Genomic DNA, 61016 nt, shown 5'->3' with positions numbered 1-61016 from the left:
TATGAATTTATAACTGTTGATTAGGCCTATATGAAAAAAGCCGACATTACTAGGAATATAAATAAAGTACACTTACAGTATGTGGTGTGCAGGATTTTGAGGGAGCTATGGGAAGAAATTAAATAAAACATTCATAATTATGATTTAATTAATATATAATCACCTGCAACATAGAATAAAAGTGTTTTTGTTACATTACAATGAGCCCTTTGTCTCTACAAAGGCAGCTGGTCCTCCTCCACTGAGTCTGCCATCTTTCTACAGTAGCCCAAACCAAACCTAGAGAGGGCCTTCTGTGTTTTTTGCAGCTGCCATAGGGGACAGTAAGACTAAACCCTAAATCCTAAATCCCACTCAAGTTGAATGTAGTCTGGGATTTCACCTGGTTATACCTGGGTTGTGTAACAGCAGAAAAGGTAACGCTCCATTGTTTCCTCCAGTAGCAGGAGGTAGCCACACAGCTAGCTTGCAGCAGCAACACGTGTACGTAGTGGAACCAATTTCTTCATGTTAGGAAAAAGTGATCAAGCTGAACAAAAGCTTCTTTTTTATGACATTTGTGTAAAGATCAAAGGCAGGCTGACTTTATCGCAGCGCTCTGCACTTCCCTTTCAGGAGTACAAGGCAGCAGCAGCTGCTGTTTCCAATGAGAAGCAGGTGTCGGCCTGATCTGAGCCGTTTATACAGCTTCATAATGAGGGCTGGCCGCCTGGAGGGGCCTCCTGCACACAGGACACATAAAGAGCCATGGAAACACCAGACACAATACTACTGGCCTTCATCACCACCAACATCGTCATCACTTTCAGTGTGTGTGTAGATGACAATGGACGACGGAGGAGATTTGTGATAATGGCACCAAATCACATACTTTACATTACATGAACTACATATGAGACACAATGTGTGCGGCAATATGAGTGAATGTATGTAAGTGTTTGTTGAGTATACCACAGAAAAACCCTCCACAGGCTGGCCTATAAAAAGGTGTTAAAGATTTGATGCAGTGATGTTTGTGAACGTCACACCTGCATTCACAAAATTCGACACGTGAGGAACGTGATTGAACTTAAATCCAACCATGTGTTAAACAACAGTATGCATGGTTAAAGAGGTTGAAAGCAGTCTTATTTACAAGTTAGTGAGGTAAAAATCCATCCATACATTTCAAAATTGAAGACTGGTCCTTTAATCACGCTCACAAGTGAAATGTTGTGAAAGACACGACATATAAATCAGACAGCTTTGGTAGAGTTTCGCTACTGATGGAGCAAGACTTGAGCAAGTGTTTTCCTACTTCCAGATCTCTCCATCAGTTTCAAACCAATTTCCATCTTCTAATGTGAATTATTTTGGCTGATTAGCCTCCCTGTTGGGGCGGTCGGGGAGTGTACAGACTGAGATTGACTGACCTCTCACTGAATCTCTTGTTGGCTTTGTTGCACCTGTTAGGGCAGGAAGAATGACAACTCTATCATCCTTATTACATGTGCTCTGGTCATCTCATGTAATTACCATTACAGCTCTACCCACCTTACAACTGAGAGTAGAGCTGCAGCACTTAATCAAATAATTGATTAATAGGTTAGTCGTTAAATGGAAAATCAAAAAAGTCAAACTTTTGCTGGTTTCAGCTTCTTAAATGTGGTGATTTGCTACTTTTCTTCTTTCACTTTTGGCTCTGGGATTTTTTTTGCCCTTTCATTGAGTAAATGATTATTAGGTTAATCATTAAATTAAATAAATAGTTGCCGCCTTACCTGAATATGCAGTCAGTCAGTCAGTCAGTCAGTCAGTCAGTCAGGTACTTACAACACATTCAGGGATTTTTTAAACTCTTTTAAGGAGGATTGTTGGTTGGCTAGTTCATCAGCAGGATAACACAAAAACTACTGAACAGATCCCCAAACTTGGATGCAGGATGGGTCTCAGCCCCGAATAGACCCCATTAACTTTTGGTGAGGATCCAGCGCTAAGATCCCTAGTGGATTTAAATATGTTTTATTAGATATTGGATTAGTCTTGTTTGAACCAAAGGGGACTGCTAAGGTATAGACAGGGGTATAGGCTCTACTGAGTACCATTCTAGCTCAGTAGTTAGTCCATAAGACCAATTTTATACAAATTTGAGCACACAGGATTGTACTTCTGTGAAAAGTGCGTGGTTCCAGTCGAGATCAGCCCTTGCAGCACCCTTCCCCAGTATCACTTATACATTCCTGCAGATCTGCCTGTAAAGCAGCTCTAACAGAAGCTAACACAAGCCAGGCTCAATAAAAACACCATAAACCACAACAGAACCCACATCAGCTAGCTGACCCGTGTCGTCCAACCCAGAGGTCCCCAAAAGTTAGAGGATAGCTCAACACACTTTACATCAAACATCAGAGAGAGGGGGCTCATATTTCTGTGCCTTTTTTCTTTACTTTCCACATGGTCCTCTTTTCAGTCCAGTTACGATACATTAATAGCTATTTACCATCCAGTTTCTTTTTTTCATTTTTGCTTAAATCTTTCACCAGCTTACCTCATTTGCTCTTGTGTGACCAGACGCTGCTGTGGTGATGGAGACCAGTTCCCCAAACCTTCTCTTTCTATTTAACTAGTTTATTCTACCTTGTGATTGCTAAGGGTGGACAGGGCCAGACACAGTACAGATCCCACCAATATCCAGAAGTTCCTAGCGTTTAAAAGCAGTGAACTCAGGAGAAAATCAAAGTATATGCAAACCTGTCATGTTTTTCATGTTTCTAACTGCAAACCTAATTACGACATCATAGGACTTTACCCATCACTTAATAAAGCTGGCTTTGTTCCTCTGTAATCATTGTGTAACAAATTAGATTAATTGTTAAGGACAGGTGATCGTTAAAACCATAAGAGCAAAATAAATGTTGGATTCTTGTTTGCATGCCTTTAGGCCTTATTTCTTCCTTCTTTCTTTTTTGGTGTTCATTTCTATTGTTAACTGTTGCAGTGGTCCAGTTTCCCAACATGGACCATTAAAAGTTTAATCTACATGACCTATTAAGCTTCATTCACCCATAATTTCCCCCATTTCCCCCCTGACATTTAAATTCCAAAGTAATTTTCTGAAGTCCTAACTTACCGAGAAAAATCTCCTTTTGGCAAACTAAGAATCAAAACTCTTAAAATGGTATAAACTACATTTACAGGGAGCCAAGTACATGTGCATGAATGAACACGTGGCTCATGTGTTGGCCCAACCAAATCCTCATATGGACCTCAGGCCTCAGAACATTCCTCAGTTTATCTTTATGTATTATTTAGCTACTGATGAAAGATTGGGCTGTTAATTTCGCTTCATTTGTAACTGAATTATATTATGCTATGCCCTGCAGTGAGAACAAAGCTCTGTCAAATTTAGGAGTTTTAACTCTGCAGTGGCCAATCTGTATTATAAATGCATTGATTTTTAATATCTATCAGCTGGCATTGTATAAATCTTGCCAAATCAACATCCCCTCTGTCCAACATGACATTCTGTATCCATCCTCCTCCTAACGTTAGGTGGTCCACAGGGCTCTGTTCTAGGTCCTAATATATTCTTACAATCTTGGTTTCATTCTTATGATACAGTTTGTTTTGTGCAACACTTTAGATTCAAATATATCAATATTGCATTTGAAGTGTGTTCTGTGCTCTTGGTTTTCATTGGAGCTGTGATGGCAAAAGGCCTACATAGGAAAAGGGACTACATGATACAAGAAGAAACAAAAGGGAATCATAGTTTTAAACATTTTCTATAACAGTGGTTCCCAAAGTTTTAAGTCTTATAGGCCAAGGTGCAGCAAGATTCCCACGGTTTAGGATATAATAAATTGTGGATTTTAAATAGTTTCAGCCCATAAAAATTGCATTTACATGAACAAAATCTTTATATCTCTGTTTTCACATACTGCATGTCAAAACAAAAGAGCAAACATCAAAATGATGCAGCTCAATACAGCTCGGTGTTCCCCCATAGTAAATTTCTGGTACATGGGTTTTGTACGCAGTCATCAGAAATAACTGTCAGAACAAATTGTGCAAATACTTGTAAGTGTAAACAGAGTTCAAAATGTCTGGAAAATTCAACCACAAGAACTGAACTCAGCCTGGACAGTGAAAGGGAAAAGGCTTAGACATTTTGGACTTCATGGATTTAAATCACTATTTGTTTTTTAAACCAGACCATCCCTGCAGTTAAAATTGGTGACATGAGAAGTTATGGTTGTTGTTTGCTATTGTTAGACAAATCCTTTTATGAGACACGTGTTTTTTGGGGGTTTTTTGTATAAATAGTCAGAACAAAATCATGCATGTATGATGGCCACCCCTTCACACATATGGCATAAATACTGTATGCTAACTGTCACATATAATCATGCCATTGGAAAAAATGCACACTGAATGAAAGCACTATCAACAGGTCCTTGCATTGAAGAAGAAAAAACACATTCTCATAAAAACAGTCATCTTCATTATTTTTTTGTCATTAATGGATATTGAAAAAAATCAGGAACATGATATTTCCAAATATGACCAGCTAAAATGTTACTTAAGCTTTGCTCACTCCCTCTGAATGTGTTTGTGGACGTGACAGAGTTCACACATGAGAGATAAAAATAATCTGCTTCTTGACCAAACCTCCTCACACAGTCAGGAGCACAACAGGGAAAGGAGCAGCACCAACAATTACAGTCAAGTTGGGTTTGGCTGAGCCTGCTCTAGCATCAAACCACTGAAAAAACACTTATAAAAGCTGTTGTCACCTCGCCCAGTGTTGTGTAAACCTTTACACGTCTATTTCTTGTCCAAAACTAAACGTATCGCTTATTTTTAGACCAACCAAGAGTCATTTATTCTTCATACCTGAAGCGGCGGATAGCTTTGGCAACATTAACCAGTTTTTTTTTTACTTCTAGCAAAACGAAACCTGGAGTTTTTTTAATCTCGTGTGATTTGCCTTTTGGCCCTGAACCTCTGTTGAGCCACCCTTATGAAAGCTGCAGTCACTGCGCCACATCTGCAAACAAACCTCTGCTTTTGTGTTCTTTCTCTCTCAAATTTAGCTGTGCTTCCGCAAAGGACAATTACAGCAAGTGTGGTTCTCACAGAGGATCTCTGTCCTGCAAAAACTTTGTAACACCTTACCATCATTATCCAACGCTTACTCTACTTGAGACCTTCTTGTCGAAAGAGAAAGATGATCCTTGAACCCAATCTGAACTAGTCAGGCTTGAAAAAGTAAATTCTTTCTGAGATACCTGCCATTGCTCCTTTAATGACAATGATGGTATTCATTTATTGACTAAATAAACAAACTCTTCGTCTTCATGACTGAATCAACAAACTGACTGTAAATATTTAAATTATGAGTTTGAATTTCCTCTCAAAAACTGCATAGTGCCCCTTTAAAGTCTACATAGGTTGGATTCCAACCACCATGCTAACATGCTAATTTGTATGGCTATTAGCATGTTTTCGAGTTCTTCTGCACCCTAGTGGCTTAAAAAAGAGACAGATTAATTAAGCTTTAATCAATGCAAAGGACTAATTGTATCCATATTTATAGGCTGTAAAGTTTTATCACCAATGTCATGGGTAGCAAAAACATTCCTACCCACCATGAACCCTGTTGTTAAACTGGAACACATGAGCCATTGTTATCCTGGAAAAGGGGAAAAAATTTGTTATGCTGCCGAGACCTTGAGAGTTCAACGTGATAAATGACTGATGCCTCAGTTTGAATCCCAAAAGAAGATTCAAGCTGTTCCAATAACAATGAGCTTCAGTATTTAATAGAGTTTCTAATTTCTATTGTACAAAATGTGTCTGGTAACCCTTCAATACCACATGAGGTTCTGTGATCGGTGCAGCTGATGGCTTTAGCTGCTCGAGGTGTTACTCATTTCATAATCTTACATATCTGAGGTGGAGGACGTCTGCAGGATCCAGAGTTTGGAAAAAAAAAAGTCAGCCTCTCTGCCGCCCCCTGCTGATATTCAGCACAGGAACATTTAGTATCACTGGACATTTTGTACATTGCAATGATTCTTTCATCGAGACTGAAATGTAGTGAGTCGCAACAGCTACACTAGTTGTAATAGACTCCCATTCTGGTTTTACCATCACAACGAAGATACAAATTCATTTTGAGTTCAGATTTTGAGACAATTCACACCAACAAGCCTTTATGACAAGCATTTCCTGATAACTTACTGATCTATAGCTAATCTATGACACATAACACACAATGTCTGATCAGACATACTTGTTACTTCAAATCAATATCAGCAAGTTTGACGGTTCTAGTACAGGGCTGCCCAAAGTTGGACCACCATACGGTTTGATTTGGCCCACAAGATGTTGTGCCCTAATTATCCTTACTCATTTTTCACAATCTGATCATAATGGATGACACTTTGAGCAAGAAGTGAGTCAATTTAGGGAGTTTTGACTACTACAAAATGGAAACAAAAGTAGATCTCTGATGAAAAGTGAAGTTATTCACTCAGTATGCAGGTAAACTTTTGAGTTGCACTTAGCGTAAAGAAAATTTACACACTGTATGACAGTGTCACCAACTATCTGTTATTGAAGTTGCAGTGTGTGATGCTTATCCCACGGTATGTTTATATGGCTACATCATTTCATCAAATGGAAATATTTTATGATCAACTGTCAGGTTCTGGTACCTGCAGACTCAAAAGCAGAGAGACAAGGATTTGTGCAAAGCAAAAAGGTCTATTTTAACAATAAAGGGGAATGAAAAAGACGAGGGCAGGCAGGTGAGCAGGAGGAGACGGGTTGCAGGGTTGAGTGGTCGCGCTGGGTTACAGAGACGTACAGTAGTATGCAGCACAGGTGAGCTGGAGAGGACAATGGAGTTGAAGGCTGAGCAGAGAGATGCCAGAAAAAACAAAAACACGACATAAGTCACAAGGAAAGTGCACTGGACTGTTTGACAAATGTTTATTATGAGAAAAACAAACCAAAACATGAGAGGGTACAGAATTGAAATTATTTGGGATGACAGAACACAAAATTCCCACCTCCCAATATATTAATATACACAGCTACTTGCCTATTTACAACACGTGTGAAACAGGACATCTCTGTTAGAAATGTTCAAAACTGCTGAATTCCCGTTGGAAAAAAAGGAAAAAAAACCCAACACCTTCCCAGAAAAGAAATAATCAGAGAAATAGCTATTATAAATTCTGATAGATAATTATCAATAACAATTATCACACCTAATCTGCATTCACACACTGAGATATTATAAATCACTTATACTGTACACTATCAAACTAAAAGACTCGTCTATCTCTCTAATGGAACCAGAACAAAATACACAGGCTCACTGTAGCAAAGGACTCTGGGAGATTGAGTTTAGTGGTTTCCTTACTTTCTGTCCTTTTTCTCACCCTCATTTAATCACATAATTTGGCACATTAGAGCGACTCCGGCTAACCACTTCAATCCCAACAAGCTCCCAGTGCTCAAACGGAATGTCTAAAACAATCGAGACACACAAACTCATTTTCTCTCAACAGACACTCGTAGAAGTGTTCAGATACAGTACAAATAACAAAACACTACGGTAACAACGCAAACACTGAAAGATGCACTCAAACTTAACATAATTGGTCTTTCTTCGCTCTTTCCTGTGAAGGTGATGTTGAGTTGTACTTTTAGTTTAGTTAATAGTAGTTTAGATTTTGAGATATTTGTTCTGAAGGGGGGGAGAATTCAAGATACTCCACACATGTACTGCATATACTTAACTAAGTGACTAATCCTTCTCGGTCTCGAGTGGCTCAGGAGGCTTCCATTCTAACACAGTGGCCCAAAATACAGATGTTGTGTTTTGTCTCCACTTGTCAAATTTGAACTTGGTGTGGCCTGATTGGCTGCTGTAGCATGTCTTATAAAGTATACCAGAATTATTGTAATCATAACTCATAACGTAACATGATAATTACGCAGTTAGCCGCGCAGAAGGCTAGACAGCATGGCCACAGTTTTTGGAATGTAGCCACACCTGGTTTAAACATAACCTCTTGATAAGTATTGTACTTATACAGCAACTGAAGAGGGTAGTTAACTTGCATCTCTTTAAAGGTGGAATATGTAAGATTTTAACATTCAAAAATTTAGTTAAATTATCAACAGAATGTGAAGACATAACTGTTTCGACATTATGACATCAGGCTATATGTTGTGTTGCAGATATACCTACTGAAGTTAGCATGTTAACCAGCTCACCCTGGCTTGTCCTGGTCCAAAGCTCCTGTAGTAGCGGGATAAACTCCAACACTTCCCTGGTGTTCCAGGCTCCCAGTCCAGACCACTAGCTGCGTGGCTAACTGAGCTAACTAGCTAACAGCAGCCATCGTTAGCAACACTTGGTGGTTACTCTATTGATATGCTGCCCTCTATTTGTTTTGTGTACGAATTCTTAAATATTGCACCTTTAAACTAAATTAATCCATGTTTAGCATCATAACATTGAAGTATCAAGCAATCTAGCATCTGTATTTGTGTTACAAGGCAATAGTCTCTTTAGAACTAAACCAAACTTGGTATCTAACTATATAGCAAGGAATCTGTCTGAATGTCTGTCAGTCTGTGCTTTGCATATCTCGAGAACTGTTTATCTGATCTACTTCACACTTGGTGGCTGAATTGCTGAAAACCCAAGGAAGTGCAGTGTCGAGTGTGAAGTTGTTTGGATGTGAAAAATTAAGGATATCATTAAAAGAAAACATTTAGTGGAAGTTGACCTCTTAGATTTGGCAGCCGCACAGACAACAAACTTCGAATGGACGTGAAAATGAGATAATGATGATTAAATCATTGAATAAAACCTTGAAATATTAATGAGGCAAGTTTTTAATATTTATTTTGGGTAAATTACCTAATATATTAATTATCTAACCTAAAAAAGAATTGTTAGATTAATCAATGAAAAATTATGATTAGATGCAGCCCTAGACAATGTCAAGAAAGGGGTGTTGGATATCCCTAATGAGGAGTCAGCTAATTTGAGTTTTAATGCTAGCCTTTTGACAACACTACACAGTCAGTGTCAGTTGTGAAGTAGATTGGATGAACAGTTCTCAAGAAAGCTACAAACAGCAATACCACAGGTCAAGCAATCGAACAGGCACATTTCGAACATTAGTAAGTAACTACAGCACAACAACTTGCTAGCTTCAGTCAGCTAACAGCAAGATTATCATTCACCAGAATCTCTATCATAGTTTGAGTTTCTGCAAAGGCCACGTTTGGGAATTATTTCTATCTTAATTTAAAAAGTTTGTCTTTTGTTTTAACTGTTGTGTTATTCTAGTAACTACTGACTTCAATTTTTTAAATATTAACGCTCTGTGGTTAGCTGGCTAATCTTTGGCGGGAAAAAAAGTAAACCACAGGTAGCTTCATCGAGGCAGGACAGGGCTAATGGAGACAAAGTATACACATCGACACGTCTATTGGCTCCAACATAACACTTAATCTACAGACATTTAGGCTCCAGCACTAACACAGACACAGGAAATAATACCTTGTTTAGATCTTTGAATTACATACTTGGTTGATTACTCTCCCTGCTAGCAGTGTTGGCTTACTTGCCACTGATGCCACTCATGCTAAAAATGTAAGGCACTTTGAATAAAAGCATCCACCAACTGGCAGATGTTAATGGTATAATGTAGCCAAGTCCATTCACACAGATGAGTTACATTTAATATAATAATGTCATTTTTTTTTTTTTAATCACTTATACTTTTTATTTCACTTTGGCAACAAAAAAGGCACAACACATTTTTTTTCTTATTTGGTTTCAATGTGCCTCCAGTCGAGATTCTTTCCTTAATTACCCACAGTTACCCACTGACTGATTCTCAGTCTGTGAACCACACAGGTTTCAACGCAGCCTCTTGGCACCGTGATGTGAACCTCAGCTGAACAACATTCATAACCACAAAAAAGACCAAACAAAAGACAAATACTGTTGAACAAGAAAAATAAAATAGAATAAAAATCTAAAAATAAAAACTACACTACAATTTGACCCTAGCCCGAGCTCCAGTGTGGGTTAATATATGAACATGAATAACTGAGACACACAGACAGTGCTTTACAATAATAATAAAAACCACAGGGACAGGAGAAACTACCAAGACTGAAGAGTCGGTCCAGTTTATGGCATCTTTAAAGGCCAACCTTTGCCACCATTACAACATGAAAAGAAGATATGTCTACAGATCAGAAAAGACGTTTTGATCAAAGGAGCTTTAAAGAAACGGATGAAACTGTGAAATCAGCAATGACAGAAAAATTAAAAAAGCTTAGAAATCCTTATTCACTAATGGCAAGGTTTGGATCTCACAAAAAGTTTCTCCTCTGAGTTGATCAGCCTTCTCCCTTTCCATCTCCATCTTGTCTCTCAGAATAGAGTGCTGCTGTTACCATGAAGCATGCCAACCTTCAGCTCACAAGTCTGCCAGTTTCTTCATTCCCCCAGAGACCTACTCTTGTAACACAATTCCAGTCTTCTCGTGTCCTCTTACAGGAGTCTAGAGATGGACAAACACCCCCGCCAAGGAAAGCCAGGGTGGTACGTCCCGGCAGCCTCAGCTCACTGGTTGACATGGGGCCTCAGGGCTTGGTAAAGTCCCTCAAAGGTGGGCCGGTCGGCTAGGTCGCGACTCCAGCAACGCATCATCAGCTCGAAGAGAGAAGGTGGGCAGAGTGGAGGGCCATAAAGGAAGATCTAGGAGGGAAATACATAAGAGTTTAAGAGATCAGATAGTAAAGAAATAGAGAACCCCCTTAAAATGAAACATGTAGTACTGCCTGACTTGTTATGTATGTTTATGATTTATCACCAATGACAGTTAATATCTGTTTATATGAGTAACTGAAAAGCATGAAGAGGGTTAATTGCCCGATACATCATCCAAAACACAAAAGTTTGGAATAATGTTTAAAAGAAAAGCATACATTTGTGTAGACTACAACTCTTCTTCTGCTTTTCTTTTAGCTGTATATTGGATGTCTAAAACTGATACAACAACAACTGAACAGGTCCCCCTTGTGGAGGACCTGTGCCCTGCTAAATATGAACTGGTTAACACATTTTGTGAGTTTTTCAGCAAGTTACAAACTAGATACATGCAGTGCTACATGTCTAAAAAGTTCAAGTTTGAGCCCACATCCACTTAACATGATTCATCAACATGAATAATTATTTATGCAAACTCTTGCAGGTATATGTCCAAATGTTGGCCCAAAGCAGGCACACCTGGACGGAACAATAATGGCTGACCAGAGAAGAACGACACACAATAATTGCACTAAACTCTGTCCTTTGTGGATGTGTTTGAGTTGTCGCACCTGTCTGCCCTGGTTCCTGAAGAACTCGCCAGTGTTCTCTATGACCTGTTCGTCGGACAGCAGACTGTAGGGCTGCTCCTTACACAGAGTGAAGATCTCCCACAGAGTGACACCAAACGCCCAAACATCACTGGCCGTGGTGAACTTACCCTAGTGAGGAGGCAGGGGTGACACAAGTTAAATTATTACATTTTATGTTAGAGCTTTTCACATTTTAGAATCCACAAGGACCACTGAGAAAAGTAGTTTATAAACAACTTGTACAAGTCATGGAAAGCAATGAAAACTTTTTTCCAGTCTCCACTGATCAGTATTTTTCCTCATCTGCTCTACTGACGTGTGGTGTACCCCAAGATTCAATCCTTGGTCCTCTTCCATTCTATTAGTTGCTTTGCACTGTTATGCAGACGATACCCAGATATACTTTTCCTTCAAATCGACAAGTTAAATTCCTACATTGCAGGACTACCCAATAGCCATCAAGGACTGAATGTGAAATAACTTCTTATAACGTAACATTGACAAAACCCTCATCATAGGCCCTGAGAGCATTTCAGCAACGTATTAGTCCCTTAGCAGCCAAGACTCAAAAAACCTTTTTTGACCAACAGATGAATTTGGAGCGGCACACAAAGGAGGTGCTCAACTTCTATTTCTTCCAGCTCAGAAAAAATAGCCCAAATCAAAGCCATATTATCCTTTCCTTTCTTTAAGACCTGGAATCATGTGTTTGTCTCCTCCCGTCTTGATTATTGTAATTCACTGTTCACCACCCTAAGTTGCTCCTCTGTGTCTCGGGTCCATAATGCAACTGCCGGGCTTCAAACTAACACAAGACATACTGAAGGTCACACATTACACCAGTGTTGGCAAATCTGCATTGGTTACCCAGAGAGGGCAGAATTGATTTTAAACTCCTTTTAATCACCTATAAAGCACTACACAGGCTGGCTCCAATTTATGTTTCCGACCTGCTGTGTCGCTTGTGCATGGTGCCACCACTGAGGTTTACAAAGTTTACTGAGCTTGCAGGTGTGGCTTCAGGTACCTCTTCCTCCATTCTGTCTACACCCTCTATTCTGAAACAACGCAGTCAGTGAGCAGTTTTAAGAGGCTGTTAAAAACTCACCTGTTTTGTGAGCACTTTGCCCACTAATGTGTGTCTGCCTTCTGTGAAGTTTTTATTGTTTTATGTTGTTTTTTTTTACTTCCTCTTTTAACTCAATCCTTAATGTTTGCATTGCACAGCACCTTGTTACTCTGCTTTGGAAAGGCCCTTTATAAATAAAGTTGTTTATTATTATTTATCCAGCCCACTGACTCTTAGGGTTAGGGTTAAATATCAACAAAAGTTGGTGTTGGTGGGTGTTACCATTAGACTAAGTCTTGCACATATCTGTGATAAACTTGTTCAGCTAGGATCTCATTAGAAATGATCTTGTTTATATTAAATCTAGTGACGGCGAGTCCAAAATCTAGGAACTCATCATAGCTTATGACTAACTCCCCCCCCTCCCTCACCAGCAGGATGCTCTCCCAGGCCATCCATCGTATGGGCAGCACTGCCCGGCCCTGGATGCGGTAGTAGTCGCTGCTGTACAGGTTTCGGCTCATCCCAAAGTCGGCGATCTTGATAGTGAGGCGCCGGTCCAGCAGGCAGTTCCTGGTGGCCAGGTCGCGGTGCACGAAGTTCAGAGACGCCAGGTACTTCATCCCCGACGAGATCTGCACTGACATGTGGAGGAGGTCTGATAGACTGGAGAGAGGGAGAAGGCAGGGGAGAGAAGGAGGTGGGGAACAGAGAAAGAGGGAGGTGATAGTGGAGGAGGTGAGAATATTGAGTTCATGTACGTCACCCCCTGCTGTTTGCATCAAAAATTACACTTACTGGTTGGACTGAAAAAGTGTGATTGAACGTGTACAAACAGTGTGTATGGTATACTAACCTGACTGAAGGGATGTTGTTGGCGTGCGTCAGCGTGCTCTCAATCTCCCGCTGTGACAGGAACATGTTCAGGTCTCCGTTCTCCATGTATTCGGTCACCATGCACAGCGGGTCGGACGACACGCACACACACAGCAGCCGGATGATGTTGGGGTCGTTTAGACGAGACATGATCTTTATTTCCTTCAGGAAGTCGTTCCTGATGGATGGACAGATGGAGGGAGAGGAGAGACACATTTTTACTTTTGGCCAGACACATTCAGTTGAGATACTTTCAGCTTTGGACCGTCTTGTTTTTTCTCCCACAGATGGACAAAATAAAATCACATGCAGGTAACGCACATGGCTCATGATCTTACAGTCAGGGGTTTGATTCCTCATCTCCTCACTTTAAGTAATATTTCTTGTATCTTTTTACCAAACTTCATACATACATACACATGGTTGATTGGATGACTGATTACACCTCTAGCAGTGTTTAATGCTGTCAGTTGTGCCAGGGCTGTTCCTGGTCAAGTCGTTAAAGTACAGGTCAGAACTTAACCGCCAGAAAAACTATGTCGCTGCGTCAGACTCTCTTTGCCAGTTTGACAGCAATACATGTTAAAATATTCCACATCTTTTAAGTGAAAATAACTGTGTTCTAGCCACAGTGGCCCAAGCTTCGAATCCACCCTGCGACTCTTTGCTGCATGTCATCCTTCCTACATTATGACTTTTATTTAACTTTTATATGCACATACTGACATACACATCCACATTGCTGTCCAGCTCAGTGGCCAAGAGGTAAGAGCATACAGCTCATGTGTATGCACTGGGCCGCAAGATCAACATTTCAAATCCTGGCTGTTGGTAAGCCAGTGTCTAGAAAAGGGCATTTTAGCATTTACACTGCATTTTCAGCAGGACATGCATTTTCTACTTAAATATATAGCATCCAATGTGTGAAACAATAACTCTGCTCTTTCCCCTGAAGCTTTGTCTTTTCTTCTCTAAAAGTGTAACACATTTTACGATATAAGCAGAGTTTATTTCAGGTGAGGTATAAAACACTACAGTTAAATGTATTGATTAAAACTATGTCTAATCTATTCCGTCAGACAAAACAAACTGCACGAGAAAGTTGTCCCGTCTTTACTCCATTGTGTTCTCTGAATCAAGAACAAACATTCCTCTGTGTCACCTAACCACAGCCTAATATTTTGTCCTAGAGCAAGTTTTTGCTAAGATTTTAGTCACCCCCTGACCTTGAGGCCAAAGTCTCAAATTCTTGCACAGAAATGGCAGGAAATGTATTTATTTTATCGAGCTGGAAGGATGACGTTCCAACCATTTCCACCTGTTTTATGAGACACACATGAGAAATCTGTAAAGAAACTACCTTGCTCATAGATCAGTTTACAAGAAAACACTGTCACACAGATGTGTGTGTACCTGGCTTGGCTGGTAGCGTCGGCCCTCAGCTGTTTTACAGCCACCAGCACAGAACGACCATCTCTGTCAGGGAGAGGTGACCCCTCCCCAAGGAATTCTGGGAGTCCCTCGGCCTCACACAGGTGGACCTGCAGAAGACAAGTTTGTAGAACAAAAACCATGAATGCTAGCAGCCTCACCTTTTCTGAGACAAAAGAGCTACAGACACCATCACCATCTGCAGACGGTAGAGTTTATCGATGATGTCCTGTTATTCCCTTCAAATTAATGAAATCCCAGTCAGAAATGTAGAACTTGACGCACCAGAGCAACATATTTTAGGAAGAATAAGGTACATTTTCAGACATTGATCACAACTTATGAGGAGATTCAGTGCTTCCTCTGTGGCCCCGCCTTCTCCCCACTCACCTCTCCAAACTGCCCCTCCCCCAGCTTCTCCCTGAAGATCAGATGTTGCCGCGGGAACTCGGCAGCGGAGATGTCCTTCCTGGTGAGAGAGTCCACGGTGAGGGCGGGGACGGCGTACATGTTGCTGCCGGTGACGCCCTGCAGCCGCACGATGTCCGTCTCGGCGTAGTGCGGTGCGTTGCTATGGAAACACTGGTGCGGAGTGCACTGGGTGACGTCAGGCTCAGCGTAGCCTCCTCCGCATGCTGTCGGATAGAGAGGGAAGAGGTATTTGCTTATTTAGTTTTCTTGTACTACTTCTCTGTGATATCTGTCTGAGAATGATGATATTATTTTAACAGCTTTTACGGAGCAGAAAACATTTTTAAGCCGAGATTATCCCTTGGTGCAACGTTTTTAATCTTTCTATCAATATATCTTGCGACCAAAAGACAGTTTTCCTATCTTGGTTTGAAAATTTCAACAAAATTATCACCTTACGCTTAGAAAAGGCTGCTTCCTGAGAAAACTGCCACATCATCTGTGTGTGAACCTAAATCTTGAGCCTGTGGGTCAAAATAACATGTAATCCAGGTAATGTGCGCCTCTTTTCATTATCATGTAGGACAAATGAAGTCCCTGATGTGTTAAGTTGCATCTAAAGAGACAACTGCTGTATCTGATAGATGTTTAAATGTCTGAAGTCACACCTTTCAGCTCTTACCACGCAGCCAGCCTGACGTCATGTGACAGGAAGTCAGCAGGAGGAGGTCATAGAGAGGATTACCGAGGAGGAGAGCTGGAGGAAGAGGAGGAGGAAACGTGGACAGAGACAGAGAGGGCTGGGAGGTGAAAGAGAGAAAAACTGCAGAATGAATGAGCATGCACATTCAGTGTTTACAGCTTCATCAAGCAAATATGGAAGACAAAAAAAGCGAGTAAGGGAAAGAAAGATGGATAGACTGTGCAGTGTGTTCTGAAGGAAATAAAAGAAGTTAAATGCAGAGAAACATTCAGAAGATGTTAGGGACGGACACAGTGGTGAAGGTGCCTGTTGCAGACATGCCAGCAGGGGGCAGACTGCAGCAGTTTTATGTATTTTACCGGAGGCCTTGGCTCTTTATGGCAGCTCTAGACTATCATGTCTGAACATGACATCAGGGAGGATCTGGAGCATTTCTAAGCCATCTGATTTAGGTTTACTCCATTCAAGTTTCCTTAGATGAGATAGATCTAACGTCCACAGATGTTCAATAACTTGTCGTAAACATGATGACGTGTCTGTAAGAAGGGAGTTTTTAAGGGAAATTCTACTCTGTGTCAACCTTATTCTCCTATTTCCTTTTCTTCTATGACTACTTTTAAGTACTGAAGGTTAAAAAAAGAGTTCCAGTATGTTTACCTGAAGCCTCGGCACTCTGCGACAGCTCTGGCAGCTTGTTCCTCAGCACCGCCGGGTTCTGGTACTGTGGGTCCAACAGGAAAACTCTCTCATAGTGAGGGTTAGTGTTGGCCGGGCCTAAGGAAAACACGGAGTAATCAAGCAACATAAGGACATCCAGTAATCATCTAATTATACTGTCAGTTATCCTTAATTGATTCATTTTCATGGGGAAAGCCATGTTTATGTATGAATACGATCTGTGTTTAGCCTTTTCTAGCCTTCTACTTGGACGTGAAGTAAGTGTCGATGGACTATCTGTTGCGGTCTACCTGTAGGTGCATGGCCAGAGCGGGGGGGCACAGGAGGGGTCTGGAGGATGATGGTGTCACTACAGGACGACAGCCGAACTGTCACCTCCTCATCAAGGATCCGACGTGGAGCCTGGAGGAGGAGAGAGGGAGAGGAAAACATTTCAAATTAGTTTTAGAGAATATTGATGTTAATAAACTGTTTGTCCTTCTATTCTAGTCTTCCTGGGACAACAAGGATCCACTGTTTATGTGTCATGAAGCTTTTTGATTTGTTGTCAGCTCAAAGAAAGATCTGTTTCAGGATGTTCATGGAGTAATTGATGAACATGGAGGGGAAATAGTTTCTAAGAAGGGATGCTAATTTTAGAGTGTTTTTAAACAGTTCTCTCTCCATTTTGTATTCATCTGACACATTTGTTTTCTGCTGTGTAATAAACAACAAAGATGTAGACTTTTTTTTTTTTTCCCCCGCAAAAATAAAATAAATGGCTACTTCTTATTCTCTTTCTCTTATTCTCTCTTTGGTTTGTAATCAGGCCTGACTGGTTTGCATTGAACAGCTGTGCAAATCTGCTTCTTTGTGACGCTTAAAGATAATCCAAACAGTTTGGAGCTGTTATGCTTTGAAGCCCTTACTCTATGTCTTAGTATTATATGATAAACGTTTCTTTAACACATTATATAGCTGAAGTATTTGCTGTTTGGAGAAAAATGAGACAGTGCTGGGGAAAATTGGAGCAGTTTTATATTTTCTTCCCATTCATCCCAGTGTCCCCAGATTGGATCTGTATATTCTGATACTACCTGTAGGTGTCAGCAAACTGAGAAATCTTTGAATCCTACACATACAATAAGGTCTTTAGCCGGTTATCAGTTGACACATATGGAGTATGTGTGTATAAATAAAAGAATAAAAAAATGTTGATGAAAAGACAAAACACAAAATATGAAAACAAATATTTAATATATATTTATTTAAGTGTATTCTAATATATTTATTGAATATGAATTATTGTAATTTCTGTAAATATATTTTAAAATATGTATTTATTTCTAATATAATGTGATGTATTTCTTTTCATCCCTTTGTCCTTATTCTTTTCCTATTGATTTCACTTTTTCTATTGGTTTTGCAACATATTCATTGTGTCTTGAACACTCCTGGGGGCAGAAATGTACACTAACAAAATATAAAACATTAATGAACAAAAAATAAATAAAATAAAATAAAAATCGGTCTCTTTATCTATAGTTTATCTGCTCACCTTCTCCAGCACCTTGCAGACGTACTGGCACCAGAGGATGAGGAAGATGATGATGACCAACAGCAGGATGATGGTCACCAGGCAGCCAATCAGAATGGGCGTGTTCCCGTCATCTGGCGGGTCACTGGTTGATGGATTGGCTGCCGGGGGGGGGGGGGGACGGGAAAGAGGTTAGAGATGTACACTTAGTTATGAGTGTGATGGTTGACTGATGTCAAATTGATACACAGAACAACTTTTAGTTATTTAAATTTTAGTAATTATTTCATTTGAAATTGAAAAGGTAAGGTCAAAGGTCATACCTGTCTTTGGTGTGGTTGGCATGGTGCTCTCCTCGGTGACTGGAGGGGAGGTCGACCCCAAGGTAATCGGGGTCGGGAATACGGTGTCCTCTGTGGCACACATAAAGGGAAGTTATTTTATTTCTCTGTTGGGTGAAACTCGTGTGTGTGTTTGTGTGTGTGTGTTTTTGTTACCTGACTGAAAGGAGATCTCGCTGAACATCATCCAGACGTCTGCAAAGTAAAAGCGACAGCGGATGGATTTGGCCGTGCGGCGATTGAGCGGCACGGTGACGTAGCGGGCGCTCGGGTTTCTGTCGTCCAGCACCGTCTTGAAGGCCACAGGCTCCACCTCCCAGCCGGCAATGAGGCGGGGCTTAAACCAACAGGAGACGGAGGAGAAGATCTTCACACCGCGGGAGAACATGTTGTTACTGTGAACCTGGACGTAGGGACAGAGGAGACATTTTTTTTTAAGATTCAAACGGGATAACAAAATATAATGTCATATTTGTTTATCAAAATAATATAAAACTGAAGGCTTGCTTTTGTTTAAAGCAGAGATGCAAACCTTCATGGAGGTAAAGTTTCTCCGCCTGTCAAACACAAACTCCATCTCCACGTATCCCTGAGTTCCCAGCGAGTCGTTCCTCCAGCCCAGGTAGTCGTAGCCCGGCCACACGTGGTACTGACGTGTCAGCAGGAAGTCGTCCAGGCCGATCACGCCGTCCGTCAGCTGACCCATCCCCCCGAACAGCTTCCTATTGGACGAGACAGCTGTCAGTCACAGAGAGCAGGGAAAAGGCAAAAAACACTGATGTGTGATGAGTGTGCGCGACTCGCCTTCTCTCGTGTGCTCCGTCATACGTGGAGTCATTGAGGCTGGCGATGGGATAACCAGGCGGCATCATGAGCTGACCCTCCGGAGTGCTGTAGGAGATCAGACCGTCTGCAGGGGGGAAAGGACGAGTTAAAAAAAGTGTATGCCAGGTTTTATTGTCCCACAGCAAGCTTCTGCTCACATTCAGTTTCTTACTGAGAGGCGCTTAGATGAACTTGTTAACTGACTGGAGAAGAAGGATCATTACTGCCACCATATTAAAGGCCCAAACACACCAGAATTTATAAGCACATTTTCAAAGTGAGACTGAATTAATCTCAACTGCAACTCACACCCTTACCAGTAAATTGGGCCGCTGGTGGAACAAAGAAAAGCATTCATCCTCTGGGGAACAGGTAGGTGTCATGGATTTTCACTAATGCTGTATCTTGATATGATGTTGAACAGAAGGACTGACTAGCTCCACTGTCATTTAATGGCTGCATTCATGTAGAGCTTCTATCTAAGCAACAATCTGCCTCTTGTTCAGGAAGAACTGGGGATCGAAGCACCAACCCTGTGATGGGAGCATCAACATCTGCACCTGTCATCCAAAGATCACATAACTCCTTTTACGTGACAATATTTAGATTAAACTTCTGTTGTGCTTGCCTGATGCCTTCTTTGTAGTTAAACTGTGTGATAAAATCAAACGGTGAAAGCTTTTGGCATAACATTCGTTGCTGTGATTTATTTTTATTGCGCAACAGATTAAAAATGGTTCCCTGCAAGATTATTTGTTGACATTTTAGAATGAGGAGCTTTCCTAGGAGTTTATTCCTCTCTCTGGAGGAGTAAACATTTCTGAGAAACGATAAAAGTCCAAATCCACCGAATCAACAACCTCTAATGTCAGCAGAGTTAAAGAACACACACATTTACAGTGTGGCTTTGTGTTTGTGTCTTACCCTCCCACGGACAGCCGTACAGCTCCACTCTCATGCAGACGGTGGTCGACACTCTGGTGATGGGGATCAGCCGGATGTAGCGGGTGATGATTGGAGGGTGGAGGTCGTTGATGACTGAGGCGTAGGCGTTCTTGTTTCCCTCCATAACCTGGATACAAATATGTCATGAGGAACAGCAAGACAATCAATTTCCCTGAAGGGGAAAACAGTTTTCTACAGCGTGTTCCTCAGAAACAGAAACATGCATCCGGTACGTACGAGTGTGTGATACAGAACAATTTGTTAACATGGACAGTAAACTGGAGCAGCAGAGTAATATGGACTGAACTGTGTTACTGTGAACCAGTTACAGTTTGTATCAGAAATTTAACCCCAATCCATGAACAGTGCACAGAGTTTACATGGTGTCAGTGGTGGACGAAGTACTTTTATTTAAAAGGTGACAAAAATGATTCTAGAGTCTCAGTCCCAGTTCGTCAAATACTGATGCCTTGGGTTGGTAAGTTGGACTGTCCACCAACCCAAAGCATCAGTATTTGACCTGAGAATAACCTTTTGATTCCACCGGGCACGTCTCTGTTACATGGCATTACCAACGCTGTTCCGTCCTCCACTCCACTTCATATCCCACGGGAGGCGTTTCAGAAGCGGAGCGTCGTGCCTGCCTCATGTTGTTGACTTGCTCAGATTGTGTTAATTTCATCATTTCTCCCTGATTTTTGCGCTTCTACCGTGGTTGAGTAGACTACGTAGTTAAACCATGTCATTATTTGTCTGTTTTAAGTGTGTTTATTGTTAATATTTTACGGCTTTGCTGTGCTGTAGATCCCGAGTCAGCACGCAGTATTTTATTATTATTATTATTATTATTATTATTATTATTATTATTATTTATTATTTAGAGCTGCTTCTGGGCCACTGAAACGTGCCGTGGCGCAGCCGGTGGAAACAAGAGCATTGTCTAGAATGGCAGCGTACAATGGCGTAACACAGTCGAGACGATCGCGGTGGAATCTGGGGATAAGACTCAACAATCAATTATCTCACAAACTTCACCTTTAAGTAAATGCACTAATACCAAGGTGTAGAAATACAAGTAAGTTACAAGTAAAAATCCTGCATTCAAAACGGTACATACTGTATTAACATCAAAATATGCTTAAAGCACCAAAAGTGAAAGTAATCATTATGCAGGAAGACTGATTCCAAAATAAAAAAATTATACAGCACAGTATAAATGTGTAAAAATGATGACGCATTGATATGTGCATGACTTTACTTTTGCAGCTAGTAGAGTTGATGCTAATTCACAGGTAACACGTTATAATAACTATCATTTATAATAATAATGAATAATAATTATAATAACTGGTAACATTTATATGTAATTAAACTTTAGTTAATAGTTATTTCACTGTTGACAAACAATGAAATGCTTTATAAACCATTTACTAAGCAATTGTTTATTGTAAAGTTGCAACTAACCCTAATTAACAGAAATGAATCAACTGAGCTAAACTTAGCCAATAATGTCTTCAGTTTCTGCATCAAAACCTGACCTGAATCCAATGTTTGTTTTATCTTTCTTACCTATTAAATGATCATTGATGTATGTATTTATTATTTCATCTGTTGTGTCTGCTACGTGGCAGAATAATAATCATTTAACTGTACTACAGTATTTGACACAAAATCAAAATACATCACTGTTCATTGACTTCATCATCTCAACTGCCTTCATTGTTCGCTAGTTTTGTTGGGCTTCCAGCTGCAGGAATCAATCTGTCCTCAGTGGATGTTTTCTGGAGTATCTTAAAATAAAAGAAGTATCTTGAGAAATCTTGTTTGTTTCTGCCTCAGACAAAAACACGACCTGGTGTTTAAACTATGTCTGAATGGTGTTGCTTACCTCGAAGGCCAACAGGAAGCTGGTGTGTAAATGTCATTTCCTGTGATTTTAGCGTGAATGACCAGAAGCAGCTCACAGTGATTTTCTTTTCTTTTCCTCCCTCTTTCTCCTTCTATCACTCCGTCACATGTTTCCGCTCCAGATTTTCCTCTATTCTGCTGCTCAGACTGTCTTCCTGTCTCAAATTTTCCCTCAATTTCCCATCTCGCAGACCAAGGCTTGACCCTACAGTTCTTTGTCTCCCCTCTGCAGTGAAATATTTGGGTCACTCACCGTGTTTCCCAGCCGGTTCCTCCAGGACTTCCACAGCAGGCCGTCCCTGCTGTAGTTGAGGCGGTAAGCTCGGGCAAACTCGTTCCCAGAGTTCCTGGCGTATCGCCCCTGAGTCCCGACTACCGTGAGGAAGGTCAGCCTGCCCAGATCCACCTGAATGACACATCAACGATGTCTATTATTTTTTGTTTTTTATTGTGCATATTGCCCCTTTAAACATTAAAATGAAGTTTACTTTGTGAAGACAGACTTTTTGTGTTTGTACCTCTGTTTAAAAAATCCCCAAATAATAACATTATCTCCTAAAAAAAACCCCATTGTGATGGCACAATGTAACGGCTATAGAATGATGCCATCTGTGTTTGGATTGGTTCCCTATAAACTTCACTTTCACGATGCGATTTTGTGAAATCTCCCAGAAATATGAAGGCTGACTGGCGATCCAGTCAGGATGGCAGCCTGGTACCACTTCTATCTGCTTTCACGTCTCCATTACAGACTAAATAAATGAATGAACTCACATTTTGTCCTGTGTTGTTGGTAGTTGCTACTCTGAGGAAAAGGGAAAGCGATCTGACCTCTTTGTGACATCGGCGCCATCAATTATACTACAAAGAAAGGCTAGTGGGGCGGAAGTTGTCTGTTTCCACATCAGACATCCGATAGAGATGACCGATCGTCTCATATGTCATTGAAAACATTTTGCTGAATGGGATCATGGTTTAATACACAGCTAAAATTCTCCTGCTAATGCATCACAAGTCCGTACAATTAGTTTTCAATTTTTTGAGACATAAGACACTGATATGCTAAAAAGTCTTTAAAGAGTGGGCAATTTTTTTCCTGTTTTCTGCCATGTTTATGTTTCCAATTTGTCATGTTTTCAGCTGATACTGTATTTCTGAACAGTTCTGTGTGCTTGTCTTGCCAAAAGCTGCACAGCAAATCATTTAAAAACATGGATTCATGAAATATTGCACTCAGTAGTCCATATTTTTTAAGTGTTTTGGATTTAATTCTGATTCTGAACCCTGGTAAAACAATGATTCATCTCACAAAAGCTACATTTACCTTTTGACTTATTATTGATGTGTATCACTCGTCTGTCTCACTGAACAGATGGTCTTCTGTCTCTACAAATGTTTAAATCGACATTTACTACCTTTATTACCTAGTGACGCACAAACTTCACAGGTAGCAGCACATATCACATAAAATGTGTCTATATCTGTGAACATTTTACGTGTATGAAGTTCACTGATGACCGAAAACTGATCCATCACCAGCAAAATCACACTTCTTGCACTATTGAACTCCCACGATTAGAATTTAAGTATATCTATAAAAGCTTAAATTGAACTCTAGCAATTCACCTTCCTGAACACCACTGTGAACTCGAACTTACCCCCTGATTTTAGTGCTTAGTCAAATACGACTGGACTTGCTGTAGATTTTTGAGGACGTCTTGTGTTCTAGATATCCTCACAGGCACTGAATCTGTGTCACTGTAATATGGCATGACGTGACATTGAAAACACTTAGCAGACACAAACCTGTAGGTACTGACTGTCTGAAGGCTCCAGCTGTCCCTCAGGACACCAGGCGCCATCTCCTTCCTCACGATTCAACCTGCAAGCACACACACACACGCACACACGCAGAATTCAGAGTGTCTGCTGACCCTGGAAATGTTGATCACAAGCTCATACATACATTTTATGTCGTAACTTCATGCTGAAGCATCTTTAACAAATCAGCTCAGAAATCAGCTTTTATTTTTTGTTATTTCATTTTTTTCTTTCTTACATGTTTTTAAATGCAAAAAACATGAAAGAAAGACAATTAAAAAAAAAATCAGTTATTTAGATCCTATTAATCGATCACACACACTGACCTGGCGTACTGTGGTCCAGTCGTCTCGTACCAGTGGCTGGATGCTGTGATGTCATCGTCTTTAATCCGTCCATCCTCCATGCCCAAGGCATAGCGACAGTGTGCTGAAAACACACACACAGAACACCAATCTCAGTGTGTGTGTGTGTGTTTGTTCCACTTAAAACTTTGTGGGCACCAATGTTATTCATACTATGACAATGAAGACATTCATCATGTACTCACTTATTCAAATGTCTGTTTGAGGGTTCAGAGTTTATTTATAAGGTTACACACATCTAAGGGCTAAGGGCCAGATAATGTATTACGTCAATGTGGGTCCTTACAAGTACAGCATTACAAATAGGTGCGTGCAGCCCAGTTGCCAGGGTAAAATGTGGTGAGGACACAAGGGGTCGACCGATATGGCTTTTTCAGGGCTGATACCGAAAGTACAATTTACTCAAGTACCGTTCTGAAATACAATTTTGAGGTACTTTACTTGAGTATTTCCTTTTCCAGCTACTTTATCCTTCTCAACTACATTTATTTGATACATTTAGATACTACTTACTTTGCAGATTGGAAAATGCTGAGTATTGGCCCCGATAAGGAAACCTTGAGAAAATTTCCAGCTGTGTTTTTGGTGACAGCTACTTTAAGCCAAAACACGATCTTTTCCTAACCCTCACCAAGTGTTTTTTATACCAAGACCTAACTAGAGCATAAGGACGGCGTCACAACACAAAATTTAAAGAAAACGGATCCTGAAATGTAAAGTTGCAACATATCCATGGTTTGCAGAAACGTACTGTACATTTCCAACATTTATTCTGGTGATAGGGTTGGTGTGTGTGTCCGTACCAGGGTCGATCTGTCCAACGGCTGCTGTGGCTTGAAGGATCAGCAGCAGGAAGAGGTGCATGATGGTCCAGCGATCACACCAACACACACGCTACATCTCTGAGAGAGAGAGGATAGAGAGAGATAAAAGAGAGGATGCGAGGACAGCTGAGTGAATTATAATTTATGAGCTTGTTTGTGGCTGTTGATTGTTGTTCTACCAGCTCTGAACATAGTAACAGCAACTACCAACAAAGCTGTTGAGAAAGTGATTCACTCTCTGTGATCATGATCCAGACAGAGCAGATGGGAGGATGTTGTCTCATAATGTATGAAGTATGAAGTTTCATTAATTTAGATGTTAGAACACAAAATATGATTCCATGGAGAGAAAATAAATAAATATGCTGACAGAAATGTATCGCTTAATGTACAAAAACAATCAAGCTGAATAATAAACATCAGACACTTTAGACTGAATTACGTCACGGCCACTTAACAAAGGAAAACAAGCTGCGTTCAAGTCATTATCAGATTTTCACTGTTTGTTTCAGTCACTTTAATGGTTCATACTGATTACTTGGTGACACATCTTCAAGGTTGCCTATAGTTTATAATTGATCTCTAACAGCGATCAGGCACAAGTCATTTTGCTTAATATATACTGAATGATCACCGGCCCTCGTCGTCATCAGCTTATGATCAATTGCATCTTCTGGAATTTTTGTGTAACCGAGTTTTGTTTTGTTTTTTGTTTAACCCTTTCACCCCTTACTTTTTTTCTACTACTTCCTGTAAAGTCCCTCTCAAATGTCTCTATCAGCTTCAAATATGGATTTATTGCACTTTCTTTTATAGATTATATACACATGTAGACTTCAGGTGCACCTTGAGAAAAATGTCACAAAATACATGAAACTGAAACTGTGCCGGTGTCAAATATGAGAGCTCATTACAGAACAGTAACTATGAGCTCACAACAGCCTCATAACTGATAAAAAACACAGGTGAATTGATCAAGTAAAACTTTTACTCAAATGAGAGTGAACAGTCAATAATCATAACCCACAAATAAGAAGAATCTTTATTTATGTCACATATCATGTGGCAACTCCAGATCTTAGCCAGAGAATCAACCTAATGTACTTGTTTTGATGGTGGGGGTAACCCACATCAGCACAGACATATGCACGAACACACAAACTCCACACAGAAAGACCTTAAACCCAGGAGCTGCTTGCTGTGAGACGACAGTGCTAACCACTGCACCACCATTCAGGTAACTGCATCTCATTTCCCGTTCGGGAGACTGGGACACAACTAGGGATATTGACAAAGAGGAATTCCTACATCCTCCGAAAAGCGACAAGTATTTAAGCTTCTTCTGGACATGTTCATGTTGGTATGTTCATTTTTTACTTTATTTTACTGTATTTTATTCTTACTGTATTTATTACTCATCTATTTTTGTGACTGAAGGTTTTAGTATGTGTGCAGGGCAAGCTGTTCAAATAAATTGCCCCTGGAGGGATTAATATAGTTGTCTGAATCTGAATCTAACCTGTAGTCTGTACACCCCTGAGAAAGATGCGGTGAGCAAAGATGGATGACTTAATATTCAGCAGCTGTAATAAATGAGTTGTGTTAAAACTTGGCTTTTCCCTCCTCTCAAAATCTGTCCATCCTGTGGAGCTTTGATCCCTTTGACAGACCAACTGGTTTGTGTCCAAGCCTCACTTCACCAATGTCCAGGATGCAAACTTTGAAACTGGACACATTCAAAGACATTTCACTGATCATCTCATAACAAGCCCGACCTACAAGGACAGAGATAACTGCACACCCCACTGTACAAAATCCTTAAGAATTCCAACATTTGTTCATGTTTCTGTATAAATGTCACTGTTTGACACAAGTACGGCGGGATGGATGAAAAAGGATTAGTCTGAATGACTCCAAACTTCATTTACAATAGGACTGAATGTGTGTGTGTGTGTGTGTGTGTGTGTGTGTGTGAGTGATTTCACAATGTTACTGTTGGAGCGAAGCAGTTTATAAATACTGGACACACTCAGCAGCCCACTCAAGGATGTTACGCAACACTGAAAAACATGCGCGCGCACACACAAACACACGCACACACACACACACACACACACACATATGCACACACACAATAGAGAAGTCACTTCTCTCAATCAAAGTATTTAACAGATATAAACTTTGTATTCAAAAGTCTGTCCTCTTTTGCATAGTTTCATTCTCTCTAGAGTTCGTCTGCTGTCGAGTGTCAGTTTCAAAATGACGGACATCGGCCCACTGGAGGAAACAGCTGGTCGGGAGGAAAAGAGAGAGAAGGAGAACATGGGAGAAGGAGTAACAGAAAGAGAAGACCCTGACGCAGACTGCAGAGGGACAGCAGGGCGAGGCTGAGGACGGACACTGAGGAGCATATGAGAGCAAACACAAAGAGAGGAGGAGGAGGGAGATAACGTTAAGGAGGGAGAGGAAGGAGAGGGAGGAAAGGTGGCCGGGAGAACAATAAACGGAAGGGTAAAGCAGAGTGAGACATACAGAGCTGAAAGAGTGACTCGACACCAGCTGAAAAGCAGAGTAGTGCTGCTTTCTCTGCTCTGGTTTTACCTCTGACAATGTGGTTTGTCGCAGCCATAAATGTGCGCTGGTGCACGTGTGACCACACCCAACAGTGATGTCACCAGGTCCTGGAGTACACCTGTACATCACTGTGGGGAGGGCGAAGTCTAACAGCTGGCGGAAGATCTCATCTGAAATCAAGTTCACATTTGTAAAATGCACTGTGTAGTTTTGGAGAGGAAATTCAAACTTCAAATATTTATTTTTTCCGTAACTGAATAATCAAGTTGTTCACAGAGGAAAATAAGGTCCCAAGAACACTGTTTGAAGCTAGAAAGGTGGCAGGGTCCGCCAATCATAAACAAAGCAAAACAGTAACAGATTGATTTGAAAAGTCTGAAGCATGTGCAAAAGATTGACCACTTATGGGGGTGTAAAAAACTGTCTTTTCAATTCAGTTCGGAATCTAAGGACTTCCTGAGACTTGGATTATGCTGGACAAGCTGTATGGAGCCATTTTATTTTAATTAAGTCTCCATCTGCTTCAGTTGTTTAGGAGAATGCTGCAACACTGTTTTGCTTTGAAGCTCCAGACATGTTTCTGTGGACTACAAAACTTTCCTTGACTTCCCATGGGTATGGATGTGAGAAAATGATGACTGACTTTTCATTTTTGGGTGAACTTATCCTTTAAAGTAACCGGTGACTAAAGCTACCAAAAAAAATGTAGTCGAGTGGAAAAATAACGTACCATGACATGCTCCTTAATATCTCAAAGTTGTATTTAGGTACAGTGAGAAATATACCTACTTCCCACTGGGGAAAGACTACCACCGGGATCAGACAACACAATATTTCGTCTTTTGACAATTTTGTCTTTTTTTCACTGTGTGTCCTTCAAAGTGTCATAAACTCTTTCAGTGACACTAGCAAGAAACACGGCAGACTACACAATGGATCCTGGCCACTTAGATATCAATTTCCTTTTCATAATTAAAGAGATTTACAGAGGTGAACAGTGCAAGGGACTTCACTGTTCCACCTGACAGCACCAAAACATCATTCATCTTTCTCTTCTCCTTGTTTACAGCTCAAGGGTGCTCCGGGCTTGGCAAAGAAACTCTGACAAGTCAGTGACGCACTATGCTGACGTGCTCAATAATGATTTTAATTCCCTTCACTCCACGTCCGTCAGGGAGCCTGATCATCTCGTTATACGATCAACATATGAAAGATTAAGCTCAGAAAGACCCCAAGCAGAGGTGCACAAACATCAGCAGCAGTCGAGCACAGGGCTGAAATCATTTTCTGGAGTGAGATTAGTTTGGGTCCTGCTTGACTTTGAACAGAGCGCGGAGTTAAAGATGGGACAGATCACTGAGTCACAGTAGCCTAACCTCCATTTGGGAACAAATCAATCTGATCGGACAGTTCACTGTGACAGAACGGTACAGAAGCAGAGAAAACAAGCTGCAGCAGCTCTCTGATTACAACACATTATTCACATTGTTCCCATAGAGTCTGTTCCACAAGGATCCTCGCAGCTGGGAGCAGGCTGAGCACAGAGCCGTACAGACTCAGTGAAAACCTGCCAGTTCAGAATAAAACAATTCAGTTTGAAACAATCTTTCTTTTCTGACGTAGATCTCTTCAGGAAGTGAATTCATTCAGTTCAGGCGAGCTGCACCAGAACGCAGCGGTTCACTTTTTTATTCTCTGGCAAAGACTGGGAGACAGAGAGAGAGAGAGAGGGAGAGAGAGAGAGAGAGAGAGAGCTTTATGTAATGTGTTGGCTGCAGCTCAGATTCCTGCACTGTTGCTCATCTCTACAGCAAAATCACATGACCGGAGAGAGAGAGACAGAGGGAAAAAAACATGGAGAGGGAGACGAACACAGTAAAAGCAATCAAGAGAGAAAGAATGAGAGAGAAAGAAAGATAGAGACAGAAAATCCAGAGAGACATTTTAACCGTTCCGGTTTAAGAGCACAGGAACAACACGAAGAAACACAAAAAACTATTCAACTTCATTACAAACTGTTTCCTATTGGAGTATTTTTTCCCTTAAAAAGACATGAAAACACAGTTTCGGGGCATTACTTAATAATACCTCAATGGCAAAATATGTATGACACTTTGAGCTCCTCTCTAAGGGTTGTAATATACATGCTTTCCACTATACTTTGCTGTATTACTATATGTCTGCATGGTGGCACCCTCATGTATCCTGCATTTTTGCACAGCATTGAATGTATGCATCCTCAGTCCCTATGCAGTGTATACTATATAATCAATCAGGTACGTCACAGGCATCAACACGACCCAATTCCATTTTCTTCTGTTTTACGTATGTAGATACGCTGAACGCTGCCATTACAGTGCTGAACAACACAGCATCTGTCGCATGTAGCCATTAAAAATCAGACGAACTGTGAAATGAAGTGTAACCTTGGTTCTGTGAACCAACGTCAGCTCTGGACACAATTATAAAACAGCTGAAGTTGAAATGAACAAGACACAAGCAAAAGGAAGCATGACCTCCTGATTATTGCAGAATTTTCGCTGCCTTGGTATTTCTTCGCCTTTGTCTTCTCCTTCTTTATCTCCTTCTCCCTTCCTCCCTCCTCATCTCCTCCCCTCTGTCCTCCTTTTCCTCTCATTCTGTCCCTCCTCCCTCCTTTATCTCCTCCTCCTGCAGTCAGAACAAACTGGGGCCAAAAGCCTCAACATTCCTAACATTCAACGCAACCCAGAGCTCTCTCTCTCTCTCGCTCTCTCTCTCTCTCTGTGTCTATGTCTCTTGCTCACACAAACACACAGGAATCCACATGCCTTTCTCCAAGTCTCTCTCTCTCTCTCTCTCTTACTGTTACACACAGGAATCTGCATGTCTCTCTCTCTCTCTCTCTCTCTCTCTCTCCTTGCTCTGGTTGAGGGGTGAATGAGACCGAGTTCACTGAGAACAAAACAGAACAGCAGAGGACACAATAGAGTGTAGAGTACAAATATACGTCTTTTTGTTTTACTGAATATCATTTCAAATTCTATAATAGATCACAGTTTTTACAAAGATAAAAATGTGTCAGGCTGGATTTTGGAAAAATTTGGTGAAATCTGGCAGGTATCGGCCAATAAAAATACATCAAGCGCACATTCCAGGTAGATAACAACATGAACGCTGTGGATCTATGGTTGAGTTAAAATGATATGGACCAGGTTAACTTTCCAAAGATTATACAAAGCTGTGCAGTGTTTAGGCAGATCATACAGTTATCTGGTGTCAAAAAAGTGTAAATGCAACATCGAATATCAGAGACATATTTCATTTCCTCAACATGCTCAGGATGTCCAGTGCCATCTAATTTTAAAGCTGGCTTACCATCCAAAATCATAAGAAATATGAGTTAGCAGCAAATAAAAAAAAAGAAATCTTAATATCGCTACGCTGTTACACTTACACAGGTCCAGAGATTTATCTAAAAATGCAAAGATGTCATAACAAAGCTCTCTGGACACGTTTTTTTCGATGCTGTGCATTGCGAAAGAGGAACAGACAACGGCAGTCAGAGAAGAGCTGTCTAGGGAAAACTCGGATGCCAGCGTCTCGGATGCTCCTCCAGCCTCCAGTGCCTCCAAGTGCTTGCATGGGGGATATGTTGGGTATCTGTAATTTAATTAATCGAAGAGTATGGTCTAGTCCAACTGAAAATAGTCATGAAATGAAACTTTAGCGATTGGTGTCAGGTTTGGGACTTTCAGGCTCCCCAGTTCTGGACACGATGCCGCTGTAACTGTTAAAATGATAGTTCGGGTGCTTAGTCAGTCTATTAACTGCAGTAAAGAAGACGTATTTTAGCCACCTACAAGAAGGCCCACCTACACAATATATATCCGGTATATAGGGTACTACTGAACGGATTTCCATGAAACTTGGAGGGTGGATGGGTCTCCGCCCAAAATGGATCCAATTACCCTCTGGTGCGGTTTTGGATAAAATGACTGATCAAGGATTTTTTCTCTCTTTTTTTTTCCAAGATTGTGAGATGTTGATGATAATTGCGTGTGTGACATTTTCATAAATTTCTCAGGAAATAACGCATCGATGGCGTATTTATGTGGTACAATTTTATGTTGTACAAACATAAAAAATCCGGAAATAGCTGATTTCAATATGTTTTGCTTTGACTGAATTAAAGGGGCATCGGAGGAGGTATGCACTCTACTTATACTTCTAGTTAGAGCTGTTTTCAGTCTGAAGAAAGACTTTCTGTAGCTGCAGCTCTGTCTGTCTGATTATGCAACACAATAAACAATGAAAAACACCCTAAGAGCTGAGGAGAGGCCTCATCCACCCCTCTACACACACACACACACACACACACACACACACACACACACACACACACACACACACACACACACACACACAGAGCTCAGCTGGGTCCAGATGCCTGTAATGACACACTGTGAGACAGTAAAGACTCCCAGCTGGCAATCAACAGGAAACAACAGAAACTGTAGTAATAAAATTATAATATTTAGCATATTTTGTTTCATTCCCAGCATGCAAAAACTGACGGCCTGTCCTACAATCCCAAAGCGTCAGTTTTGACGAGTTGGGAATGAGACTCAAAAATCAACTTTTCTTACAAGTAGCACCTTTAATGTGAATATATTTTAAGTCTCCTCCCAACACTTCAGAGTCATTGAAAGCCATTGAATGTGATGAAAAAACACCTATCTGTGCACCATAAGACCCTGACTCTCAGCTGCCATCAACAACAAAACCAGGCACAACAACATGTCCAGTCCATTACAGTGTGGGTTTACAAAGTGTGTTGAAGCGTTTTGGGCGTTTCTACAGGCTGAGTGGCATACACTCATTCTACATGTACAACTATCCTTTTAAATATCCTGCCTGGTTTCCCTTTCTGTCAGCTGAGTGCTTCAGACCGTTTCAGCTTCCACTCCTGCAGCTTGCTGCGTAAAAGTACACGTGCGCATCAGCAAAATGTAAATGTAACCTGAGAACAGGTGATGGTTACAAGGTCTGAACTGGAGCAGAGCAGCAGATGGTTTAAAAAGAGCTGCTGCTATCTGAAGAATGTAAGGAGCGCTTGATTTAACATGCAAAGCTGCAAACTGACACTGCTGCAGCCAAGGTGAACGCCATCAAACACACTTGGAAAGCCCGATTCTAAGATTTACAGAGGATGTAGAATTTGTGTCACTGAAGAATTTGACCTCAATTTTGAGTGTTTCTTTTAAACTTCTGACACCTCCAGTGAACCTGTCAGTGGATCAAACACTCTAAGTCCACTCTTGTAGTGAAAACTGTCGAATGTTTTTGATTTTTAAAACCTTGTTTTGTCTTTCCAGTAACGACTCTGACGTTGAACGCGTCACTCAAGACTGTGCTGCTCAACTCGGAATATGAGCCCTGAAGACATGAATGTCTCTCACGCACAGGTATGCAGGGTATCATAAGTCTGTCAGCGGTGGGTGGAGGGAGCAGAGGAGCTGATCTGTCTCTGGATTCTCCATAAGGAGTCACAAATCACTGTGCAGACTCAAACTGAAGCTGCGCGGCCATGAACTAACATTTGTTTACACGCTGAACAACATGGAAAGCTTCAGATTGATGAGTTCTCTCCACTTCTAACATGACAGTCCAGAAGGATGGCAAGACCAGATCACTGATTGGGTTGGGTTTTCAGAATCCATCCATCCATGAACTACTGACTACAATCTGGCTCTTTCACTCTTCCCATTGGACATTGCATATCTACTTGCAACATGATGAAACTGGCTTGATTTCTTAACAAATTGCATTTAAAATAAACCACATTTAACATGAGCCTGAAGCTTTATGCAATAAAATAGAAGTCGTGTCATGTAACAGACAACTCAGTGAACCCTCTTGCCAACCAAGAAGCCAAATCCACACAGCAAACTGACAAATGTGCTTTCTGATTCTGCTTGTAGATTAATGACAGTGATGTCTGTTTAATGTTTACAACATAAAAGCAGCTAAGCTTCGGTGAGACAATAGTCCTGATTGCGTAACTTAATCACTGCATGAAAACAATCGAATGCAAGAGAGGAGGTTTGTCAACATGTGGAAACATTTCCTGCACCGTTTTTGATTTGTCCAGCGTGAGTCACGGTACCCCATCGGGATCAGCTGATGCTCGGACGTCCAACTCAGGGAAAAACAACAGACATCATTCGACTTGGGCATGACTCTTCCTGTATGACTGTTTACAGCAGCCTGAAAATTTCCGCTGCCTGAGTGTAACGAGATATGACGATATGTTAAAGGTCCCATTTTACCGAAAGTGAGATTTCCTTGTCTTTTTCTGATTATTTAGCAGGTCTAGGTGCTAAATCAATACTGTGAAAATATCAAAATGCTCAATCCACAGAGAAACACACACAGCCCGTTTTCATTAAAAATGTGCCTTTAAATGAGCCCGCGGGACTTCTGTGAGGTTGTGATGTCACAACTATACAGTCACCACCCTCAACACAGGAAACACATTTAGTGTTGTCTGCTCAGGCCTGTGAGAGCTGACCAATCAGAGCAGACGGGGCTCTTCAGGAGGGGGGCCTTAATGGAGCATTGAATAGAGGTGCTGCAGCAAAGGACAGTACGGGAAAAATAATGTGTTTTTTAAAACATTAAAGCATGTGAATATTTTCTAGTAGACACCCAAAATAAAAGTATGACGCTGAAAAGGAGCATAAAATAAGACCTTGAAATCTCAGAGCTGATCGACCCTGCAGTTAATGTAGCAAGGAAGTTATCTTGGTTCTCTCTTGGACATTTTAACTACTCATAATTAGAAATGATTCAATAAAGTTCTTCCTAATAAAATCAGATCATATCCATCTGCATCGCCTGCCCTCATAGGCAGCCATATTCAGTGTTGTTCTTCTCAGTTTCATGTGCCTCGAACAGATCGTTCGTGTGGTTTTTTTAATGGCTTAATGAGCCATTGGCCTCGGCTCGGCAGATGGAAACTCGACACACACTCACTCATTTACACTCATCTGTAATCTGCTGCTTCCACTCGAACCACAGCTACTATCTGCACACACTTCTCCAGAAGCCATTTTGACTGTTTCCTGTAAGTGTTTGTTTCACAGTGTGGTTCAAGTGGTGCTTGTATAAAAAAAAGGCCTCATGAGAGCATCGTAGCTCAGATCGGAGTCTGATTAGAGGGTCAAAGACTTTATGTGATGACTTAATGACCTGAGGTTAAATGTCTTTGGAAAAGTTTATCTAAAGGTCCGAAGGACTAAACTGGAAGGAGGTTGTGTTTTCATGTTTTCCTGCAGCTGCTGCTGCTAACATGCAAGATACTATCCTACCAAATAGATTAATCTTTGGTGAAAAACTCACAGACAGATCACTTTATTGACTCCAGGTTGAGCTGGAGAGATTTGAGAAGATATCTGGATCTGATGCTGAATAGATATCGGGATGGAATGAATTATCTTTTATTGGAAAGACAGAGCGCTCACTGGTGCTGAGATTCCCAAAGACAGCTGGGACGTCATCTTGTTAACTTGCAATGTTCAAAGCCTGTCTCAGAGTTCACTGAGGGCACAGCACAACCAACACATCCAGTATGACAGCATGCAAAGGTTTACACGCAGCCCATGTTGAAATCAGTTTAACTGGTTATTGCCTTGAAGCCCCATCTCATTACTCTTCTGCTTTGACAGAAAGAGGAGATTAATTTTAATTGCCTAAGTTTGTGACCTCTGTGAAGCCTCTGTGAAGCCTTTATCTCCGACAGGTGTGGAATACAAATGATTATCAATCTTAAGGCGATAGTTCTACGACTATTGAATATTATGATGTCACAAAGTCACAGAGTTAAAGGCCGGGCTACTGCCGAGGCGTTTCAGGAGCAGTGTTTCTGTGGGAGAGAGGAGCTTCTGTTGGTGTGGGCTTTGACCTTTTTAACTTTCAAGACCTTTTACATGCACAAGAACCTATTGAACACACTGAAGGCAAGGAACAAAATGAAAAAGCAGAACAGGTCTCCTCTAAAAGTTCTGTCAGTGCTGTAATGTTTGAAAGCACTGAGGTGCAGCAGGCCTGTGTTTTAAATTACAAGTTATTTTGTACGATTCAGAGAAAGAGCTCTCTTCAGAGGCTTTTTTCACCCTCAAGAAACATGAACAAGGAAAAACCTGCTGTGGTTCACCTCAGTGGAGGTTTGATGGTCAAAGACAAACGCAGACTGAGGTGAGACTGTGTCTTTTTGTCTCAAACAGAACAACAGACATCATGTGAGTTTGGGAAGAAATATAAACCTGACAGCAGCAGCAGGAGAGTACTGGACCTGGTTACATGCTGGCTGTTCTTCTCTCAGTCACAGGACTATACAAATACAATCCTACACTTCTACAGATCATACACCGCACTGCTCATACGCTGTGGGTACACCCTGACACCCAAACGACCTACAGACAGAGTGAAGAAAAGACAAAACTGCTAAACTTCAGCTGTCTGAATGATTCCTGTCTGACTGAGTGGCAGCATGATGAAACGATATATCTTCCATTGCTTTGTTTCTGGCTTGATTTGTGAGTGAACAGAGCTGTGAGCTCTCACAGTCTGAGCCAAACACTGAACTGCTGCTGTGGTGAAATCACTTGGAGACTCTTTGTAGCTTCAGGCTGCTCTCACTGCCTGTTCAAGAGACAATAAATCAGCTTTGCACTGCGTCATATCACAAACACAAAGCTGTTAAACATACCTGCAGGGGGTTGGAACGATCAGTCGTCAATGACTTAGATTACTGGCAGTCAGGACTCACTTTTTCTCGATTATTTTCCCAATAAACTATTTAATCTACTCAGTGCCAGAAAGGTGCTCATGACAAGTTCCCAGAGTGCAAAATTAAATCTTCAAATGTCTCAAGAACTAATAATATTGAGTTTGATGAAAATCCTCACATTGGAGAAGCGACAACCAGAGAATGTTTGGGATTAAGAAACAACATCAGTGATTAATCAATAATCAGAGACGTTGTCCATCAGTTTTTCAACGCTTAACGTCTAAACCAGCACGGACGAGAAGTCTGCTATCGACAGACTCGTAACAGCTACTGAGCTTGCAGGTCAACACATCCATCTCCATGACGACAGAGAAAAGTCCATCAGCTGACGAAGACTGTTTAATAAAAGTGTTGAAACTGAGGGGAATTTATTGACTGGAGTCATTTTCTGCTGTAAATCTTTTTTTTTTTATTTTTTACCAATTTACGTATTCACTTCTGTGACTCTTTTTCATCCACAAAACACGCCACGTCATCCCATATTTAGATGTCAGGGACTAGAAATATGTTTTCTTAAAACGATATTCAATCAGCAATTTTGGAGAAAGATAGCTGACTGCTGAGTGTCACGCCTGAGTCGTAATATCGACACTTTGGGATGGTGGGTGTTGATATTTGACACTCAACACTACTTTTAATTGTTGCAAAGGGCTTTATGGACTGAGGTCAGTACATGAAAAGAGATGAGACTGGGAGAGAAGGATTTACTCAGGAGAAGTGACGGTGTTTAAAGGGTTGAAACTCTGCTGTCAGTCGTCAGTTTGTCCTTGTAAACTGAGCTGACTGAGCTCGGAGCATGAAGATAACACAAACACAATCCCTAATACACCTCAGAGGAGGTCAACAGGTCAGCAACACACACACACACACACACACACGCGTATCTTTATATCGATATTTTTGACAACACTATTCGGTACACGGCAGGTTTCACAACCATCACCTTCCTTCCTTCACCTTTAAGCACACCACATAACTTTATCACCTTAATTTGCACTTTAATGTGCACAGTGTAATGAGGCACAATTAATACTTGATACACATTAGAGTTAGAGTAGAGAGTGTGCTCCTATTTTTAGTTTTGTCTATAGTTTATGATAATGTGGTTTTTACCTGAATTAGTTTCTTGTATCTATCTCTGTGAACATGTGTTATAGGGCTGCAATTAAAGATTGTTGTCATTATCGATTAACCCTGTTGTTGATGAGTTAATTCGGTCGCCTTTTCACTAGTAATTGTTGTAAGTCACAGTATAATTGCTGTTCTTGCACACTTTTTAAAGATTTTTTATGGTTACAAACTCTTTCTCCACCTCCCTAGACTCGTATTCTGAAGTTATTTGACAAAAAAGAGACAAAACACACAGTAAACATAGTTAAAGATAGATTTGATTAGCATTTTTTTAACTTATATAGATATCATGATAATATCAATATCGTGAATTCGCTTGCCTACTACAATCATGTCGTTAAAAAATTATATCGTGACAGCCCTACTACCATCATCAATGTCATCTAATGTGTCGAGCTGTCAGATCAACTGTCCTAAACCCTAAAAATATTTGATTTATTATAATTAAAGGTGAGAAAAAAGCATCAAACTCTCACACATTTGACATTTTTACTTGAAATGACCAAAACAACCAACGATTAATACAATTTTAAGTCTAATTGCTGCAGCTCTACACGTTTTATATTCACTCCATGACACTTCAGTGTGTCTACATCACATTTAACAGTATGATGTAATATATTTATATTTTACAGTGTTCCTGTTGTGACTCTAGTGAGTCTGTGACGATCTGCATTATATTTTATATATTATTAGCAATTCAATTGTTAAGTAGAGTTTATTCATTTCTGTGGCACTTTGAAGTGACTTTACAGCCACTTTATCACAACTGTTAGTGTTAATAATAATCTTCCTATGGACACTTACAGGCCTGTTAATATACAGATACTCTTACAGTAACTCACAGTGCATCTGTGGTTCTCCATTGTGAGTTTATGACAGCTGGATTGTAATTTATGGCATCATTACATTTCAATGACAATATTCTTTCACCATCTGTCTTTTAAAGTGTTCATCCCATAATATTCCTACAAATAATATCAGCATGGCAGATTTCTCCAGATCTGATGTTGCATTTTATGTTTTTCTGCAGTTTCTTTTGGTGATTTAAACTGTGTGTGTGTGTGTGTGTGTGTGTGTGTGTGTGTGATATTTTTAGAGTTGACACTGTGATTCCCGTAATCTGTGTCCTGTTACTGGATGGTTTCTCCTGCAGATAACAAAGATCTCAGATATCATATCTTCTGTAGGCCTCAGTGTGCAGCAGCAGCAGCAGCAGCAGTACTCATCTCAGCTCTGTTGTCATGCACTCAAAGTTTCCAGACAGTCTGAACTCACTTTCCTGTTTCACTCACTGACACTTATATAACACAGGGACACAAACCGTCAGCTGGTTACCTGTCCGCGGTTTCCCTCCAGCAGCAGCAGCAGCAGCAGCAGCGAGCTTCTCTCCGGTTTGATCCGTTTTTTGTCGGAGTCCAGTCCGGCAGGTCGTGAGTTTTTTTCGTCGGAGACAGACGGAGGAGCTCACACGATCATGGTGGAGAAAACTAACGGTGACTCGATCTCTCTCCTGGTTTACTGTCCGCCGTGTTTCTCCTCTTTTATGCCTCCTTCTTCTTCTCCTTCTTCTAGCTTTCCTTCAACAATGTGTTGGAAGCAGATCTGCACACTCCAGAGAGAGGGGAACAAAAAAAAAAAAGAAAAGAAGTTGCTGTGTATTTACATCACATCCCGTTTCCGAAGAGGAGGAGGAGGAAGGAGGAGGAGGAGGAGGAAGGCAACTTGTTCCCCCTGAGTGTCTGACATCTGAGAACTTGAAGGAAATCCGCAGTAGAGCCCTACGAAGGGACCTACAGAGGGCACTTTTTCACAGTGTCCACCTCTTTCATTCCCATAATATCTGGGAATTGTAGGCCTACTTTACTTGAGTATTTATATTTTATGCTACTTTATACTTCTACTGCAAATATTCAGATTCAGAGTATTCATAGCCCTCAATCAATAGCCTAAATACATCTTGAACTACAGCAAAACAGCGTTGCAGCGTTCTCCCAAACAACTGAAGTAGATGGGGACTTGTTTTAAAGTGAAATAAACAACTGGGAAAAAGAAAACATAAAACGGCTCCATGCAACTATAGTGTGGTGTAATCCAAGTCTCCAGAAGCCCTGAGATACCAGATTGATTTGCACAGACGTTATTCGCACCCCTGGACGCACGCTGGAGCTCGTGCACCAGACTGAGGTGTGCACTGCTGCTTTTAGCTCAGCAGCTACAGCAGAGATTTCAGCTTTAAGTAGGGTGTAAAAAACATCTTGTCAAATCAGTTTGGGATGTTGGGGCAATTAGTCTCCATCTGCTTGAGTTTCTAGTATTAAATTCTGATATAGAGGATAACTTCATGTATTGATATGTGTTAATTTAATTGTAATCAAAAAAATAAAATGAGAGACTCTTAGTTTGCACATTTCAGGGTGCATGATATAGGGATGGCAAATTTTTAATCAGAAGAGAACGATCTCAATAGACTGATGTATTTATACCTAAACAAACTAAATAAACAAACTGTCTTCGTTTTCATGACTGAATAAACAAACTGACCTAAAGGACAACGTAGTCATGCTGTTTTACTTTGATTACATGTGACGGACCCTGCCACTAGCTTCAAACAGTGTTCTGGGGACCTTATTTTCCTTTGAGAACAGCTTGTTTATTCAGTTATGGACAAAATAAATATTTCTGAGTTTGTATTATTACCTCATTAATATTGTAAATATTAAAATTCTGAGTGAGAATTTCTTCTCCAAAACATAGTGCCCCTTTAAAGGACCTTAAATTCATTGTTCAGCCAACTCTGGAGTTTATTAATGGATACATTATTTTACTACAACAGTGATGGACACTTTCCCTGTGGATATAGTAAGTGACTGATAGATCGCTCTGTCTTTTATTCTTTTCTTTCTTCCTTTTTTGTTTTTTGTAGTTTCAGGAATTTAAATCCAGTGAGGCTGCAGTGTGTGCAGGTTTTGTACAGCAGGGGGCAGCAGAGCTTCATCACGAAACTTTTCAGAGCTGGAGAAACTCAAACTGTGACTTCTATCGGCGGCTAAGTAGCGTGATGGAGGTGAAGAGTTTTCAGAGGTGGAACAACAATTTAGATGCTTTACTGTAGAAGTCAAAGTAGTAATACATCAATTTGAAAATATTCTTCTTATCAAGTAAAACTCCTTCATTAAAATGTTTACTCAAGTAAAAGTATGAGTGTTATTAAGTGTGCTTGAAGTATGAAAAGTAAAGGTATTGAATATACAGAATGGACCCTGTCAGTGTCATACCTTTATATATTAGTGTGGTCTATAGTGTGCTATAGTCCATCCACACAGATGTTTTCTTTAATGTTACCTGACTCTCTCATACTTCTTTTGATCGTTGTACCTGTTGGTAACTCACCCAGTTGACATTGCTATCATATGGAGTTTGGTGGTATCAACTGGGTCCCAGTTGCTGTTTTGTGAGGTCATATGCCAGAATGTGTGGGAAACATTGGTTAAATCCCCATTAATGCAATTTGTAAGCACATCTTGTAAATATTTAATCAGTTAAGTCAAATAAGTGTAATGAAGTACAATATTTGCCTCTGAAATGTAGTGCAGTAAATGTATAAAGTAAAATGGAAATTGTACTTAAGTAGCACATGTACTTAGTTACTTTCCACTGCTGAGTGCTTTACTTTCTTTTCTATCATCTCTTTAATCACTTCCTTCATCTGAGGAGAGATCACATCACATTGTAAAGATTTCTTTCTTATTTGTTTCCTCTTATTGAATCTTCTTTTTCCTTCCTAAACAAAATGATAAATGATAAAAAGTTAGATTTTCTACTTTCTGTCCTCTCTGCTCTCTTTTTTCTATCAACAGATCAAATCAGCCAGGAGAGAGAGCTATTTCTCTTTTTTTCATTCTTTTCCTTCAAACCTAAGTTTCATCATCGACACATGACATCACTTCCTCTCTGCAGTTCCTCTCATTCATCCATGTTGAAAGGGTCCCCCTACTGTGCATGTGTGCGCTTGATGACGCAAAAGCCCTCTGTACTGTGTACACTAAACAAAGGCAGTTTGTGGAAGGCAGAGGGGAACCACATACACACACGCACACACACTCACACACACACTGTTTCAATAACACAGCAACGTCATGAGTGTAAAGTTGTTGGAAAATAACTGTCATAATCAGTTCGGTTGTTTCCCTCTAACACAGATTCAGGATACAGATTACACACTCACTATATCATATGAAGTATATAAGTATAGTAAATGTGTACATGTATGTGGTAAGACAAGTTACAGTAATGAGGATAAGAAGAAAACAACAACTAGTGACTGTTGTAAGGGTTAAGATGATAAGTGACTTTTGCCCTTAGTGATTTCTTTTTTTTATAATTAAATGATTTTTTTTTTCTTATAGTTACAACTAAAGAGCTTATTTTTTTAAATACTTGATGAAAAATCCCATTTGTGGAGCTAAAGTCATAGAATATACTTTAACCAGTTGGCAAGAAGCGTCTTCAGCCGTGCTACCTAACACTTCTGTCAGGCTTTATGACTAAATGCTAAAATCTGCATGCCAACATGGTCATAATGACAATGCTAATGTGTTGATTTTTAGCAGGATAATTTACCACTTTACCATCTTAGCTGAGCATGCTGACGTTAGCTAATGAGTGCTAACACAAGGCACAGCTGAGGCTGATGGGGATCATTAGTTTTGCAGGGATTTGGTTAAAACACAATGAGTTGGAGAATCTTAAACCTGAGAAGTCAAAGGATCATCACAGTTGTAACGATTCATCCTGTGGGGAATATGAATGTGTTTACCTCATTTAATGTCAGTGCATCCAACAAAATAATACAAAATATCAATCTAATGGTGGTGCTGGAGGGAAACTCAGAGGATTACCACCAGCGTTGCCAGCTATACAATATTTATTGCATTTGCACAATAATTTTACCCTCTGTATGATGCAGTCAATACTCCTGTTTTAAGTAGTCCTGTTTATATTCATATCCTGACATGATAGGGATAGCAAAATCCTACATCTCATGTGTTCTCCTCTCAGCCAGTCATGCTTGGTGTAGGCTCTGTAGATGATCTTGAGTGAAGTCATTTATTTAATTAGCTTAGCTTTATAGCTTATGGTCTGAGCTGTTTTCATGCAGGATATGAACAGGCGTCCAGTTGTGCTGTCTTGTAATTTAATTTTGGTGGCTACAAATGGTTTTCTTGCTTAAAAAAACAAATAAAGAGAGAAAATGGATGTGGGTAGATTTGAAGCCATGTTCTGTAATATTACATATGTATGCCCATTTATTCTTGATGTTATGACTCTTTGTTATAATATGATATATATATATTATAATCCTTGTGCATCAGTTATCACTCATTGAACATTTTTTTGGACCCTTTGACCTTTGCTCAGATAAAGTATCCTGGAGTGTGGTAGTGTGGTAGTCATAAAGAGGAAGCAATGTCATCGCTTAAGGTTGTATCATGGTAAAAGCCCACTTTACTCCACAGTGAAGTTCATTCAGGGATACAACCTCTCGGCCTCTGAGTAACCACTGTTACAACACTGACCTTATGATAAAATTAAAGTCTGAATCTGCCTGATCTTATTTAGAGTGATGAAAACAGCAAACATATCTCACTTTTTCTGCCCTTTTCCTTAAACAACAATAGCACAGCTCAGTAAACAAATAAATCAATTGAATATTAAGTTGATTTCTTTAATTTTTGTTGTTTAAATATGTTTTTAAATTTCCTTAAAAATAAAGATAGAGAGGCAAAAATGTTGGGTGTCCCCTTTGGTATGACTTCAAAATGAATATGTAGTAAATCAAGTTATCTGCACTAAACAACATTTTTATATTAACAATGAATCCACCCAGAATTGCCATCAACTCTGCAGCTCCATGAAACTTTTTAGCCAGTTTTAGGTCCTAGTTTTGGTTGTATCACACAAATCCTGTCTACTTCAGTGTCATTTTCTTCAGCAGGCACAGGCAGTGAGGAGTTGGTGGAGACCAAAACAGAGCTAAAAGGAGAGTAAATGTCGAACTTCATCAGTTGGACAGAGACACATTCATGATGTGGATGTGGAAGTAAGCCACTGTTTGCTAACATGTTAGCCTCACAACTTTATACGATTATAAATTGTCTGTTAGTGACTTTTCAGTTGTTCTGCTGCCCCCATGTGACCAAAAAGGGTTATCAGGTAATAGTGCTTTAAATCAATGCAATAAGAGTTAAAACAAATAAATAAAATCACTGCATCACTGCATTTACAGGCTTGAAAGCAGTTGGCAGAAATGTATCTGAACAATGAAGCAAGTCTTGAACCCAGTGTGACACTGATTGTTTATTACAGCTCTGACCTACAGTAGTTTGCTGTTATTATAAAATAAAAAAAGGCACAAAAAACCACCCATAATAATAATAATGATAATAATGGCAATAATGATAGTAATAGTACTACTACTACCACTACTACTACTACTAATAATAATAATAAACCCAACAAAGTCCTTCCCCCTTTCTTACACAAAATCACAGCTGAAATCGTGTGTGTGTGTTTTGTGGAACTTCAGTTGTAAAAAAAAATGCAATAAGCAATTTCAACAGCAGCAGAGGGAATTCACTAGAAATGTAGAAAGCTGCACATTACAACATGGATTCAGCTGGTGAAATATTTGAAATACCTTGGTACAACATGTATGTAGCTGTGTATGTCAGTGTGGTTATATGTGGTTCACTTTGTTCTGTATTTTTCTCACCTATATTTCTATTGTGTTTTGAAATTTGGCTTTACATAAGAAATGGAAACATTTTTCATGTTTGTATTCATCATTAAAGTGAGGAGAAGAACAGTGATGGGGAAAAAAACACACAAGAGAGGAAAAACTTTCCGTATTTGTTTGAAAGCAGTTTCTTTTTTTTAATGTCACATTTACAAGCAGCATTACATTTCCTTTTTTAGTGCTATTCCACTACATCTCATTGAGAATAACTATTGTACTTTTTACTCCACTACTAAATTCACAAGCCACCCAGCAGTATATGTAGTAATTAAGATTATCTCCATCTTTATCAGCTGCAAAGTAAAAATGATGAACACATGAATAATTATAACTCAATAAAATAAAATTTGATGCTTATACTTTTGTACGGAAGCCCTAAAGGGCCATGCATTCATACATTTTATTTCCTCCGTTTTCCCATGATAACGAGTTAATTTCATTTGTTTTCTCGAGATCTCGAGTAATTATCTCGAAATAACAACTGCCATTTTCCCGAGATAACAGGATAATTTTCTTGAGATCTCGAGATAACGATATAATTAATTCGAGATCTCGAGATAATGACTGTGATATGATAGGCCTGAGATTATGGAGACGCCCGGGACCTCGTGCAATGATTTAATATACTACACTATCGTTTTGTTTTCTCAAGATCTCAAATTAATTAACTCGTTATCACAGGAAAACAAAGTTTCGTTATCTCGAGATCTCGAGAAAATTATCCCGTTATCTCGGGAAAACAGCAGTTGTTATTTCGAGATAATAACTCGAGATCTTGAGATAACGAAACTTTGTTTTCCCGAGATAACGATATAATTAATTCGAGATCTCGAGATAATGACTGTGATATGATAGGCCTGAGATTATGGAGACGCCCGGGACCTCGTAGCTGGTCAGCTATGTAGTTAACGACGACATCAGGCTCACTTAGATTGCGCCACTGATATAGCTGAAGCCTTGCTAACCGTCTTTTTAGATTACGCACACTAATGTGTATATTATCTGTAATAGCAGGGCATAATGCTATTTCAGCCTGTGTCAGGCCTTGATTGAAAAGATATGTGACGCGGTGATCGATATGCTGCTGCTCCTCTGACATTGCTACATTGAATGATGTTTCCTGCAATGATTTAATATACTACACTATCGTTTTGTTTTCTCAAGATCTCGAATTAATTATATCGTTATCTCGGGAAAACAAAGTTTCATTATCTCGAGAAAATGATCCCGTTATCTCGGGAAAACGGCAGTTGTTATTTTGAGATAATAACTCAAGATCTCGAGAAAACAAATGAAATTAACTCGTTATCACGGGAAAATGGAGGAAATAAAATGTATGAATGAATGGCCCTTTAGGGCTTCCGTACTTTTGTACTTTTACTGAAGTGAAAAAGAGAAGTTGGTACAGCTTCGCTAACTTTTGTTACTTCAGTAAAAGGTCTCAATATTTCCCTCCTGCACTGCTTGCATCTGCCAGAGTTAACCCCAAATGTGTCCAGTAGATCAAGTTTTACCTGCAAAGGTTTTCTGATTGATGATGTTTTGCTCACAAAGATGAAATACATCTGTAACAAGTGGAAAATATGTGTCACGTGTCCTGTTTAGTGATGTTGAGCCTCAAGAAAAATGTGTGAACCTCTTCCAAGAGTGAGACTGAACAGAATGCATGAGCGAATGTTATTAGCTGAACTTGAAAACATACTTTGACTTTGACTTATTTTGACCTTTAAAAAGTTACATGAGAGGAGCAGGTTATTCCTTGAAGGGATGTGTGAATTGAAGTTAGCAAAATACGATCACCAACAGTAACAGCAACATTAAACAGAGAGTCCAGGAGGAGACAGACACTCCTACAGGGTGTCCACAGAGAGCAGACAAAGTCAAACAACTGATAACGAACCAGACCAGCTTCATCTCACCGTCTAAACATTCATGTTAACTTGCCCAAATGTGGCTGTGAGAGCAGCTCCGTCCTCCGCAGGCTGCTTTCATGGGCGTCATTGCTCTCTCATTTCATCATCGGTTTACGCTTCACATTTAACAAACCTCTTAAAGCTCTGCAGGCGGCCTCACATCAGTCACAACCTCAACAGATAAGACCGCAGGGGAAAACTTTTCATACTTAAGAAACATGTCTAACTCATTACTTTCCAGTGTTGAAAGAAGGAGTACAACAGTGTGAAAAACTTATCAAGTAAAGCTGTTTTCATTTTACTTAGGTAGCAGTAAAAAAAAAAGTAATGAAGAATGTCCCGTCATATAATCAAATGTATATACTGGCTCATGATTATTTAATTATTATTGTGTTCACTTTCTTGTCGCAGCTGGTAAAGGTGGAGATGAGTTTAGCTGTAATAATAAATCATAATTATTATTATATAATTATAACAATTGAAATGAGTTGATTATATTTTGTATTGGTAATGTGAATCTGCAAAGTACTTGGAAATGTCCCACCGGGACTAAATTTAGTCCAATCAAAAGTTCTTCTGCCGTCTGGCAAAAGGTACAGAAGTATCCACTGCCGCACCAACAGACTACAGAGCAGCTTCTTTCCTCAGGCTGTGAGGCTCCTGAAGTCATTTTCAACACACCATAAAAAATATATATATATTTTTTTTAATAGGACTACAACTTGCATTTTGTTGTGTTGTAAAACAAACCTTAAACCTTGAATTTTAGTTCCAAAAAACACAAAACAAGACATTTCAAGAAGTCAAATGTATGATTGGAAGACTCAGCGATTATCTGACTGATTTTTAAAAAAAATCAGCAGCGAACTGGAATAAGATGAGAGAATTGAACGGAGCTCAAAGGACTACTGTCAGTTTTTATGATGAGAGAGGAAACTAAAACAACAGAAGGTTAGGAGGACCTGGTGGACCGTCAGATTATTTAACAGATGGATGTCCTCCAGCTGGCTGGAGTCTGACCCAGTTCACGTCCCCATTTCTGTTCTTCACACAAAGACACAATTCATTCAGGACAGGAACTAATGGTCTTCCTAAAGGTACATTTTAATAAAAAATGTTGTGCTTCTTTTCAAGTGCCAGCTTTTTTATCCGGGACTGCTTTGGTAGAAATGAAACTTTTCACAGTCCGAGAATTATCATGAGTGAGCAGTGCCCTGATTTAGGAAAGAAACATGAATTCGGGACTCATCTCTGTTTTTCCCAGATCCCCCATTTACTCTAAAACTACTGCTTTTGTGTCTGAAAATAGCTCTTTAGTCATGATGGCGCCTCCAGATAAAGGTCAGCACGGAGGAGGAAAAGTCTTTGACGTTTATTTCTAGGTTATCAGGAGCGAGAAACTCCATGCGATAGTCATCTCTGTTTGATTCATTCAAACAAACAAAAGGGGAGAGGGAGTCAGAGGCATATTAATCTGGACACATTCCAGCTGGCGGCACTCACACACATTCATTCAGCCAGTTCGACATCAGCTGGACAAAGACGATGCCAAAAACATGTGCAACATGAAAATAGACTAACAAACATTAATGTGGACATCAAAGGTCCCAGCATTATCAGCGTTAGATAAAATAATACTTCAAGTCTGAGATGAACATAAAACTCTCCTGGTTGAAACTTCTGTACAAAATCAGTCCAGTATGTATCTGAGACCTGTGTACGGCAGCGCTGCTCAGCTATGCATCCAATCACGCCCAGTGGCCACTCACTGTACTCTAGCTAATTTTTCCCCATAGACCACCATTATGAAAGAGATGTTCCTTATAGCTGTTAACAGGACACCTCAGACTGCAAACAAGGTCAGTCATGATTGGTCTTTGAGGAATTTATGACTCAGAGGTTTTAGATATTCAAAATTTTACTCAAGCCAGGATAAGCGATTTCAAAATCGATGAGATCATCACAATGTAAAATCTATCGGCTATCTAATCTATCCACTTGGACAAACCACATTCAGCACTGTAGTAAAACCAGAAATAGCACATGCGCTACTCAGATCAGTTAGTGACAGAGGTGGGTGAAGAAGTGGTGAAGTACAAATACTTCTTACTGTACTTAAGTACATTTTTCAGGTATCTGTACTTGAGTACTGTATGTATTTTTCTGCCAACTTTATACCTTTACTTCTTATAATTTAAGACAAATATCTGTACTTTCTTCTCCTTACATTTTCAAAACCAAATGCCTGTGGCGGGAACTACCAATCTTTTTTTAGTCTTTTACGTCTTTGCATGCCGCCTTCCCAACATCGCAAGACTGATTTCAACATATCAGTGCATATCACGCGCGGCAGACGTAGCGAGACAAAACAACATAAAAGACAAAATAAGATGGAAACAGACAGAGAGGCAACATTGCTGATGATGCTAGAGCAGACTCTGAGAAGCAAGACGTTCCCCTATCCATGGACGTATTTAAGTGAACTGTTTGAAGTTGTTGGTTTCTAGAAATGATAATTTTTGCTCTTATACTTTGAGTACATTCAGAGCCTGTACTTTCTTACTTTTACTTGAGTAAAGAAGTTGAATCAGTCTTTTTTACACACATATCTTTACTTCTACTTGAGAAGAAGAAGAATTTGTGTACTTTTCTTATAAAAATTACATCTGCACTGGACAATTCGACACCCCTGAGTCAATTCCAGTGCCAGTGTTTAATGCAACACCGGAGGTAGGGTTTGGCTTTTTCTAAGGATGTGGATGACACTTGTTCCCCTTTTGGCTACTAAGAATTACTTCAAACTGCTTCTCTGAATAGCAGTTATGAGAATGAATGAATGAGCTCAGCTTCGGATGTGTCTCACCTTTTGTTCATTCACCTCCCAGTTTCACATTTCAACATTTTACAGATGCCACGCCTCTGACGTTAAATGTCTGATGTGCTTCCACCTGTCTGCTCAACGTAAAAAAAAAGTTTTTCTGTTTTACTCTCTGATTTAAGTAAATATATTTATGGATTTTATCTAATTTTGAGGTTAGAGGTCATTTTAAAAATTATTTTATGGGGTGATTTCAACTTCAGAAGAGAAACCAGATTTATTTTAAATTACCTGAAGTGTTTTTTTATTTAGAAATGTTGTGATTTGAAACTTTTGAACAACTACTTCCTTTTATTGTCTTCCTGTATTTTTCCAGCGGGTCGCGCTCTCTCTTCATGTGAAAAGATTTCACACATTTACAGGCTTATGAAATCCAAAGTCTGTCTGATTGTTCAACATGTGAGTTCATTTTGCTCGTCATCTTTGCGGCTCTCAGCCAACATTCCTGTCGTCCCTCTCAAGGCTTGTCTCCTCTGTGCTAGAACTGATTCAATGAGGACCAGGAAGTGTTAATCTTTATGATTTACAGAAAGTCGGATTTGCTTCTTGCTCAATCCGGATGTGGAGGAGGTGATTCTGCTGCAGACAATTAAATGTGTCAAATTTTTCAATAAAGTATGTGGTTGTAATTTTAGGATTACAATAACAATCATTCTTTACAAAACCTATATAATAACATCTGTTTAACTGAATGAATTGGCAAAATTAAATTGATAATTTAATAATAACCTAATAATGGCAATATTACTACAACATCAACAACAACAAACAAATATTACTAATTAAATTCATAATAATAATCATCACCATTATCTTCATTAGTGTTAATGAATATCGAGCTTAAACAAACAACCAGGGTGTTGCAGTCAATGTGGAAGAACATTTGGGGATTTTAACTTAAAAATGAGAGCAAACAGGTGTTGAGTTGAAAAAACAAAAGTTTTACATTCAGCTGTATTTCAAAACTGTGTCTCATCACAGATGGAAAGATCCTCTTTCCTCACATCAGATAAAATTGAGTTCCTACGAAGTGTGTTTGCGTCGGTGAGCTGCACTTATAAAGAGATAAGGAGAATGCGTAAGAGTGCTTCTGTGTGGGTCTTTGTAACTGTGTCTTATTACTCTCCGCTCTAGAATTATCACGACCAGGGGAAGCCCCAGCACAACATCACAACACATCTAGTACACAAATGAACATGCTGGCAGTCTGGCTGAGAGAGGAGAGCCCACAGGGAATGAGAAGAGCAGGCCTTTAAACTTCTGGCTTCGAGGCAGGGACCAATCAGCGCCCTGGACAACCTACACTCACTCAATTAACCAAACAGTCCTGCAACCAATCACAGCCACACACATACACACACACTCAGGTAACACAGAGGGGCATTAAAGCACATACAATAGAAGTTTATACGACCTCTGGGGTCGTAACAGGTACGCTGATGGAGTAAAGTAGATTCCATTGATAAGCAACTGTGAAGACAGAGGACATTTTAATTTGGAGGGACATCGGACCTTATTTCAACAATAGCTATTGTTAGCATTCAGCCATATTCTAGCTAACATTACTGTTTGGTATAATACTGTTTTGATGCTATAAGTACGATTAGGAAAGACATAAATTAATTCAAAAATATCAACACACATCTTGGAGACATTTGTCTAAACCTGGAAATGAAACACACAGGATGCAGTCAAACCAAAATGTTAACAAGGAGGTTGTTGAATGCTAACATCCGTTAACAAGTTATCTGATATGCTGTCTTACCTCGAAATATGGTTGAACGTGCCTCCAGATTTTCCCTATCCATCATCTTTTCAGTTGCTGATCAATTAGGAAGCCGTAAAATGACACCAATTTGTCAGGTTACCCACATTTATACGGCTTGCAATCTGAAACACAGCAGCATTACATTATCCCAGCATTCAAGTTTCCATTGCTTCATTACAGGGCAAAGATAAACTACATTACCAAAAGTATCAAAAGCAAAGTCACATTCCAACAACTGACTTGGCCCTTTCACTTCTAGTGAAACAAGGCTGCTGTAAACCCATGAACGCACAAGGTGATGCGTTCAGGCGTGTTGCATAGTTAAATCATGCTGCATCTTCTTTTGTTAGCTCAGAAATGTCACTGTCACGGTCACACGATGTTCCAGTGTCGGTATGTGTGGCATGTTCATGGTCATGTCAGAGGTATGATGGTGGCGTTTCTGTTTGAATGGAGCTGAGAGGTGATCTGTCTTCTGATTGGTCCGTTACAGGTTAAAGTGGCATCGTTGAGGAAATGGGAGGTGTGGGAAAGAGCTCTGATTAGTAACAGTAAAATATGTCAAATGTATGACTTTGCACCTGAAGGCAGCTCCACCCGGCCGGGCCTCTGGGTGTTTCTCAACATGCAAATACTTCAAATACTTCAAATACTTTTCTAATCCTGGGTTTCTATAGCACTGAGGCAAAAATGAGCCCAGGAGATTTTAAAATAACTCATCAAAGGATTTTCATGTTACTCACCGATCGGACATAAAGTATAACTGCTGCGGATATCAGCACGCATGAACATGTCCTTACAACTGAGGAATGTAGCCTGCACATTGCACAAAACCACAGATCTTCATTTTACTGTACGCTGCTCAAAAAGGGACATTTCTATGTGACAATACCACAAATTTCGATTATCATCAAACAATAACGCCTCATGTTTAGAAAAGGTTTCACCCGAGTTAAACATGATTCAAATAGTTTCACTTTCCAAGTACGCCTGTTATGTTGCTCCATTCGTTTCATTCAGTACAATGGCAAAACAAACACACTCTCTCTTTGGTCTCTGTTTCTCTTTGGCCTCAGTTGATGTTTTCATGAAAGCTGTTCATTAATTCCCATAAAGGGTTCAGCGAACAGTTTTTTTGCTCCTTTTTTAACCTCTGGAACTTTCCAAGAACTTTCCTCTGCGACAATTAAATGCTGCTGGTGTTGTGAATGCATTTTTTAAAGGGAAGTATGATTAAGTACTGTCATGTTATCCTGATGAGGCATTACGCTGAGATATGATGGGATTTTTATGCTCTATTGAGGATGATTTTCCGAGGGCTCAAATGTCACTGAGTTCCTTGAGAAATCCTGACTTAGTCTTTTTCTGCTTCCTGTCTGATGCAGCGAGGGAATCTCCCATCAAATACCTTTGCTTTCTTCCTCTTTCCTCTGCTTTGTCCTCCCCTCGAGCCCTGTCAAATCCCTCCCTCTCTCTGCTTTCTGGTTTGAACTTGATGCTTCCTGCCAGAGATGACTCACTGTGTTGGTATGTAGAGAAAAAAAAGGAAGGGGAGGAGAAATGGAGGAGGTATGGGGAGATGAAAATCTTCTGTTTTTCCCCTTCAGCCCTGATCATTTCTCCTCTCAACTCTCGAGGAAAAAAAAAACTGTTTATCCCTCTATTCTCAGCGCTCATGATGACAATCATGGTTTTTAAAATGATATTTAAGCAGAAAAGCCTCATTAAGATCAAATATATCTCTTTTTAAGAATTATACTGGTCACATTAAGCAAAAACAACACGGAAATGTAGGGCTAACAGCATAACATGTGGAATTAAACAAAATATGACTAAAATAATTCATAAAATTAAGCACAAGAATACGTGTATATTTTAAATAATACTTTTATGATGTAAACTGGATGGATGGATGGATGTATAGAAAAAAACAGATAGAAAAGTGACAGCAGAGATTCATAAAATCTGCCTTAAGGTAAAGTGATGTCAGTGTGGATTTATAATATTTCTGTCTGCTCGGTCCTATAAACTATCTGAGCTCACCCTGTTGTTCATTAGTATGAACACAAACATCACATCACTGCAGGAGAAGACAGTGTGATGACAGACAGACTGTTTACTGCAGAAGAACAGATCATCAGAGCATGCACAGCCTCATCACCTCATCACATGAGCCTCAGCTACTGAAGCAAAGACCCTAAAAGGAAACCTCTGCAGCTAAACAGGTGAACATGCAGCCTGTGATCGAGGTCTGCTGTTCCACCCTGCATACATATACCAGCATGCATTGTGCATGAGATTGTTAATTGAGCTTGACTGTTTTGTTTGAAAGACTTTTACAGGCTTCACGCGATAAAATCTTTCAGCATATTTCGTAAATAGAAATTATCGTAAAACAGAGAGGAGCAAAGGTTTTTACAGGAAGAGCGATTTTGTTTTCTTTCACACCCTTTTCTCGAAAACGCTTTTGGAAAACATGACCCTGAATTTACACCTGACTTGTGTTAGCACTCATTCGTCCTAAAACAGTAGACTAAAGCCTGAAGGGACAGCAGGAGGGCAGGTGTCTTCACCAGGCTGATTGGTATCAGAAACTGACAAGACAAAACATAGTTCTACATGAACAGTAGAGTAGAAGAGAACTCCATTGTTTATATTGATCGATTGGTAGATTGACTTGTATCTAGCCAACATTGTGCTGTTCTGGTCTACAGACCACTCAAAGTGCTCTTCAACACTTATCACATTTACCCATTCACATACACATTCAAACAATGATGGCAGACGCTGCTATGAAAAACCGGTGATCGTACCGCAGTCCCTCAAATTAGTGGATGACCCGTTTTACCTCCTGAGTGACAGCAGCCAAGAGGAAAATGATCCAGAAAAGCTTTTAAAAAAAAACAATTAAATGTCTGATTCCTCCACATCTACCTTGACCTCTAAGAGTCCAGATGTTTCACAAAGCACTTCATATTTACAAAGAAAAATCATACAAACCATGCAGTAAAAGTTGTCCTAACTGCATTAGCCTGTGTTTATAAGTGAGTTAATATAGCTGAAGGGGGTTTGGAGTGACTATACTTGTTGTGTATAAAGAGATGTCACGCGAGGAAGCTGAGTGGAGAGTTTCCACTGAGGTTTCTGCTGCACATTAGTGTGTGTGTGGGCGGCGGACGACCACAGCTTCCGACTGGCAGGTGGCCGGTGAGGTCACCTCTTGTTTTCATTTTGTATACAAACATTCACGGTTTTCTTTAAATACAAATACGTTTAAGATGGGTCGTACCGTCACTGCAGATGTTTCTACTGTTTATTATACATTTATTATAGTAATGCTGCTGGCAGGAGTGTGCGTTTGTGAGTGTGTGCTGAGGTATAAATAATGAGATGTTGTTGAGTCGAGTGTGTTATCATACTGCGGTTGAACCTCCGCTCATACAGCCTGTTAGTCACACAGTACGCCGTCAATGAAACAACATGAAGAACCACAACAACAATAGTAACAGGTCACCGTGATAAAAAGTAGCTGAAAACAATAGGATGACACTCTGTAGATACATAAATATTACACACAATCCTTCCATATGATCTCATTCAGCTGGTAATGGTGATGTTTAAAGTTGTGCAACTGCTCTCCTACAGCCCTCCTACATACTGTATTGCTCACAGTTTTCATCACAGCTTATCATTTTGCAGTCGACACTGAAGAGTTTTCATCCAAAGATAGTATTTGAATCAGTTGTTTCCCCCAATATTTTCAGGCATTCGCTGATTTCTGTCCAGTCTACTAGCTGGCTTACAAATCCTGCTGCGGTCGTTTAACTCATACCAACATGTCACTGTGCTCTCAAACTTTTATACCGTACAAAAATGATTGAAAGCCAACAAGTACTTCTCAAAAATCGACTTACAACTGATAAAACGCAGCGTTATGATCCAATCTGTTGGATTTTTATTGCAATAATTCAGAACATAACTCAGACCAAGCACATCTACCAGCTGAGTTGCTAGAACAAGAATGTTACCAGTTAAAATTTCTACAAACCACTGATTCATTCAAATTTGTCTGTGTCATAGGCTACGAATTGTATTGTCATTTCCACAAAACGTGTTATGTCATGTTCACTTTACATGTTTTTTACCCGACTTTCATGTCCGGAGGTGGAGGGGAGTCTGCGTTTCAACATTTGTAAGTGTGAAACCACTGGATATTTTTAAGAAGACCTCAGGACAATGTCCAGCTGTCTTTGTGGCCACAAAAAACATATTTTTGATGTGAAGTTGGGTCATCTTCAGCCGTGTTTGTGGTGACCAAAACAGCTATTTTAAGCCAAAACATAATGTTTTTCTAATCCTTACCACATGTTTTTTGTGCCTAATGCTAACCAGAAGATAAGCATAGCGTTGTGACACGAGAGAAATAGAAAACTGAACCTAAAGAAACTTATCTGTGGTTTTGCAGAAAAGTACTTAGCCAACATTCATTCTGGCAAGTGGATTGGATCTACTTTGTGATGTCAGTGAGTCCAGAACCTGAAACCAGACTGTGTTATAGGTCAGCGTGTTATCAGTGTGTTTGACGGTTTAGATATGAGCCTTCATGTAAATAGTTTGGGGAGTAAGCTTGTCTGACCTTGGCTGGAGGTACCCAGTTGTTGTTCAACGCAAATTAAAAGCTTAAAAAGCTCTGGAGGCCAAATCATTTCACTGAGAAAACTAAGATCAAAGACACGACATGTAAACAAAAATAGTTCCAATAACAAGTTTTATCTAAGCTTGTTTCTGAAACTAACAACTGAAGGTGAACGAGGAGATTTAAGGTGATTTTCCACTGCAGTCTGGCTGAGTGAAACCAGGTAAGATAATAAGGCTCAGACAAGATCAGACTGGACTGATCAAATCTCCATTTTTTTGTTATTGAGTAATAACCTGAACACAGAGCTGCACATGAAGGGCTGAAGAGTTGCTGCTGACTTAAATACTGGTTTAGATTATAGTCATACATAACGACTTTATGTTTACATAAGGAACCTTTTCTCAGTTTATTGAGTGATTTATAAGAGTGTTTGATAAACTGCTGGCTGGCTCCTAAAGTGATTTGGTACCTTTTTATAATTTCAAAATTAACGGTGTTCTACAGTACAGCTTCTGTAGAAGACCTACTTTTTTTATTTTTAATACACAAACTGCTGTACTGCACTTTTACCTCTGTGCAAGGAAACTGATGAAATACTTTTGGCTGGGGAGCATTACTGGCTGAGAAATTAAGAGGATGTAGTTTCAGTAAATTCTGGTTTGGTTCCTCTGAGCAGCTTCCAGGAAACAGCTAAACAACTTCACCATTTTACTGCACAAAAAGGTGTTTACAAACACACTATATGAAACAAGATCAACTCATGAACTTTTATCTGGAGGTTTTAGCTGGGTTCGGTAAGAATAAAAAAAAACAGCAAAAGCAAGCAAAATTTTTAAGTATCCAACTTAAAAAAAAAATTCCCACCCCTCCCTTGTGAGTCACTCCAAAACACATGAACACACACTGCCTGACTACACAGACACTAACTGGCCCATAGCTCTCACTGGCCAGCTAGACGATGTGTTAGCTGCTAGTTCTCTATGTTCAACGAGCTTTCTTAGCTTTTTGAGTCTAATAAATACATAAATAAACAGCTCTGTTAAATGCAGCAATCACATAAACACAAGCAAAATAGCCATCATAAATGTACCTCAATTTGAAAAGGCTACCTGACAGTTTCTCCTACTGCTGTAGGTGTGTGCTTTGTGCTAACAGGACTAGCTTGGCTCAGGGGATGTGTGCTTTGTGCTTAAAGGGTTAGCTTCGGAAACTGAAAAAAGTTTTTAGTTTAATTAAACATTTTCAGTTTCCTTTGACAGAACAAGGAAGTGAACATTCATGAAAGTGGCTTAAACACAAATCTGAAATATCTGCCTTAGTGTTTGTTTCTGTCACGTAAAAGCAGATATGCGTCACATATGAGGAAATGAAATCAGATATGAAACACTTCTTACAGCTTCTCAGCCCCCCCACCCCATATTTGCCATTCCTGTCACATTACCTGTCAAAGGGTACACATAATGATGCATACATGGCAACCTCCAACATCAACATCAACATGTCTTCCCCAGAAGCCCTGAGGCGATGGTCGACCTCAGTCAGCGAGCATGACATCATCGCGACATGACACCTCTATCTATGAGGTAACTGATCAGCTGTGAATAATCTTTATGAGCTATGCAAATGAAATGAGTTACTTTATATTAATCATTAGAATAACAGTGCAGTCTGCAAGGTTTTCAGACACTTGAACATTGTTACTCATCACTGGATGAAGCTGTGATGTAACCTGAACCTGCAGCAGCTCCACACTGACGGGCTCGTGACTCAGATGCCAGCCCATTTTATGGCTCAGACAATAAAAAGATGAAAAGTGAAAAAAAATGAAAGTGAGTCTGCAGAGGAACGTTTTCCTCAGAGTCAGCAGAAATTTACACCGGACTGAAGCTGAAATCCCAAATATCCTTCTTTATCTACAGTATCTAAGTATTAGCATAGTTCTACATGCAGTAGCAGCTGTATTACTCCCATCCACGTGAGAACAGATTCAGGAGCTTGGCTACAGGCTCCCATTTAGACATAGTATTAGTGAGGCCCAACACTGAGGTCTGACTCGTTCCAGTTCATCATCAGCAGGCCAGTCAAGTTCTTCCACAGCAAATTGGGAAAACCATTGATTCACTGCGCTGGCTTTGTCTCCTAATGTTGTAATTTAAGGGCGCCTGAGTTTATATGCAGTTATTTTTCATCTTTCTTCAAATACAGTTATCAGATCATGTTTTCTAAACCAATCTTGCTTCAACGTCTCTTTGCAGTTAAAAAGATTTTGTGTTTACAAAGCTCGATAACAAGCCAACTCTAGAAAATATGCGTCTGCATGAGGAGTAAAGACCAGTGTCTGGGATGCTTTTTGCGGATTAATATTCCATAGAGAAGATAAAAAACATTTAGCCCCAGAGAATTTAAAAAAATTGAAGCCTCGGGTAAAATATGATTATTTTAAGTGTTGCATAATTTTGCAAAACAAGATTTTTTAGATACCTTTTGATTTAAAAAGAGTTTGTTTTTTATATTCTATTTATACTTGCAAATTATGCAGATGTCTTGATTGTAAGTCTGCAGGAAACTAATCTAACTAAACTAATCTGATAAATAAAATATTCTCTTGATGTGAGGAAAATATTCAGAAAACAGTCAAGAACATTTTGTGCACTTCAGTGAAAAGGCAGGAAACAGGAACTTCTTTTAGACATTTTTTTATTAAAATTATTATTAAATAAATAGCAAATAACAGAATAAATAACTAAATAAGACATTTAGACAACAGACAGTGTCAGTTTCAGCTCGGTGGCCTACAGGAGTGACAGTTTTCAATGACATAAACTTGAAAAACATCCAGTTTGCCAGCAGGCCTGTTAGTGCAGTTAGAGTCTATGTGTAAATTACACAGAGATGTGTTCAAGTTTTCATGAGTTCAAGTTTCCGTTTTTTGTAAGTGTTCACAGTTCTTTTCTTTCTTTCTTTCTTTCTTTCTTTCTTTCTTTCTTTCTTTCTTTCTTGTGTCCCTTTGCAGACTGTATCCTCCACTTTCAGGGGGACCTCTGGCAGGGACAAGCCGACGCATGGAGCGTCCTCCCGGCTGCGCCGCGCAGGGCGCACCGCTGCTCTCCAGGTGCTACTCAGGATCAACTCCATCTCGGCTCATTTTCGATCCAAGAAACCCAGACTTGGGCGGTTTATAGTTGAACCAGTCCTGGTAGACTTAGTTGTCGCTGCCCAGTCTGTGGTAGACCAGCAGAGCCACCATGTAGCTCTTCCCGGCGCCCTGCTCGAACCGGCTGGTCTCTGTCTCCTCGCTGGGCGTGGGGCAGGGTGTGCTCGGGATGATCTGTTCGCTGGATGAGCTGCCTTCCTCGCAGCTGCTCGGGAAGGCTGACAGGAGCTCAGAGTCGGAGCTCAGTTCTGCGAGCTGGAGCGCCCGCTCCTCCCCAGACTGGAAGGTGAAACCATGGTAGTCGCTGACCGGGCTGTCTGAGCTGCCCAGCGGCGTGTCGGCGCAGGGCTCCTCGGTGTAGATCTGCCACAGGACCACCAGGCACAGGATGACCAGCCAGCGCTTGGCTTGGCTCTTCTCCGGTGGTGGAAGGTGCATGCGGACTTTAGCGGGGTACATAACCCGAGTGCAGCGCTTCTTCGGCCGGATGGGCACGTAGGAGCCCATGGCGGTGGCTTGAGCAGGAATCCGCTCGAAGGTGAAGACCTCGGGCTCCGTGCTGCGGGTCGCCATCCTGGAGAAGGCAAACCTCTCCCGCTGAACAGTCAGAGTCGTGCTGTTTGACCGTGAGTACATTTTCTTTGAGTTTTGTTTGGCTTTCTCTCTTGTGAATCTCTGAAAGTCAGATATGCCTACCACAGCGGAGAGCTCACAATTTATATGTTTCTAGCTCAGGTTGTGCTTTTAGAAACGCCCATATAAGAAGCCACTCCCTGAGGTTTGGCCAACGCACCTTATTGCTCAAATAGGAAAATAACATTGCAATTTACATATCTCCTCTCTTGTGGCCGCGGCTCGGATTCCAGAGGGACAGTGAGAAGCTGAATCATCAGGGTTTGGTTTAATAAGCGCACTTAACTATGTGGTAATAAATAAGATAGAGCAATGCGATTTAAAAAGTATATTTCAGTGAGAAAAAGATCATTCTTGATATAATCCACATTATGACAATGTATTATTCAATTGTGAAAATATGATAAATATGATTATGGATCATAATCAGCCTAAATATTTTTTTTTTTTTATGTCACACATGTTTGTTGTAAAAGTGTCACCTCCACATGATGACTCCATATTCAGGAGCAACAGTCATTCAGAGGAACTTTAAGGTTTCAGTTGACTGTAAACACTAAAGCAAGCACGTACAGTAAGTCCCCAGTCACATGCGAGTGCTGGAAACTACTTTCAGATCATCAACACGCAGTGTGTGTGTGTGTGTGTTGTTGTTGTTTTTTTTTTACAGTATACAAAGTCAAACTAAGACTTAACAAGAAGTGAAACCTTAACAAAAAGAATTAATTTCCTTCTGGATAACCTCCAGTTTCATTCTGACCTACAGGCGGGTGGTGGATGTGCCATGTATGATGTAAAAAAAAAAAAAAGGAAAAAAAGGAAATAAAAAAATACATTTTGCCTAGCAGGATGTATGCGTGTAACTTCCTGACACACACACAGATTTCATGCCTGGTTTGATTAATAACTCGTGCTTATTTTAATTAAAGTTAGTGCTGTTTTGTTGTCAAACAAAGCAGTTCCCAAACTCCCTCCCAGCACTGTGACGATGTGAACTGTGCCAAGCTTCAAAATGGAGTCATTTGGGGAGTGTGTAACAAAACCAAGGAGTGTATTTTTAACCAAAATGACTTCACCCAATGTTGACCCATAAACACTGAGATTAATCTCAATGAAATGCTTGCCAATGTGAACAGAGATCACCTGCCTCAAGATATGACGTGAAAATCTTAGATTTGGTGGAAGGTTGATTTCAAGGAAAGAAAAACACAAAACAGCCAGTAATACAGAGATATCTGTCTATTTAGAGTGAATGAATACATTTTTTTCAATTATTATCATTGTGTTTTACTGTTCAACTCCCAACGGCCCACTTGGGCATACAAGACACCATAAACTCATAAGCCAGTGCTGCGTATACATTTTTAAACAATAAAAAGGTGGTAGAGAAACAACTTAAAAAACATTCCCAATCAAATCTTCAGACATTTATTGTCGATCACAAAACTCATAAAGCACTGATGAAAACATTCACAATGTTACACTGGAGAAATTAGAGTAAAGACAAGTTGAATAGTCCAATGTGCCTTCTTTTCCAGGCTTTTGAGAAAA

The 61016-nt window shown here is 40.0% G+C and overlaps 2 protein-coding genes across 2 annotated transcripts; both read right to left on the bottom strand.

Annotated features, from left to right (window-relative positions):
• Nucleotides 1–6964: 6964 nt before the first annotated feature.
• Nucleotides 6965–39311, bottom strand: ddr2l (discoidin domain receptor family, member 2, like). Its single transcript, XM_073466411.1, has 20 exons — nt 39020–39311; nt 25123–25221; nt 24281–24383; nt 23940–24015; nt 22387–22539; nt 20205–20352; nt 19256–19365; nt 18988–19173; nt 18612–18858; nt 18438–18527; nt 18136–18275; nt 16889–17000; nt 16578–16694; nt 15900–15974; nt 15197–15441; nt 14789–14916; nt 13356–13553; nt 12931–13165; nt 11410–11559; nt 6965–10786 (listed from the first exon to the last, which is right to left on the bottom strand). The coding sequence occupies exons 2-20, from the start codon at nt 25181–25183 to the stop codon at nt 10652–10654; spliced, it is 2709 nt and encodes a 902-aa protein (XP_073322512.1). The 5' UTR covers nt 25184–25221; nt 39020–39311; the 3' UTR covers nt 6965–10651.
• Nucleotides 39312–58456: 19145 nt separating this feature from the next.
• Nucleotides 58457–59506, bottom strand: ier3 (immediate early response 3). The gene has a single exon (XM_073467105.1). It carries the CDS (start codon nt 59466–59468, stop codon nt 58881–58883), a length of 588 nt encoding a protein of 195 aa, XP_073323206.1. The 5' UTR covers nt 59469–59506; the 3' UTR covers nt 58457–58880.
• Between the last annotated feature and the right edge of the window lie 1510 nt (nt 59507–61016).

This window comes from Pagrus major, chromosome 5, assembly GCF_040436345.1.
Source record: "Pagrus major chromosome 5, Pma_NU_1.0".
Taxonomy (NCBI): domain Eukaryota; kingdom Metazoa; phylum Chordata; class Actinopteri; order Spariformes; family Sparidae; genus Pagrus; species Pagrus major.
Note: the sequence above shows the minus strand (reverse complement) of the source record. Positions and strands in the feature narration are given on the sequence as shown.

Coding starts and splice junctions, on each gene's coding strand:
- ddr2l (XM_073466411.1), bottom strand. CDS start 25,183: ATGCACCTCTTCCTGCTGCTGATCCTTCAAGCCACAGCAGCCGTTGGA. Junction 24,384..25,122: donor CGTTGGACAGATCGACCCTG/GTACGGACACAC, acceptor GTGTGTTTTCAG/CACACTGTCGCTATGCCTTG. Junction 22,540..23,939: donor CAGACAGTCAGTACCTACAG/GTTTGTGTCTGC, acceptor TGTGTCATTCAG/GTGGATCTGGGCAGGCTGAC.
- ier3 (XM_073467105.1), bottom strand. CDS start 59,468: ATGTACTCACGGTCAAACAGCACGACTCTGACTGTTCAGCGGGAGAGG.